At 44.4% G+C, this 71,542-nt stretch overlaps 4 protein-coding genes across 8 annotated transcripts; 2 read left to right on the top strand and 2 right to left on the bottom strand.

The window, feature by feature from the left end:
• Positions 1 to 2,157: 2,157 nt before the first annotated feature.
• LOC138802003 (cilia- and flagella- associated protein 210-like) lies at positions 2,158 to 15,431 on the bottom strand. The gene is made up of 8 exons (XM_069985120.1): positions 15,347 to 15,431; positions 10,477 to 10,656; positions 10,176 to 10,332; positions 9,073 to 9,212; positions 8,604 to 8,796; positions 7,319 to 7,483; positions 4,652 to 4,816; positions 2,158 to 3,157 (listed from the first exon to the last, which is right to left on the bottom strand). The coding sequence occupies exons 2-8, from the start codon at positions 10,614 to 10,616 to the stop codon at positions 2,990 to 2,992; spliced, it is 1,128 nt and encodes a 375-aa protein (XP_069841221.1). The 5' UTR covers positions 10,617 to 10,656; positions 15,347 to 15,431; the 3' UTR covers positions 2,158 to 2,989.
• An 8,932-nt stretch (positions 15,432 to 24,363) lies between these two features.
• CFAP210 (cilia and flagella associated protein 210) lies at positions 24,364 to 41,992 on the bottom strand. The gene is made up of 9 exons (XM_069982843.1): positions 41,825 to 41,992; positions 38,223 to 38,431; positions 33,987 to 34,160; positions 32,107 to 32,312; positions 31,084 to 31,240; positions 30,616 to 30,755; positions 29,749 to 29,941; positions 27,173 to 27,337; positions 24,364 to 24,926 (listed from the first exon to the last, which is right to left on the bottom strand). Exons 1-9 carry the CDS (start codon positions 41,892 to 41,894, stop codon positions 24,564 to 24,566), a joined length of 1,677 nt encoding a protein of 558 aa, XP_069838944.1. The 5' UTR covers positions 41,895 to 41,992; the 3' UTR covers positions 24,364 to 24,563.
• Positions 41,988 to 45,295, top strand: PHOSPHO2 (phosphatase, orphan 2). 3 transcript variants are annotated; one of them, XM_069982847.1, is made up of 2 exons: positions 41,988 to 42,019; positions 43,766 to 45,295. In XM_069982847.1, the coding sequence occupies exon 2, from the start codon at positions 43,790 to 43,792 to the stop codon at positions 44,504 to 44,506; it is 717 nt and encodes a 238-aa protein (XP_069838948.1). In that variant the 5' UTR covers positions 41,988 to 42,019; positions 43,766 to 43,789; the 3' UTR covers positions 44,507 to 45,295. The 3 variants fall into 3 exon arrangements, with proteins under 3 accessions (XP_069838948.1, XP_069838946.1, XP_069838947.1); XM_069982845.1 differs by lacking the exon at positions 41,988 to 42,019 and adding an exon at positions 42,029 to 42,268; XM_069982846.1 differs by lacking the exon at positions 41,988 to 42,019 and adding an exon at positions 42,029 to 42,275.
• Positions 45,296 to 55,263: 9,968 nt separating this feature from the next.
• KLHL23 (kelch like family member 23) lies at positions 55,264 to 63,757 on the top strand. 3 transcript variants are annotated; one of them, XM_069985119.1, is made up of 4 exons: positions 55,264 to 55,318; positions 56,276 to 57,513; positions 62,476 to 62,628; positions 62,724 to 63,757. In XM_069985119.1, the coding sequence occupies exons 2-4, from the start codon at positions 56,301 to 56,303 to the stop codon at positions 63,032 to 63,034; spliced, it is 1,677 nt and encodes a 558-aa protein (XP_069841220.1). In that variant the 5' UTR covers positions 55,264 to 55,318; positions 56,276 to 56,300; the 3' UTR covers positions 63,035 to 63,757. The 3 variants fall into 3 exon arrangements, with proteins under 3 accessions (XP_069841220.1, XP_069841218.1, XP_069841219.1); XM_069985117.1 differs by having other exon boundaries at positions 55,287 to 55,372; XM_069985118.1 differs by lacking the exon at positions 55,264 to 55,318 and adding an exon at positions 55,989 to 56,056.
• Positions 63,758 to 71,542: the final 7,785 nt, after the last annotated feature.

The following is a 71,542-nucleotide window of genomic DNA, read 5'->3' as shown; positions in this document are numbered from 1 at the left end:
CGACTGCAGAATCTGGGGGAGGAGGCTCAGGAGCACACTTTAGACGGTATAATGGGATCTGCTCCTAGAAAGACCTCTATTTCAGAGTTGTACAATGCCCTTAGAAACTCCTTCCTGAAAATAGATAGGACAGCTTTGTTTCCAATATGGGCTAAATGGACATCAGATCCACAAATCCAGGAACACATCTTACAGGGGTGGCATAGTTAGAAAGTATATCATAAATGAACGCTGGAGAGAGACTTACTTTAAGTTGGCGCATAATGCGCTTTATGGTTTTAATATACTCCCCTCTCCGCAATTCCCTGACAGACTCACGGCCTGCCCAAAATGTGACTTACCCCTTACTAACTTGTGGCATGGGGTATTGATTTGCCCGCATACCCAAACATATTGGCGAGACATAACTATATCCACACGCACTGGAGGATAGAGATACCATTCTCCCCCCCAGGCCTTTCTCTTCCATCAACTAAGGCCCCCAGAGGAAGAGGGGTCAGTGAAGGTCCCAGGCATAGTCCACATAGTCATACATGTAGCGCTCCGATGTCTCTTTCAGGAGTGGCTGTCGAACAAGGCCCCGGAGGTTCCCATGGTAGTTTCTCAGTTAAAACGGTTATTTGGTATAGACAGAGTTTACGCAGAGAGACACAAACACTCAGGGGTCAAGAAGTTTCTCCAACGTTGGCGATCCTTCTTGGAAACCCATTACAGTACTCAGGACATACACAACATAATGTATCCTTTTAGATATACTGAATGGTACTGTCAGCAAGACGTGGCGGGCACTCTGGGACGCTTACGAGTCCCATCGTCGACCGCAGTAGCTCTTGACCGGGGAGTAACACCTTGAAAACCTCACGACCCATTTAATTATTGTTGTACTATGCGGTTTATCTTACACTGTTATTCCTGCCTCAGGTTGTAGGCCTGTATTTTGAGAGATATTGTTATCCCCATTGCTTCCTTTGTTCTTTGTGTATGGTTTTTTTTGTTGTTTTTTTTTTGTTTACGTTTATTCTTCCTTTTTAGGGAAGTTTGTGTGTAAAATCTGAATAAAAATATATTTAAAAAAAAAAGTGAGTGCCACATTGTCTTTGTTTGCTTTTGCACACTTTTATTGAGAGAAGTTTTACATAAGTGATGGCACACAAGCAATACACACAAGTGTCAAGCATATAAAGTCCTTAGTGGCAGCAAAACATCATAAAGTTAAATCCAACATAAATTCACATCTAGTCATGCACCTTTTCTAATCATCTGTCTAATCATCCAAAGAAAACTATGGGGGGAGATTTATCAAACATGGTGCAAAGTCAAACTGGCTCAGTCGCCCCTAGCAACCAATCAGATTCCACCTTTCATTTTGCAAAGAATCTGTGAGTAATGAAAGGTGGAATCTGATTGGTTGCTAGGGGCAACTGAGCCAGTTTCACTGTACACCATGTTTGATAAATCTCCCCCAATGTGTTCATTAAAAGGTTGAATTAATTCATGTGACACTAGGGAAAGATTAGAAGGTGTAACAAATAGAGATGAGCGAACCTGGAGCATGCTGGAGTCCATCCGAAAAACGAACGTTCTGCATTTGATTAGCGGTGGCTGCTGAAGTTGGATAAAGCCCTAAGGCTATGTGGAAATCATGGATATAGTCATTGGCTGTATCCATGTTTTCCAGACAACCTTAGAGCTTTATCCAAGTTCAGCAGCCCCAGCTAATCAAATGCCGATCATTCGGGTTCGGAACGACTCGAACCCGAACCCGGTTCGTTCATCTCTAGTTACAAAAGATTCTAGATAAATGCAAGACCACGACTTCTAATTTTAAAGAACAATGTCATCACAAAATTACTGCTAAGTAGATTGAAGAGCAAGGTCTGAAGAACACGAATAAGAGGGGGGTGTTCAATCAATCCTAAAGTTTCTGTTTCAAAATTGAGATTTGATTATGTATAGTCTTGTGCTTACTGTTTGGTAGAGATGAGCGAACCTGGAGCATGCTCGAGTCCATCCGAACCCGAACGTTCGGCATTTGATTAGCGGTGGCTGCTGAAGTTGGATAAAGCCCTAAGACTATGTGGAAAACATGGATATAGTCATTGGCTGTATCCATGTTTTCCAGACAACCTTAGAGCTTTATCCAACTTCAGCAGCCACCGCTAATCAAATGCTGAACGTTCGGGTTCGGGTGGACTCGAGCATGCTCAAGGTTCGCTCATCTCTACTGTTGGGCTGTAGGTTTGTTTTTGATTGTTTTATGTTGACTATGGTTACAGACATGAGAATTTCTTTCAAATTAGGACTTGACCTTTCTGCAAAGTGTATACTACTTCTACTAAATTGTTTCAAGTTTTTAATGTCACTTTCCAGTTAAAAGGCAGAATGAACCACAGTAAGCTTCTTACACATTATAAAAAAGTTGTCAAGTTTTAGTAGGACTGACGTACTGTCTATTCTATAGGATGGCCTCCTGACCCCCCAGAGAGAAGGATCAGGCATGTCGGATTTTAACTGCCTGACCTTCTTGTTCTTGGAGAAATAAACAACCCCAGATAGCCTGGGCAGCAGCTTACCCCTCCTGTCTCCATTCAGAACACATGAAGGCTTGGCCTAGCTGAACATTTGTGTTTGGAGGAATCAGGAGAGTGAGCTGTTGGCTGGATGACGCTAGTGTACGTGTATGGGTGCCTTTTAGTAGCGAATAGTTGATAGCAGTAGTAGCCTTTGAATTTATTCCTTTTGTTTTTTTTTGCGGTAAGATCCTCAGTTTAGCATACCATTATTCCCATCCCATTTGCCTGCACATTCATTGTTTGAATGGGAGGGCTTGCACTCCTCTCCGCTCAAAAAAAAAAACATGCCAATTCTTTTAGCTGAGAGCAAAGGGACATAAGCCCTCCAATTCAAACACATTGAAGGCAGGATTCTGTAGTGTGAACGGGCCTTAGTGTAAAACTGGCCAATGTCAACTAAATTAAAAAAAAAAAAATTAGTTATGCGACCAATAACCACATTTTCCTCCATTGCCCTTCTGCGCTGCTTTTCGATCTGAATCAATCACATGTTTGGCATATTCCTGGCACATTTCTTCATTCTTCTGCTTGTCATACTCTATGTCCGCTGCTCTTTGTGCTTGTGCCATTGCCTTCTTCTCAGCCTAAGAAAATAAAAAGGATATTGTAGCATGTAGAATGAAAGAAAAACTAATATATAAGTTTTGTTTAACATGGCCCCGGCTGTTGTGACTAGACTAAACTTTGTTTTATTCAGTATAACTGTGGGCGGATCTTGGTCTTTCAGCCGTATTACAGTACTTTTGTGGTAAATCAATTTTTATTAGATTTAGAATGTGTCCAAAGGAGATTGGTGGGTGGCATTGCATTATTTCTCTGTGTGGCCGCCTAAAGCTTCAAAATGCTGAACTATGGATAGAGCATAACAAGCCTAAATGGAAATACCCCTTTAACCCATCTTTATGCACCTGTACCTCATGGTGTTGCAAACCAGGGGTAGATACCTCTTGGCTCATCCATTTAGCATGCAACCTTTACCTCTGCCTGTATTGTTAAGGAGATGCAATGCCAGAAAAGAACACTGGGTGGCAATATTGCTTACAAGATAGGAGTACTCAGAACCTCAGTGTAGAGCTTTCCAGTATAGGGGATAGGCATACCAAGGAGGATATAATATAACGTGGTACACTTGCTTTCCTTATCGTTCTCAGGCAGCACTTCGGGCTCAAAAGCAAAATTACAGTTAAAACAAATGTTCACTTTCCTCATCATCCTCAGGCAGCAAAGGTATATTTGTGCTACCTTCAGACTCGAGGAAAGCAAAACAGTTAATTTTTACTATTACAGTTCATTGCTTGTGGACAGAGATTGGGGTCTGGATATTTAGATCCCTGCAATCGACCAAACGTTTGACACGTTTCTGTAACATGTCAAAATCTAATACTTGGTAAAGCACTAACCTTCCCATTCTTGGAGTAGAGAGCCCCATCTCAACTAAAGGTGCCCATAGACAAGACAGAAGTGAGCTTTTACACCCCATTTTTACATTAATATACAGATTCAGCTACTGTATGTTTCTGGGGATTAAAACCAACTGGATTGGCTAAGAAAATCTATTGTGCCCAGACACCAAACCCATCCGCATCATATTACCAGCACTTTCCACTTAAATTACAGACATAAGTCTTACGCCCATGGATGGCTAGAGGCCAGGGGCGTAACTACAAAGGGCTGAGCCCCGTAGCAAACTTTTGATAGGACGCCCCCATCCTATTGTGGGTAATCACCGTTTGTTAGCCCTCCACCCAGTAGATAGCATATGTTAGGTATCTTCCCTCAAACCCCCCTCCCCCCCAAGTAGATAGTGCCCCCATGGTAGGCATCTCTCCTAGTGTTCCCCATGGTAGGCATTACACCTCATATCCCCCCCCCCTCCCCATACATAGTGTTCCCAAAAATAGACATCTCCCCTATTATCCTACCATCCTTTGGTATTGGGATGACAAATCAGGAGGCCCAATGTATTGCAGGGATGGCCCCCCTGATGTGGTGGGCCCCATAGCGACAGCTATGGCTGCTACAATGGTGGTTACGCCACTGCTTGAGGCTCTGAGGGCACGTCTGCTGGGTGCTCTTACCATCTGCTGGATCTGAATTGCTTGAATGTTTCTACATTCATCCTGGGCTTTCTTCTTTTGTTCCCTTTGTTTTGCAAAAAAAAAGTCGTCGGCCTCTCTTGTATCATACCGATCCTGCAATCCCTGCAATCTTTGTTCCTTAACATCGTCTTCTTTCTTCTTCCTCTAATAAAAGTATATACCAAACACAGTTTATATAAACAGCTCAAATATACACTAAATATAACAATGTAAATTTTAACAGAATAATATATTTCTAAATATTTTCTCCCAAGCTGTACATGATGTCTTCCATCCATGGAAAGAAATGACCGCTATAGCCAGAGGATGATGCCCCCCAGGGGGCAAGTTGTCTGTCTCATTACAGAAGTACCTCTCTACTACACTCTGTATACAGAATAAAGACACAGCACAATATAACCACATTTTAGTTTCTGTATTACACCCACAAGACCTAAACCTCCGAGTGATTCTACTGAACCTAACAGCCATATTATCTCTTATAACATTATACTAATCTACATTCAGTTCAGTAGAGCCGCCAAGGGCAGAGGTGTTGCCTCCGTTATATGGTCATGTGCAGCTCCTCTATATAAGTGGAACAAGGGAAGACAAAGAAAATAATACGTGTGTTTGTGTGCATACAGGTGAGTGGCTAGAGGATTTAGCATAGTAACTCTGGACATTATTTCTAACTAACTGCTCCAGGTTACAAAAAAGGCACAGTAGACTGTGTAAATGAAAAATATCTAATCCCAGAATTGCCAGTTTTAGCTCACCTTGTGATCTATAAGCCTCATCTTCCCAAAATTATACCAATAAAAACTACAGCTTACCCGACAAAAAACAAGCTGTCAGGAATCGTGCACCTCAGCAGAGACAGAAACTGGGCGCGCGGCTCAGCTGGGAGAAATGCCGACAGCGTCCTTCACAACAGGCAAGAGCGTTTGCTAGGGGCGCGCCGAGGGCGTCCCGAGCAGCCGCCCTGCACTTCCAGCTCAGAGACATCACCACGCTTCTGCTTGTGAGCGGGACTCGTTGCTGCGGGCCCGCCGATCGCGTCCCCGGCAACCAGCCTGCTATGTTTACCTTTTCTTTTGTATGTAGCCACGACAGGGGCTTCACCACCCCCAGTTTATCGGCATCAGGTGTACCCTTGATGGTGACTGACAGCTGACCTAGCCAGTTAGCTGTCAGCACCTAAGTTCCTGTTCACTATAAATCTTATTCCATGGCCTGTGATAATGTCAGGTAGGGAACTGGGAAGACAACAGACGAGTGCAGCCCTAGACTGGCACCCGCCCCAGCTGACCCTACCTACTTGCCCCAAACAGTACTAAAGATTACTGCGGACAACTGGTCGACAATCCTTACACTGAAATAAGTGCAACACAAAACAAGACAGGACAAACAAACACAATAGAGAATGGTCAGAGTAGGGGGTCAGTAACACATGGGCAGCGAGGTACAAAATCAGAATCCAGGAAGCAAAGTCAGGGTACGAAATCCAAAGGTCAAAGTCACAATAACAAACAGGAGAACGCTAGGTCAAGGCACAAGGGATATCATAGGCAATGGAATAAGACCAGGGCTGGGATTTATAGTGAACAGGAACCTAGGTGCTGACAGCTAACTGGCTAGGTCAGCTGTCAGTCACCATCAAGGGTACACCTGATGCCACCTGATAGGTGGTGAAGCCCCGGCCGCGGCTACATACAAAATAAAAGGTAAACATAGCAGGCTGGTTGCTGGGGACGCGATCGTTGGGCCCCCAGCAACGAGTCCCGCTCACAAGCAGAAGCGTGGTGACATCTCTGAGCGCGGCCCAAGACCTGGAAGTGCAGGGCGGATGCTAGGGACGCCATTGGCGCGCCCCTAGCAACCGGTCCTGCCTGTTGTGAAGGACGCCGTCGGCATTCCTCCCAGCTGAGCCGCACGCCTCGGCAGAGACAGGAACCGGGCACGCAGCTCGATTCCTGACACAAGTCCTTACACAGCTCGGCAAACTGAAAAATAAAAAAGTCTAGAAAATGGATAAAAAGCAAAGTTACTACTATAAACAGCGTAAAAACAAAAGCTGCTAAATTATGTTTTCCTTTTTTTTTTTGTTTTTATATTGCATTTTATGGTAAAATAAAGGATAGCACTAAAACTTGGTCCTGCAAAAAACAAGTAGACCACTTTCAAGTCATGAATGGATCTCACAGCCACCAATCCCTTTAGATCAGTGCTTCTCAAACTGTGAGGCGGGCCTCACCAGTGAGGCGGCCGCTAGTTGTTGGTGAGGCCCAGCTGGGGAGCCAGTTTTCACAAAAGTGACTATGATCTGCAAAGTCCTTCAAAATCTCCATTTTAGCAACATTACTAATTCATTTTGTACTTGTTTTATTAATATATAGAGCTTGGAAGATAGGTGAAAGGTATCCCTAGCATTATTTTCAGCTTTTAAATAGACTTTCACCGCAGACAGTGAGGCCCAGGCACCCTCTTGGTCAGTCTGGTGAGGCCCAGGCATTGCCTTGGTCTGTTGGATGAGGCTCCAGTAGAAATAGTTTGAGAAGCACTGCTTTAGATTATCAGCAAATCCCGCTAAAATTACAGACATATCTTACGCCCATGGGTTTTCACATATCTATCTCTGAGGGCACGTCTGCTGGGTGCTCTTACCATCTGCTGGATCTGAATTGCTTGCACGTTTTTACATTCATCCTGGGCTCTCTTCCTTTGATCCCTTTGCTGTGCGAAAAAGAAGTCATCAGCTTCTCTTGTATCACGACGATCCTGCAATCCTTGCAATCTTCCATCCGTTTCTTCTTCTTCTTTCCTCTTCCTCTAATAAAAGTACAGACCCAAACATAATTTATATGAACAGCTACAAAACCTAAGTGTTCAGGGTGAGCAGACTGGAGGATGATGGAGCAGGCGTTCTCTCTCACCCACAAACCTTGCTGAATGATAATGCCCTAGTTGAAGGTGAGGATTGAAGATCTGGAGAAATAACCTCTGTCCTTTTGGCCTCTCAAGGAATATTAAACTCCACCAGCTGCAAAACCTAAATGATCATAATCTACTTGAGGTTCTGGCAATAACCCGCTTTTGCAAAGTGAAACTAACCCACCGTGTAGATCTTAAACCAGTAAGGATCAACAATGTTCTACCAACCCACCAAGACCGCACCAAGCTTTTGGATTACAATGACAATGGGGAAAAAAATTTCGGTTCTTGCAATACCATTCTGCTGAATGGCTACAAGGTGCTTATTTTTGCATTCTACTCTGTTGAAGTCTTTCCTAAATACAAGGCATTCGGTAGCATATTCTCCATTTCTATGTTACATTTCAGTTACAATATCCTGCTAGAGTGACCTTGTCAGATGGAACTACTACCCTGAAGAAGCCTTGGGATCTGGATGGTCTTCTGGACACAGGAGCTGCATTTGAATCAAAGAAAGGTTCGAAAGCACCAAACTCAGTCCTGTCTCTTACATAAAGAAAACCCTTCCCAGGATGCTTCACATTATGGTCTGATGGACTATGCGAATGAATTAGAATGGAATCCCGGCCGAAGTGTATACACATAGTATACACTCCGTCCGGGATTCCTTCCGGCCGCACGAAACACTGACATGTCAGTTTTCTGAGGCCTCTATTCATTATATAGTGGCCGCACAGAACATGTCAGTTCACACAATGAACGCATGCTCTATTGTGTGCAGCGGTGAATTTGGATGTGGGCGCACACGGGTGCACCCGCATCCAAATTCACCAGAAATAAAGATCATCCGGTCGGTACTGCAGTACCGGCCGGGATGATATTCAGTAATATCGGCCGTTCTGTGACCTGGCTGGGTCACAGAACGGACGGTGTTTTAAAATGTGAACATGGCCTAAAAGAGTCACAACCACCAACATGTTCCCTATTAGAATAAAGTACACCAGGCTCCTGTACTCACCATGGCCATTCTATGATCTGTAATTCCCTGCACATCTGCTTTTCTCTTCTCCTCTTTATCCATACTTTCTTTTTTGAGCTTTGCTTCTATTTCCTCCAGAGCTTTAGTCAGACGTTCTTCCTCATCATTAAACTTCTGCTTCATCTGTTCTGCCAGCAGTTCGGTCATTTTATCACTGCAGTCCATTGCTTTTCTAGTTCACGTGAAGATAACAAATTCTATGTTATATTTTCGAATACACACAGAACACACATATAGAATGGAAGCCCCAGAATTTCTGAACTGTGATGTTCTCAGAAATCTTTCCTTTACCAGCAGCTGCAGTATGTGGATAACCCGGCACAATGGCGGACATTGTTATACTGCTAGATTCTCCTATATCATTACTGACTGAAAGTCGCCCATCTATACAGGTTTCTCGCTGTTCACTATAGAAAAGCTTAGTTTCTTACTTTATTATTGTCCTCACCTATATAACTCCTCTTCTTTTTCCCTTCTAAGAATTGCCATTTTTTGTTTTGCAACAACATAGTCTTTTATCAGGTCATCATCATCTTCTTCCATCTTCTTCTCAATAACTCGAAGGAGGTCTCTGTCGGCAATATGTGCCTATGAATAGTGACAGAGGACATAAAGTAAAGTAGATTGGTTTCTTTTCTTCCATACTAATTGATACAATACTCTCTTCTGAGATGACATTACATTAAAGAGAAACATGTAACCTGCTGATATGTCCCTATAGCGCATGGGGAGCTGAGGATGAAGGGAAGTTTCTTCCCTTGATCCTCAGCATCATTTCCACAATATTAGTAATTTAATCCCTATGGAAATATGTAGTTTTGATGCACTGGGGAAGGACTACCCACCCCCTGTGCACCAAAACATCACATACTTGCATTAGGATTAAATTACTAATATTGTGGAAACGGTGCTGAGGATCAAGGTAAGAAACTTCCCCTTCATCCTCAGCTCCCCATGCGCTATAGTGAGATGCTTCTAACCTGCTTATAGTTTCCCTTTAAAGAAGTTCTCACATCTCAGTTAATACAGTTATACTTGTAGGACTCATCAAGTGAAATATTTTTGTAAATACAATCATTTAGCAAACTTGTCCCCTTCTCCTGATATGCTGCTCTTTCCCTCTTATTATTTACAGCTCATTGTCTAGGTTACCAATCACTGCTCTGCTCTAAAAGCAGAGCTCCAACTGTGTTGTCCCCTTTATAGATGGCCCTATAAGGGGGACTACATAGAGGGGGGCCATCTATAAGGGGGACAACATAGAGGAGAGCATATACTATAGGCAATGCACAGAGCGGGGTCAACTACTATAGTGGACTACACAGAGGAGGGCCCCTCGTCTATATGGGATGCACATGAGGCCAGCTTTATGGGAGACTGAACAGACAGGGGCATCTATTAGGTGGTCACACAGAGGAGGGCCATATACTATAAGGGGGATTACACAGAATCTGGCCTACCCACTAAATGAGGGCACGGAGGGGCCAATACAGATGTGCAGTTTGTTATCCTGACCTTCTTACATGACACTACACATTTCTCCCCACTCACCAGATGAGATTTCATTAATTCTCTTTTCTCTTCATTTTTCAGATGACTTAATTTATTCATTTCCACCTCATACAGCCTGGCCTGCCTCTGAATCTCTTCACCTTCTCGGCAGGTGGCTCGCCTCTCCATGTCAGCAGCATGTTTGTGCTCCTCTATCCTAGGGACAAATGTAAGGACAACAAGATATATACCAGTAGGAGAGAAGGATCAGGCATGTTGGATTTCCACTGCCCAATCCTTGTGTTCATTCATACATTATAGATCATATGTGTGAAGAACGAAATGGTAATCCTTTACATACTGCTTCAGAAGTTCTTTAGCATTTTCCCTGTTCTCAGTTGACCTCTGGAGCGCCCTCTGCTGGTCATTAAAGATACTTCCTTTCAAATCCCTCTGCATCTCAGCGACGCTGTCCTGGTCTTGTCTATAGTTCCTACTCATCTGTCGATTTTTCAGTTCTATCAGTAAGCAGCAGTGCGCTCTGTAATAACATAGGTAACACATCATTGTAATCACTTAGATGCCTTCACACTACACTTTTTACATGAATCCCAAACAAATTCCATGTTCAAATCTGCCTGGGGCTGCCATTGTCTTGATCAATGGAGATCCATGGTTTGGGACCCCAGTAATCGTACATTTATCACCTATCCAAATGCTGTTAGTGGGCCAACTACTTTACATAAAATGTCAAGTGTCAAGTTTGTGTATTAAATTATATCTGGAGGTGAAGGGAAAGCTATTGTTACCTCTTCCTATCACTCAACCCATTTCTGACCAGTGAGTCAGGTGCAGCGCCGGCGTCAGCACTAGAGATGAGCGAACCTGACGGATTTCTGGTTCGTACGAACCAGAAATCTCGGCATCTGACTCCCGCTGTCTGCCGGCTCGGTGCAGCGGGTGGATAGGTTGTATCCCAGTTTTCCAGGCGCTCCTTAGGCTGTATCCACCTGCTGCACGGAGCCGGCAGACAGCGGGAGTCAGATGCCGAGATTTCTGGTTCGTACGAACCAGAAATCCGGCAGGTTCGCTCATCTCTAGTGCTGACGCCGGCGCTACACTTCCTTCTCCCTGCTGCTGGTAAGCTTTACCTCGCTTAACGGAGAACTCCAGGCTGGGGGAATTTTTGGCAGAGTGCTGGGGAGGATAAAAGTAGTAACATTGTCTCGCTTCCCTCACTCCAGTGCTGATGCCGGTATCCCGAAGCTCCAGCCCCCCAGGTCCTGCCCGCTTCTGGGTCTGGGTGGGGACCTGGGATGTGATGTGCCAGGACTGCTTAGCCAGTCAGCGGACGTAGCAGGGTCCTGCCTTGGCCATCAACTGGCTGAGCGGGTCTAACACGTCTTCTCCTAGGTCCCCACTCAGACAGAGAAGCGGCCTGGATTGGGGGACGGGAGCTGCGGGATACCGGCGCCAGCAGTGGAGCAAGGGAGGTAGAGCATGTTACTTCTTTCATCCTATAATTTTTATAACTAGGAATAAACAAATTTACAGTACTTGCGAATTTAAGCACTTCGCTAGGCCCGGCAGTCGGCTAGTCAGCCAGGTGCCTTTAAACTCCATGCCACTCCTCTCTGGGTGCTTGGAAAAGCTTGATCCAGTCCTGGAAAACTGGGAAAGCTTTCCAGGACTGGATCCAGCTTTTCCAGACACCCTGAGATTAGCACAGACTTCAAAAGCAGCCGGCTGGCAAGCTGACCGCAGAGCCTAGCGAAGTGCCTAAATTTGCTAGTACTGTAAATTCCCTCATCCCTAGTAATAACTATATGGTGGCACCACAGTGGACATTATAACTATATGGGGATACAGCAGGAAACATAACTATATGGGGGGCACTGCAGGGAACATTATAACTATATGGGGGTACAGCAAGAAATATAACTTTATAGGGGGCACAGAGGGAAATATTATAACTATATGGAGAGGCACAGGGGACAGTATACCTATATGGCGACATAGAAAGGGACATTATACCTATATGGAGGCCCAGGGGACACACAGTATAACTATTTTAAGGGTCTGTTCACATCTGCATTGTTATAGCTAGGTTCATATATATGGCATTCAGTAGGTTCTCCTGTACCTTCATAGAAACAGAAGAACAGATAATAATGGAACCCAACAAATTTCATTGACTACAATGGGGTCTGTTGGAAATCCAGTTCAGTGATGCTCATTCTTGCTGAACTTTAGATGGCAGTCCAGCGCACATCTCCACATCACATTTTTCATGTATCACCAAGCAATTGTCTAAAATGTCACTTTAAAGTAGTCTGTGGTGACTTTGGTCGCCATCTGACCTCCATTCTTAAAGGGGTTATCCAGCGCTACAAAAACATGGCCACTTTTCCCCCTACTGTTGTCTCCAGGTCAGGTGTGGTTTGCAATTAAGCTCCATTTACTTCAATGGAACTGAGTTTCAAAACCCCAACCAAATTGGAGACAACAGTAGGGGGAAAGTGGCCATATTTTTGTAGCGCTGGATAACCCCTTTAAGGAACAAATTTCGCTCCTCCCTCAGAGTTGATGTTTTGCAAGTACGACCTGGATGTCTTATTTCCAGGTGCCCTCTTCCTAATGTACAGTGAGGACTGTATGTGTGTGGACATAGTGTCAGTGGTTAATAGTATTGACTGCTGACCCATGGGGAGTCACTTGGCCTCCCTAGTATTTTTTGTCCCCTGATGAACCCACGTAGTGGGGGAAATGCGTTGGTATGCCATTATAAAGCAGCCAGTCCTAAAATCCAGAGATTGGGTTTGTGAATCTTATTGAATAATTGGAACCTTTTGTCCACTTTCTGGATTGTTTTTATTTTAATGTATACTAACATCTGTTCTGCAATATTGATAATAAGACAATGGTGTCATTACATAAATCACTGAGTGAATAGAATTTGCAAACAAATTTGATGATCCTACAGAGTGAAGTGCAACTACAGCAACCACTCACATCTTGGGTGTCAGCCCAGAGAAGGAAGAGGTGAAGGCACTTGCTGAGGCATGTAATGGCCATATTAAATAGCCCGAGCTGAGCTGTAAATGAGCACTGATCTCCTAAATCGCCAACCATATTCGTGTAGCCAGAGTTGGACAATCCCCAGATCAGTTCACATCTCAGACGACAGCATATTGTTTTCTGCCATGTTTAAAGTGAGCGATCAGCTGACGAGTGAGCATTTGCTTGTTTGTGGCCTTATTGCTGGCCCTAATATATGGGGCGACAGCTGCTGGATTGGGTAGATAATTGGCCCGTGAAAGCGGACCTTAAAAAAGGTAAGAATACAAATGTAAAAACGGACTCCAAGTACACTTTTAAGATTGCCCACAAGTCAATGCCCACAAGTCAATGGGACAAAGAGTCCTTGATGGATCAAAATCCAGGCCCTCACAAAGGAAACAAGCCCAGAAGCCAAGGGGAGGCAGATGGTGGATGAGGCTTTCAATGGATGGATGAGTCCCATGTAAATAACATAAATCCCCTCCATCACCCCCACTAATATGCAGTCCCATGTAAATTATATTACTTTTCATCCTCAGCCCCTGCGAACATGAAGTCCCATGTAAATTATATCACTCACCTTCAGCCCCCAACATACAATTCCATGTAAATAACATCACTTCCCTTACTTCAGCCCCTCTAACATAAAATAAATAAATATCATCACCCCCTTCCCTTTAGCACCCTCCAACATGGAGTCCCATGTAAATAACATCACCTCCCCCCAGACCCTCCAACATGCAGTCCAATTTAGAGGGGTTATCCAGCGCTACAAAAACATGGCCACTTTCCCCCCACTACTGTTGTCTCTAGTTTGGGTGGGGTTTGGAAACTCAGTTCCATTGAAGTAAATGGAGCTTAATTGCAAACCGCACCTGAACTGGAGACAACAGTAGTGGGGGGAAAAGTGGCCATGTTTTTGTAGCGCTGGATAACCCCTTTAAACAACTCCACTCCCTTCTAATCAGACCCTCTAACATACAGTCCAATGGGAATAACATCACTTACCTCCCTTCAGCTCCCTCCAACATAAAGTATCATGGAAATAACATCACAGCCTCCCTTTAGCCTCCTCCACCATGTGGTCCCAGATAAATATCACTCCCTTCTCTTCAGCCCCCGCTCCCCCCCCCCCCCAACATACAGTCCCATGTAAACATCACTTTCAATCCCATCAGTCCCTCTAACAAAAAGCCCCATGTAAATATTTCTACCCTCCCATCTCCCCCTGCATGCAGTACCCTGTAAATAACATCACACCCTCCCTTCAGCCCCTCAGACATAGAATTTCATGTATATAACATTACACTTTCTTAAGCCTTCTCTAACACACAGTCCCATGTAAATATCACTCTCTTCCCATCAGCCCCTCCAAAATACAGTCCCATGTAAATATCACTCTCTTCCCATCAGCCCCTCCAAAATACAGTCCCATGTAAATATCACTCTCTTCCCATCAGCCCCTCCAAAATAGTCCCATGTAAATATCACTCTCTTCCCATCAGCCCCTCCAACATACAGTCCCATGTAAATATCACTTTTTTCCCATCAGCTCCTTCAACATACAGTCCCATGTAAATAACATCACCCACTTATCTTTAGCCACCTCCAACATACAGTCCCATGTAAATAACCCCTCCCCTGCAACATACAGCCCCATGTAAATAACCCTTCCCCTGTAATAAACAGCCCCATGTAAATAACTCCTCCCCTGCAATATACAGTCCCATGTAAATAACCCCTCCCATGCAATATACAGCCCCATGTAAATTACCCCTCCCCTGCAATATACAGTCCCATGTAAATAACCCCTACCATGCAATATACAGTCCCATGTAAATAACCCCTCCCATGCAATATACAGCCCCATGTAAAGAACATCACCCCCTCCCTGCAGCCTCCTCCCATAATACAGCCCCATGTAGATAATCACTCCCCTGCAACATACAGCCCCATGTAAATTACATCATTCCCCTCCCTTTATCCTCTTCCAACATACAGTCCTATGTAAATAACATATCCTCTCTCTGCAGCCCCATGTAAATAACATCACGTGCCCCTCCCTTCTGCTTCCTATAAGGTAGAGGCCTATGTACATAACATCTCCCCTCATCCCTTTACCCCCCCAGCATGCAGTCCCATGTAAATAACATTTCTCCCCTCCTTCATACCTTCTCACCCTGCTGTGTCTCCTCCACAGCAGACAAGTAGGAAGGTGGATGCTTTATTCTAGTGGGTTAGAGAAGCTCTGATGATGTCATGGTCATGTGACCAGCCTGCTGTGTGGGAGGGGCTAGTCTTGTGTAATGTAATAGAATGAATCTTACTACATGAGGTTCTATGGTTCCTAACCTGCTTCTATATAAGAATGCTGCATCCTAGTGGGATAAAGGATTTGTTCATCTGTCTATAAGGGGACGAGTCGCTCTCACTAAGCTGTTTGTTATCTATCTGGATAGAGTGGTGGTAACATGAGCCCCTGGTGAGAGCCCGACGGGTATTGTTACTCAGCAACAGCTTCATCAGATCTCTCTGAGCAGCGAAACACGTTGGGTCCTCACCAGGGACACGTTACCACGACCCACAAATAAGATATCAATCCTTTCTTTATATTATACGATTGCCGTCTCTCATCTATGAATTTTACTGCAGATTATCCGCAACAAAATCTTCAAATAGAATACATTTTCTGAAAATCTGCAACAAACCTGTGGATAATCCACAAGAGAATGGATATAATCCAGGATTAAGCAAAATATATTTGCTTTTAATCAAAAACAGCACCACCCCTGTCCTCAGGTTGTGTGCGGTATTACAACTGGGCACCATTCACGTCAAGGGAACTGAGGTGCAAAACCACAAACAACCTGAGCACAAGGGATGCACAGGGATATACCTGGTACCAATTATATATCCGTCTGTGCCAGATTGTAGAAAAATATAGAAGTGCTGAGGACAGTAACACCTCCTTGCTCCCCCTCCCATCCCTAGTCCTGTAGGAAGTTGAGTCCTGATCACAAATTTCACACCTACAATTTGTTCACACAGCACAAGATTAGGAAGCAGGGCTCAGTGCTAGAAGCTGAAGCAAGCAGGCACAGGGATGGGCAGGGGAGCGAGGAGGTGTTATAATATGTCTTACAAGGATTTCTTCTGTTGTTTGTTTGGCAGGTAAGTATTGTACAACTATTCCTATCTGTACACAGTGGCGGTCTTTGGCACCAAGCACCCCAACATCCAGGGGGGCCCCCACGCCCCGCTCTTGTGCTCAAGACCGCTGGACAGGGCCGCTGCCCCGCTCACTGCTGCCATCTGAACTGTAACTATGAGCACTCGTAATGAGCACTCATCGTTACATGCAGCAGCACTGACAGGGCAGGAGACATTGGCTCCCTTCCTGTCAGTCACCCTGTGTGCTCCCCCTCCCATATAGTATATAACACAATAAAACAAACACTTATACTCACCTGGATCCGGGCATCTCCTTCTCTTCACTCTTGTGGCCCCAGGAAGTGTTTTCCCTGCGGTCACAAGTGGCAGCTTTGTCCTTGTGGTGCCGGCGCTCCAGTGACATCACTGGAGCATCAACACCAGGACAAGGGGAGTGCGGTCTCTTGTGATCGCAGGGAAAAACCTTCCTGGGGCCACAAGAGTGAAGAGAAGGAGACGCCCGGATCCAGGTGAGTATAAGTGTTTGTTTTATTGTGTTATATACTATATGGGAGGGGGAGCACACAGGGGTCTGTTTAACTGGGGTCTATATAAATGGGGGGAGCACACAGGGGGGCTATATAACAGGGGCAGCACACAGGGGGTTATAGACTACTGGGGCTTCACAGAGGGGTCTATATACTACTGGGGGCAGCACACAGGGGGTCTATATACTACTTGGGGCAGCAGAATGGGGTCTATATACAACTTGGAGAGCACACAGGAGGTCTATATCCAAGTAGGGGAGCACACAGGGGGGCTATATACTACTGGGGGAGCACACAGGGGTCTATATACTACTGGTGGGGCACACAGGGGGTCTATATACTACTGGGGGAACATACAGGGGGTCTATATAATACTGGTGGGGCACACAGGGGGTCTATATACTACTGGGGGAACCACACAGGGGGTTTATATACTACTGAAGGAGCACACAGGGGTCTATATCCAAGTGGGGGAGCACACAGGAGGTCTATATCCAAGTGGGGGAGCACACAGGGGGGCTAAATACCCCTGAGGGAGCACACAGGGGGCCTATATACTAGTGGGGAAGCACACAGGGGGTATATACAACTGGGGGCAGCACACAGGGGGTCTATATACAACTGGGGCAGCACACAGGAGCTCTATATACTTCTGGGGGAGCACATGGGGGGGCTATATATAACTGAGGGAACACACAGGGGTCTATATACTACTGGGGGAAGCAAACAAGGGGTATATACTACTGGGGGCAGGACACAAGGGGTATATACTATTGAGAGCAGCACACAAGGAGTATATATTACTGGCGGTAGCGCACAAGGGGTATATACTACTTGGGGCAACACACAGCGGTCTATTGTTTTGGAACGCGTGTCGAGGGGGGGGCCCCAGACATAACTTCGCTTGGGGCCCCAGAAATACCAAGACCGCCCCTGTCTGTACAATGCTGAACTTGTTTACGACTCTTTTATTGCTGACAAAAAAATATTTTTAACCACATAAACACCAGACTAATATCACTGCTCCTCACAGTCCTCACCGTGTGTGTGAGCGGTCTCAAAGTCCACTAGAAGATCTTGTGGTTTAATCCTTAATTTTATTAACGTTTTTGTCATTTACTGCTGAGAACTTTATTATATTTATGTGTGAATGAGCCGTAATGAGGGGAGATAAATAAAAGTGTATGTACAGGTGTAGGTGTGGCTTATTTTAAAGTGGTTGTGGCCTATATAAAAAAAATCTGCTGTGGATAGAGCAATAATTTGTTACTTTCATGGTTGGAGGAAAAACTATTAAATGAGGTAGTCCAATGTTTTTTGTTTGTTTTTTTAAAGATCCTTCTTTCTTTCCCCCACCCTAGCAGCATCTTCATTTTTAACCATAGGTAGGAATACTCCTTTTACTCTTCATCCAGTTTGTGGGAAGATCCAAGAGGGAAAAAGAACTTTGTCTTACAAGGAAGGTAGAGCTACCAGCATGTCCTGAAGGATGGCCAGCACACCTTGTTATAGCACCAGTGATTACCAAAGGGGTTGTCTGCTGGAAAACTACAACTCTCAGCATAGCATTAGAGCTGGGAATGCGTTTTGAAACCTACAACCCCCCAAATGTACAAGTCTGCAGCTGTCAGAATATGCTGGGAGTGGTAGTGGGATGAGGTGCTTTGTGGAAGTCTACCTTGTTCTATGGAGGCTCAGTGTCTGTAGGTGGTGGGTCCAGGGAGTATTACTGAGGGGCACACAACTCCAGCCAGCCACCTCTATTTAGGGTCAGATTTAGGAGGCATTCAAACACGCAGCTTTTTGTGGCAGTTTACCATCAAGGCCAGAAGCTCATTCAAAAGATAACATGAAGGAAGAACTTGGGGACCTTTTACATGGCCCGATTATTAATTGAGCTCTTGTCTGGTTTACTTGGTGACAGAGTGATTTGACGAACACAAAACAGATTCCCTGAGACATGTATTACCCCCTCAAGGTCAGCACTCACAGCAGCACAGAAGTCGTATTAATATAATATAATATAAACTGGAAAGCAGAAACCTGCAGCTCCAGGAAGGGAAGCCTGTTTTTGGAAATAGTACAGGAACCAACAAGAGGGGGGGCACTCCTGGACCTGATCTTAACCAATAGGCCAGACAGAATATCAAAAATAGAGGTGGGGGGGTCACCTAGGTAATAGTGACCATAACATAGTAAGTTTTCAATTATCCTTCAATAAAATAATTAGTAGACGGGCTACAAAAACATTAAATTTCAGGAAGGCTAATTTCCAAAAACTAAGAGAGGACCTTGGGGACATAGACTGGGACAAAGCCTTCAGAAATAAAAGTACACAAGAGAAATGGGACATATTTAATAGCATCCTGTGTAAATCCTGTGAACGACACATACCATATGGGAATAAACGTAGTAGAAATAAGAGAAATCCAATGTGGTTAACTTCAGCTGTAAGGGGTGCAATAAATGATAAGAAACAAGCATTCAGACTACTAAAACAAGAAGGTAGTGGGGAAGCATTGAGCAACTATAGACAGAAGAATAGAATGTGTAAAAAGCAAATAAAAGAAGCAAAAATAGCAACAGAAAGAAGGATAGCCACAGAAAGTAAAACAAATCCCAAAATGTTCTTCACTTATATAAACAACAAAAGACTTAAAACCAAAAATGTTGGTCCCCTCAAAAATAATCTGGGTGTAATGGTGGAGGGGGAAGAGGAAAAGGCCAATCTACTAAATACATTCTTCTCTACTGTATTCACAGAGGAGAATCCCATAACAGATGACATGACTAGGGATAATATAAATCCTCCCATAAATCTCACCTGCCTAACACAACAAGAAGTGGGGAGACGCCTTAAAAACATTAAAATCTATAAATCACCAGGCCAAGAAGGTATCCATCCTAGAGTTTTGCAAGAATTGAGTACTGTGTTAGGGTCCATTTACACAGAAAGATTATCTGCCATAGATTTGAAGCCAAAGCCAGGAGCAGACTATAAACAGAGATCAGGTCATAAAGGAAAGACTGAGATTTCTCCTCTTTTCAAATCCATTTCTGGCTTTGGCTTCAAATCTTTGGCAGATAATCTGTTATACAATCTTTCTGTGTAAATGGACACTAAGACAGCCCCTTATTGCTAATATTTAAAGATTCTATAACGAGAGGGATTGTTCCACAGGACTGGCGCATAGCTAATGTGGTACCAATAATCAAGAAGGGGTCAAAGAGTGATCCTGAAAACTACAGGCCCGTAAGTCTAACATCTATAGTAGGTAAAGTATTTGAGGGGTTTGTAAGAGATGCTATACTGGTGTATTTTAGGGTCCATTTACACAGAAAGATTATCTGACAGATTATCTGCCAAAGATTTGAAGCCAAAGCCAGAAACAGACTATAAACAGAGATCAGGTCATAAAGGAAAGCCTGTGATTTCTTCTCTTTTCAAATCCATTCCTGGCTTTGGCTTCAAATCTTTGGCAGACAATCTGTCAGATAATCTTTCTGTGTAAATGGACCCTTAATGAAAATAATCTTGTGACGCAGCATCAGCATGGATTTATGAGGGATCGGTCCTGCCAGACTAATCTGATCGGCTTCTATGAAGAGGTGAGTTATAGACTGGACCTGGGGGAGGCTGTGGATGTTGTGTATCTGGACTTTTCAAAGGCATTTGATACTGTGCCGCATGAAAGGTTGGTCTACAAAATGAGGATACTGGGACTCGGGGAAAACGTATGCAAATGGGTAAGTAACTGGTTGTGTGACAGAAAACAGAGGGTGGTCATTGATGGAACATATTCAGATTGGGTTTTAGTTACTAGTGAGGTACCACAGGGCTCAGTGTTGGGTCCACTTCTTTTTAATAATTTTATTAATGATCTTGTAGAGGGGCTACAGAGTAGTGTTGCACGATGCACCGAAATATCGATACTACTATCGATATTCCGGGCCGAAAAACAGTTCGATACCAGGATTTCCTGGTATCTAAACTTTATGTCAAACTGCGCTATTATGCAGTTTAAGGGTACAAACCCACACACCGTATACACAGCAGATACGCAGCAAATACGCAGCAGATTTGTTGGTACAGATTTGATGCTGTGTTCAGTTATTTAGATCTAATCTGCTGCGTATTTGCTGCGTGTTTGCTGCGTATCGCAGCAGTAAATACGCTGCTTATACGGTGTGTGGGTTTATACCCTAACATAAAGTATAGCGCAGAGAACACGGCCGGCAGCTATATGAGCGCCGGCCGTGTTCTCTGTGTGCCGCCCCCTGCTCCCACCTGTCACCTCCTCAGCGCGCACCCTCTTCCCCCGTCGGCGCCAAATTCAAATAGCCGGCACATAGCTATTGCTAGTTCCGGCTATGTAACTATATAGATGCCGCTGTCACACTGACAGCGGTATTACCCCCCTCCTGAGCCCGCTCCATATACAGCAGGGGTCGGCTACTGTGTGTAGCAGACCCCGGCTGCTAATGACTGCGGGCAGAGCAGGGTCACGGGCTGGAGAGGGAGAGCGGTGTCCGGGAGAGGAGAAGGCTGGAGCAGGGGTCGTCAGGAGATGCAGCCACTACATCTGCACCGGACTATGAGGTGGTGGGGGCGGCAGGAGTGTGAGGAGGCGGGAGGCCGGGGCCGGCAGGAGACTCCGGAGCAGACACAATGTGGGGGGTTTACAGTCGGCCTGACTGACTGGGAGGGGGAGGGGGGCTGTAACCTGCAGATCACAGACAAATCCAGGTCACCGGTAAGCATGCCCTGACACCAGGAATAGTAAAACTACAGCCCCCATCATCCCCTCTTCTGGCTGGTGTCTGTTATATGGCTACAACCCCCATCATCCCCCCTGCTGGCTGGTGTGTGTTATATGGCTACAGCCCCCATCATCCCCTCTTCTGGCTGGTGTGTGTTATATGGCTACAACCCCCATCATCCCCCCTGCTGGCTGGTGTCTGTTATATGGCTACAGCCCCCATCATCCCCCCTGCTGGCTGGTGTGTTATATGGCTACAGCCCCCATCATCCCCCCTGCTGGCTGGTGTGTGTTATATGGCTACAACCCCCATCATCCCCCCTGCTGGCTGGTGTGTGTTATATGGCTACAACCCCCATCATCCCCCCTGCTGGCTGGTGTCTGTAATATGGCTACAGCCCCCATCATCCCCCCTGCTGGCTGGTGTGTTATATGGCTACAGCCCCCATCATCCCCCCTGCTGGCTGGTGTGTGTTATATGGCTACAACCCCCATCATCCCCCCTGCTGGCTGGTGTGTGTTATATGGCTACAGCCCCCATCATCCCCTCTTCTGGCTGGTGTCTGTTATATGGCTACAACCCCCATCATCCCCCCTGCTGGCTGGTGTGTGTTATATGGCTACAGCCCCCATCATCCCCTCTTCTGGCTGGTGTGTGTTATATGGCTACAACCCCCATCATCCCCCCTGCTGGCTGGTGTCTGTTATATGGCTACAGCCCCCATCATCCCCCCTGCTGGCTGGTGTGTTATATGGCTACAGCCCCCATCATCCCCCCTGCTGGCTGGTGTGTGTTATATGGCTACAACCCCCATCATCCCCCCTGCTGGCTGGTGTGTGTTATATGGCTACAACCCCCATCATCCCCCCTGCTGGCTGGTGTCTGTAATATGGCTACAGCCCCCATCATCCCCCCTGCTGGCTGGTGTGTTATATGGCTACAGCCCCCATCCTCCCCCCTGCTGGCTGGTGTGTGTTATATGGCTACAACCCCCATCATCCCCCCTGCTGGCTGGTGTGTGTTATATGGCTACAGCCCCCATCATCCCCCCTGCTGGCTGGTGTGTTATATGGCTACAACCCCCATCATCCCCCCTGCTGGCTGGTGTGTGTTATATGGCTACAACCCCCATCATCCCCCCTGCTGGCTGGTGTGTGTTATATGGCTACAACCCCCATCATCCCCCCTGCTGGCTGGTGTGTGTTATATGGCTACAACCCCCATCACCCCCCCTGCTGGCTGGTGTCTGTTATATGGCTACAACCCCCATCATCCCCCCTGCTGGCTGGTGCGTGTTATATGGCTACAGCCCCCATCATCCCCCCTGCTGGCTGGTGTGTTATATGGCTACAGCCCCCATCATCCCCCCTGCTGGCTGGTGTGTTATATGGCTACAACCCCCATCATCCCCCCTGCTGGCTGGTGTGTTATATGGCTACAACCCCCATCATCCCCCCTGCTGGCTGGTGTGTTATATGGCTACAACCCCCATCATCCCCCCTGCTGGCTGGTGTGTGTAATATGGCTACAGCCCCCATCATCCCCCCTGCTGGCTGGTGTGTTATATGGCTACAACCCCCATCACCCCCCCTGCTGGCTGGTGTGTGTTATATGGCTACAACCCCCATCATCCCCCCTGCTGGCTGGTGTGTGTTATATGGCTACAACCCCCATCATCCCCACTGCTGGCTGGTGTGTTATATGGCTACAACCCCCATCATCCCCCCTGCTGGCTGGTGTGTGTTATATGGCTACAACCCCCATCATCCCCACTGCTGGCTGGTGTGTTATATGGCTACAACCCCCATCATCCCCCCTGCTGGCTGGTGTGTGTTATATGGCTACAACCCCCATCATCCCCCCTGCTGGCTGGTGTCTGTTATATGGCTACAACCCCCATCATCCCCCCTGCTGGCTGGTGTGTGTTATATGGCTACAACCCCCATCATCCCCCCTGCTGGCTGGTGTGTGTTATATGGCTACAACCCCCATCATCCCCCCTGCTGGCTGGTGTCTGTTATATGGCTACAACCCCCATCATCCCCCCTGCTGGCTGGTGTGTTATATGGCTACAACCCCCATCCTCCCCGATAGCAGTTGTGTGTTACATGACTACAACCCCCATCCTCCCACCTGATAGCAGTTGTGTGTTACATGACCATACTACCTGTCACTTTCCTGATCACGCACGGTAAACAGCTGAACTGGAGCGGGTGCAGAGGAGGGCGACAAAGGTCATTAAGGGAATGGGTGGGTTAAAGTACCAGGACAGGTTATCACGCTTGGGGTTATTTACGCTAGAAAAAAAGACGTCTTCCCCTGGATCAACACAGTGGGGTTTCCCTAGGTTGAACCTGATGGACTCTTGTCTTCTTTCAACCTTATTTACTATGTTACTATGTATGTTACTTTGTTCCATACTTGTAATTACCTCCTAAGCCAATTTCTGGGCTCCTGCTTTCTGCTGAAAAAACAGAAAACTGTGTGTGAGCAGTTCACTCCGTCTCCGCTCTAAGAGTGGGGATGAAGAAAACAACTCACACAATTTTTTTGTGTTTTCAGCACAAAGCAGCAGCTCGGAACTGGGGTAGGGAGACTGAAAAGACAAGAAATATGGAACTAATAGTTAGTCTCCAGGAGGGGGGGTTGATTTAACATTTATTTTACCTACCTGGATATCCCCTTTAAATTTAGACAACATAGAACTAAATGAGACAGAAGATGCACTAAACTGTATTTATTGGAACCACAGCACAGGACCTGAACTTCTTTTCTATTTCTACCTAATGTGTATATCTACCTTTAAGATGGCTTGTATAATTGGAAAAAAAATCCAGTTACACACACTGAGGATCAGACTGACTTGTATTTAAATGATACTGACATTTGTGGAGAGTGATGTCACTCCATCACTGCTTATACTGAGAACTTAAAATGTAAAACCCAGTCTTCTCTTCCCTTGTTGCACATCACCACAATCATTCATTTCCTTTATTTGTTGGGTGGTCTCGCCATGATAAGCTGGCAACTGAATGCCGCTGGTGTCCTGCACTTGATAACTAGGCCGAATGCCTCCCCTGTCGGAGTAGACCGGACCACGTCCTCCTCCGGTGCCCTTCTGCGCTGCTTTCTTTAGTGGCAGGGGATTTCGGCCAGCTTGTGTGACAGAATCGATCACATGTTTGGCATACTCCTGAAATACTTCTTCTTCCTTACTTATCAGGGCTTCAGTCTGCTTGGCATAATCCAGCTCTGCTTCTCTTTCTGCTTGTGTCATCGCCTTCCTCTCCGCCTATGAAAATAAAAAGGATACTGTAGAATAGAGAATCAAACGCTAATATTTACTTCGCCGTGCCCGCTAATCAGGTAATCAGATGCAGCTGTCAAAGTTGACAGCTGCATCCGATTACCTTCCGGAGCCGTTCCCTGGTGTCTAGTGGGGTGGATCGCCCCCCCCCCCCCCCTCCGGGACATTGTCTCGGAGGAGCGATCCACACATCCTTTACCATCCGGGGTCTGCGCCGTACTGGCACTGATCCTGTCTCGGCATTCGGTTGCTTCCGGCTGCAGCAGCCAGAAGCAATCGAGTGCCTATCTCATCGATCTATGCTGTATATCTATACAGCATAGATCGTAATGAGAGATCAGTGTACTTATACTAGAAGTCCCCCAGGGGGAATAACCCTAACCCCAGGGGGGCTTCTAGTATAAGTGTAAAAAAAAAATGTTATTAATAAAAAGCCCCCTCCCCTAATAAAAGTTTGAATCACCCCCCTTTCACCATGTTATAAATAAAAATAAATAAACATGTTTGGTATCGCCGCGTGCGTAATCGCCCAAACTATTAATTTATCACATTCCTGATCTCGCACGGTAAACCGCGTCAGCGCCAAAAAATCCCAAAGTGCAAAATTGGTCGCATCAAATCCAGAAAAATTGTAATAAAAAGCGATAAAAAAGTCGCATATGCGCAATTAAGGTACCGATAGAAAGAACACATCATGGCGCAAAAAATGACACCTCACACAGCCCCATAGACCAAAGGATAAAAGCGCTATAAGTATGGGAATAGAGTGATTTTAAGGAACATATTTTTGTTAACAATGGTTTGAATTTTTTACAAGCCACGACATACAAGAAACGTTATACATGTTACATATCGTTGTAATCGTAACGACTTGAGGAACATATATAACAAGTCAGTTTTACCCCAGGGCGAACAGCGTAAAAACAAATATCCCCCCCCCCCCAATTTTTTTTTTTTAATTTCACCACACATTTATTTTTTCCTGCTTTTACAGTGTAATTAATGAAAAAAATTCAGCCTGTCATTGCAAAGTACAATTAGTGGCGCAAAAAATAAGGGCTCATGTGGGTTTCTAGGTGAAAAATTGCAAGTGCTATGGCCTTTTAAGCACAAGGAGGAAAAAAGGAAAAAACGCAAAAAAATAAATTGGCCCCGTCCTTAAGGGGTATTTCTCACAAACATAACCTTTGTATGTTGCTTCCCATGGTGAAACTAACAATTCCTTCCAAACACAAAAATCTGTGTGCAAGCCTTTCCCTCTGTCTCCCCCTTCCCCCTTCTGAGACAGCTGACGTAAACAAGTCTCTGATTGGCTTTATCTGCAACTTTGTAGCTTCTTAGTAATGCTAGGAGGGTTATTCTGAGGTCAAGTTACTAATGAACTCAGTGTGATTAACCCTCCCAGCATTCCAAAGAAACTACAATGTTGCAGATAGAGCCTGCCAGGGACTTGTTTACATCAGCTGTCTTAGAAGGGAGGGGGGGAAGAGACAGAAAGAAAGGCTCACAAACAGATTTTTGTGCCTTCAGCAGAAAGCAGAAGCTCAAAACTGGGGGAAGGAGACTGAATAGATAATAACAAGTATGGGATGAATTGTTAGTCTCACCATGGGCAGCAACATATCAAAAGTTATGTTTGAGTTGAATACCCCTTTAGGCTGGGTTTACACTACGTATATTTCAGTCAGTATTGTGGTCCTCATATTGCAACCAAAACCAGGAGTGGATTAAAAACACAGAAAGGATCTGTTCACACAATGTTGAAATTGAGTGGATGGCCGCCATTTAATGGCAAATATTTGCTGATATTTTAAAACAACGGCTGTTATATTGAAATAATGGCCGTTATTTACCGTTATATGGCGGCCATCCACTCAATTTCAACATTGTGTTAACAAAGCCTTTCTGTGTTTTTAATCCACTCCTAGTTTTGGTTGCAATATGAGGACCACAATACTGACTGAAATATACGTAGTGTGAACCCAGCCTTAATATGCAAAGTTTAGCCATAGAGTTGAGGGGGGGGGGGGGTGCCTCTGCCAGACAACTCTGGTGCTATGTTTCTGGGATGGGGGGGACAACTAAGTGAATTCGAAACTGAATTTGAAATTCTAAAATAGCAGTCATGTGCCCAAGGGATCATATTACCAGCAACTTCCACCAAAATTACAGACAAAAATCTTATGTCTATAGGTAGTGTTTCTGAAGTTACGTTTGCTGTGTGCTCTTACCATCTGCCGGATCAATGTTGTTTGCATGTCTTTACTTTCAGCCTCTGCTCTCCTCATCTTCTCTTTCTGCTGTGCAATAAAGAAGTTATCGGCCTCTTTTATCTCATAAAGAGCCTGGAATCCCTTCAATTTTTCTTCCTTTTCTTCTTCTTCTTTCTTTTTCCTCTAATAAAATAATATACCGAATACACTTATTATATAAACAGCAATAAAACACTCAGTTTTAAAGGGGTAGTGCGGCCATAAGAAATTATTCACAGAATAACACACATTACAAAGTTATACAACTTTGTAATGTATGTTATGTCTGTGAATCTCCCCCTTCCTGTGTCCCACCACCCCCACCCGTGTACCTGGAAGTGTTGGTGCATTATACATTACCTGATCTGTGTCGCGCATGTCCGTCCGCCATCTTGTGCCATCATCTTCGGACGGCCGGCCGAACCGCTCCGACCGTCCCTAGTGCCGGCCACCTTCTGCAGCGTCATCAGATGCTCAGCCGCGATTGGCTGAGCATAACTGTGCTCAGCCAATCGCGGCTGAGCACAGTTATGAAGCGGTAGAGGGGGGGCGGCATCAGGGGCGGCGGCAGCGATTCGTCCGTCCGTCCGAAGATGACAATTGGCACAAGATGGTGGACATGCGCGACACAGATCAAGTAATGTATAATGCACCAACACTTCCAGGTACACGGGTGGGGGTGGTGGGACACGGGAAGGGGGCGATTCACAGACATAACATACATTACAAAGTTGTATAACTTTGTAATGTGTGTTATTCTGTAAATAATTTCTTAGCGCCGCACTACCCCTTTAACAAGGATATATTTATACTTGTTTTGCAGGCTGTGGCTGTGCAGGCTCCAACCACTGAAAGACATAAAAACTATAGCCAAAGGTTTATACCCGCAAGGAGCACGTGGCCTCAGTATATAAGTATCTCTCTACTACTCTAAAGCCCTATTACATGGGGCGATTCTGTGGAGCAAACAAGCGCCGACCTGTCAAGACGATTATCGGCCAATAATCGTTTTGTGTAATAGGGCCTTAAAGATCTACTATTCTAATCAACAATTGTGGACAGATTATTTACCTATTGATTTCTATGGCCCAATACACACATCCCTAGTTGTTACAGATCTTTGATGGGGCATGGATCACCCATTTCAATCCATGGGCCAGTGTAAATTGTGGACAGCATTATGGCTTTGTAAAAGGGGCCTAAGGCTGGGTCGCTATTGCCTAATACAGCCTTATCTATACATTACTGTATTGTTGCTGCAAGTCCCAGCCTGACTGCAAGTCTGATGTCCTGAAATGACTGCTGTCAGTTCTTATCAATAGAGATAAACAGCAATGGTGATATAGCAAAAATAGGGACAAAGCACGCCTCACCAGACTGGACTGACATCCAAAATAATGATACTGGAGACAGCACTTATAGCACTTAGGCCTTATTCAGTGATTTTCAAGGTCCGTGGATGAGATGCACGATCTTTCTCTGTGATCCGTAAAAAAAAACATCTGTTATTGCATCTGTTTCTGTGGTTTTTTTTCACGGATCTGTTTAAAGCTTTTTAAATTAAACTGATTACATCACATCCATGCTTTTCACGGATTGCACGGATGTCAGAACCGTGCATTTCATTAAAAGCACGAATCTCATAGGCTTCTATGGGGAAATCCGTGCTGTCATCTTATCCGAGTTATGATGTCCTATTTTTTCGCAGAATGGATTGCGGATCCGTGAAAGAAACGGAACGTGTGAATAGTTCAATAGAAAGTAATGGGCTATAATATTTTCCACGATCATGGGCCTGTGATCACGGACAACTTTGCGGAACGTGTGAATAAGGCCTTAAAGTAAAAAACAACAGTTACAGCCTTAGGCTGGGTTCACACTACGTATATTTGAGGCTGTATATTTGAGGCTGTATAGCAACCAAAACAAGGAGTGGATTGAAAACACAGAAAGGATCTGTTCACATATTGTTGAAATTGAGTGGATGGCCGTCATTTAATGGCAAATATTTGCTGTAATTTTAAAACAACGGCTGTTGTATTGAAATAATGGCCGTTATTTACTGTTATATGGCGGCCATCCACTCAATTTCACCATTGTGTGAACAGAGCCTTTCTGTGTTTTCAATCCACTCCTGGTTTTGGTTGCTATGAGGACCTGACTTGAGGACCAAATACAGCCTCAAATATACATAGTGTGAACCCAGCCTTAGGGTATGTGCACAGTGAGTAATTGTGACAGAAACTCCGTCAGGGAATTCTCAGCTCGCGCCCGTTAGCGTACTGCGGCGGGAACTCACGTCTTTGCCCGTGTCATAGACTCCATTCTATGCCTGGGCGGAATCTTTCATCCATCCAAAGAATGATCAAGTTCGAATCTGCGAATCTGCCCGTGCATAGAACGGCGCAAGCTGAGAATTCTGTGATGGAGTTTTCATCACAATTACTCAGTGTGCACATACCCTAAGCTTATATAGCAGTGACAGCAGTTTAAAAGAGTCACATCCATTGACATGGTTCCCCTTACAATAAAAGACACAAGTCTCCTGTACTCACCATGGCCATTCTGTGCTCTGTAATTGCTTTCAGATCTGCTTTTTTCTTCTCCTCTTTTTCCATACTTTCCTTTTTAAGCTTTGCTTCCATTTCCTCCAGAGCTTTAGTAAGACGGTCCTCTTCGTCATCAAGCTTCTGCTTCATCTGTGCTGCCAGCAGTTCAGTGATCTTATCCCTGCGTTCTACAGTTTTCCTATTTTAAATAAAGATGACATAAAGAGAGATGTAGAAAGTTTTTGAAATTCTCAGAAATCCAAGCAGCTTCAGTATGTGGATAACCCGACAGGACAGCAGAAATTGTGAACAGAATACATTTATAACCCTATATTGGTTGCCACTGTTTACCATAATTAATCTTTAGTTCCTTGGTAATGTCGCTGTCCCTACGTGTTTTATTTTCTTAGTTATACTATTCCGCTTTAAATGTTGTTCTAAGTGATACTAGGTATATGATTATAAATTTCTTAGTTTATTTTCTAATAAATAACATCCTTTTGATCCTCCATGACTAACTGAGTAGGAGGACAGACAAGGTGAGGGACCTCTCTAGCTGCCTCTATTCCATTAACTAACATTGTGCTGATGTCGTATATCGTACTCTGACCGGACATTTTTTTTTTTTTACTTTAGAAAGTATAATCTGTATCATGCCAGGCCCCCTACATCATGCCCTTTCTCATCCTGGATGCTTTTTTTTTTTTTTTTTTTTTTGGTAGAAAGGTGGAAAGGCTTATGATGTGTCATAACATTGGGCTGCAAACTAGGGAGTAACAGGGTACTCTCTGCTGATCTCCTCCAAGACTCAGAACTGTTCACTGTAAGCAAAATATAGAAAAGGTTACTTTCTCGACTTAGAAATGTCCTCACCTATGTAATTCCTCTTCTCTCTCCTTTTTAAGATTTGCCATTTTTTTCTTTGCGAGTACATAGCGTCTTATCAGGTCATCATTCTCTTCTTCCATCTGCTTTTCAAGTGCTTGAAGGAGGTCTCTGTCAGCAATATGTGCCTATGAATATTGTACATAAAATTTAGTGATTTATTTTCCTCCATACTAATTGATACAATCCTCTCTTCTGGACTGAGATTACATTAAGCACTGTCTATCTCAGTACAAGGTGCAGCCATGTTACTTGGCATAGTAACACAGTAACACTCATGGATTCTCTTGGCGCTAAAAGTCCCTCTATAGGACTGTCTTGGATCACAAACACAGAGTTCAGGGAGAAGCTAGTGCTAGCAATCGGTCAGGATATGAACACTCAGACCCTGACCGATCCAAACTTTTGACATATCCTGAGCATATTACATGGCGTCACAAATTTCTCCCCACTCACCAAATGAGCCTTCATTATTTCTCTTTTCTCTTCTTTTTTCAGATTACTGACTTTACTCATTTCCCACTCGTACAGCCTGGCCTGTCTCAGGATCTCTTCACTTTCTCGGTGACTGGCTCGCTTCTCCATTCCAGCAGCGTGTTTGTGCTCCTCTATTCTGAAGACAAATGTAATGATAATAAGACATATAAAGTAAAACTCTTTTAGTATGTAGTGGTTAAAATATTTAAAGGGAAACTTTCAGCTGATTAGACGAATCTAACCTGCTGATAGCCCAGGATTCTGAGGAGGAAGTTATGTGTGTTATCTTTCACTTCACCGTTGGTCCTGCTCTGTAAGTCGGGGTAAAGGGCGCTCTGGAGCACCGCTAGGGGCACTGTCGCGTCATCCGGACTGCTCCTTCTATTGATAATCAATGGAGGGGGTGGGCCAGATGAGGCAGTGGTGCTCCTAAGTGTCCACTGGAGCAGACTTTACCTCGACTAATAGTGCGTGACTGGCACCGAGGAGGGAGGTAAGACACATACCTTCTTCCTCGGCACCTCATGCGCATTAGGGGGCTATCAGCGTGTTCGTTTTTTCTTTAGGTCCCCTTTAATCATTTCAAATACCAAGTTTATTCAATGGATAAAAGCTGCCTGTTCAGCCTTTGGATCCAGATCCAGATCCTTTTGCTCTTGGAGTCTGGCAGCTACTGACCCCCTTTCTCTCCGTTGAGTATGGGGAGATTGGTGAGTAAAAACTGAATGAGTAATTTAGCCCACAGCTATGTGTATGGCCAGATTTAGATGCCTAGACTGAAAACAAACAACTACTATAATGGTTAGAATCCTTAATTTTTTCTGAGCTAGAGAATCCTATTTTCAGATACATTATACCCCATAAGGATATTCTGAGTTACCAGAAGAGGAATTTGTTCTAAATCGCTCATTTATACTAATGAAAATGTATATGACAGCTGCAATATATAGAGGAAATTAAAGATCCCTACAGTATAGATTATAACTGGAATCTATTACGTACTGTTTCAGAAGATCATTTGCATTCTTCTTCCTCTCCGTTGACCTCTGCAGCGCCTTCTGCTGGTCATTATAGATACTTTCTTCCAATTCCCTCTGCATCCTAGCCAGGGTGTCCTTGTCTTGCCTATTGTTCATACTCATCTGTTGATTTTTCAGTTCCATCTGGGCATCTCGCTCTTTTATGACTTCAGTAAGCAGCAGTGCGCTCTGTAATAACATAGGTAACACATCATTGTAATCACCTAGATGCCTAGGAAACTTGCACGGCCGATCACTAAACTGAAAGCACATGTTGATACATTCACTATCAATGAGACCAAGGGACCTATTATATGAAACGATTATCGCGTGAAAAATCGTTATATCGTTCGAAATTAAACGATAATCGTTCGTATGTCGTTGATTTAGATCCGAACCTAAAATTATTGTTAATCGTTCGCTAATCGTTCGTTGTAATTCCACATTCGTTCGCTATAGTTCCACATTTGTTGACTAATCATTCAGTGTAATTGCACATTGTTCATTGTTTTGCTGGGATCAGAAGGAATAAACGATCATAATAACGATCGCAATAACGATCGTAGTAACGATCGTAACTAACGATTATCGCTCTGTGTAATATGGTGAACAATTTCAGGTTCACGACAATCTCGTTTGCAATCGTTTATCGTAATGCTGCGTTTACACGTAACGATTATCGTGCGAATTTGCGCAATAACGGTCGAATTCGAACGATAATTGTACGTGTAAACGCTGTGAACGACGCACGATAAATCGTACATTTCGATCTTTCATCAGGTCATCAAATCGTCGTTCATCGTACGCAAAAAATTCGCAAATCGTTCCGTGTGAACAGTCGTTCGCCGATTTAACCAATGTGTGAGATAGGCTTAAACGATCGCAAAACGATCGCAGTGCGAATTTTCGTACGATATATTGTACCATCTAAACGCAGATCGTTATAAAAAAAAAATCATAAATCCGACATCGCTAATCGTACGATCGGGCCGATAATTGTTACGTGTAAACGCAGCATTAGACGTTAATTGTTAAAAATCGCTCCGTGTAATAGGACCCTAATGGGGAAGGCTAAGTACTAAAGATGAGCATGCTCGAGTCCAATCCTTCAGCATCTAAATACCGGTGGCTGAAGAAGTTAGATGCAGCCCTACGGAGTCCTGGAAACATGAATATAGCCATAGCTCCATTCAGAATGCCATTCTCTCACTCAGTGGGGTTCCTGTTGACGCTACCCCCAACAATCATAAATTTACCACCTATTTTGAAGAAATGCTGTTATTGGGCAAACCCGTTCAAATAAAATGTGTGAAACGTTTATGTATTAAAATGCGCTTAAAGGAGAAGTCCAGCCATTGCCGGTCTGGGACCCCTGCAGGCCTCCCAGATACCGCTGCACAATTCAGCAGCCACCAGTGAGTCGTGATGTCATTAGAACTCGATGGACAATGCCTTTTAGCAGGGGGCCCGGAGCCTGTGAACTGGCGATTTGAGTAAGTATTTGAGTAAGATTTGAGGCAGGATGAGAGTAATGATTGTTTATGTTGCCCCTGTCAGCTGTAACTTTATTCACAGTTTTCAAAGTTTTTAATGGTTTTCTCCATACGGCTCCTACGTAGTTCTATGTGTGTCCATTGGTTACAGACAACAACAACAAACCAGCATGTGTTACGTTCTTCTCTGCAGAAGCAGAATGCATGGAACGTTTGTCTATAATAACGGAGACGCATCTGTCTGTCTGATTATTTGCAAAGATTCTAACTTCTTTTTGTATTTCGGACACATTACAGAAGTGGAAACTAAAAGCAGAAATAGTTTTATATAGAATGAAACAAAAGCAGCTGGGATTGTGAGACGACATACATGGAAGGTCTTGACTTTGTCATTCTGATTGTATTGCTTCACCCTGGCGTTTTCTATGGCTTGCCTCCTCTTTTCTGCCTGGTACTGGGCCTCCTCCAGATCCATTCTTTTCTTCTCCTCCTCTTCTCTTTCCTCCCGCAGTTTCTTTGCCTGCAATTTTTCCTTCCTTAAACCCTGTGAAAAGAAATTATATTTTTTTAACAAAAGAAAACTATATCTGGAACATACTTAAGTCTATTCTTCATACTTAACCATATACATATAGACTCGCTCATTTTTCCCCACTCCAGAAAGTATAACATTATTCTTCTTCTGTCAGTGTAGCTGCATGATGGTCTGTTTGTTCGGGGCAAATTGTATATTTTATGGTACCATTCTGGGATACACAAACAACTCTTTATTATTTATTTATTTTAGAGAGGAATGAAATAAAGAGACAATTCTCCTATTTCTTTTAAATTTTTTCTTTGCTATGCGGTTATGTTGATTCTACATGTATATACAGTCCTCAACAAGGACATTGTAACATCTAGAAGGAAAAGCTGGAAATATGGAAATCACAGGATCGATAGACATGTTAATGCAAATGACAAAAAAAAATATTCAAAACATCTTCTCCTCGATTTGAATAACCTTTCAGATTGTCCCTCTTGGTGTTGCGACTTCAGTGTTGAGGAGTGTAGTTTTACACTAGTTTTGCATAATCATTTTTTTTTTCTTACTCCAATTTGACCACAAGATCGATATTTCTGACCTTCTGGCCAGTTATAGCCTGGATATTTTACCATATGTATACACTTAGTCCTCTGAGGCAGTGATTTTCAACCAGTGTGCCGCGACACATGGTCGGGTGTGCCGCGGAGAAAGTTCCCCAAACTATGGTGCCCCTGTGAAACAGGAGAAAACAATGGGGGAAAGAAACCTGGGGATGGGGGAGAAAAGCAGGGGGGAGAGAAACATGGGAATGGAGGAGAGAAACAGCGGAGAGAAGCAGGGGGGAGAGAAACATGGGGATGGGGGAGAGAAACAGCGGAGAGAAGCAGGGGGGAGAGAAACATGGGGATGGGGGAGAGAAACAGCGGAGAGAAGCAGGGGGGAGAGAAGTTTGGTGGAGAGAAGCATGGGGGAGAGAAGTTTGGTGGAGAGAAGCACAGGAGAGAAGCAGGAGGGAGAAGTATGGTGGAGAGAAGCATGGGGGGTAGAAGAAAACAGGCCCAGGTTTCACACTGAGTATAAATACATTTAGAATCTATATTATTAACTATATGTATAATATGTACTGTTTTAGTGCCATTTTGTGCCATTTTGGTTGGTGGTGTGCCCCGGGATTTTTTAAGTATAAAAAGTGTGCCGTGGCTCAAAAAAGGTTGAAAATCACTGCTCTGAGGAGTACACTGAAGCATGTCAGGACATCATTTAAAGTGTCACTGTCGTTTTATTTTTATTTATTTTTTTTGCAGAAATCAATAGTCCAGGCGACTTTAAGAAACTTTGTAATTGGGTTTATTAGGCAAATATGCCATTATCTGCATTCAAAAAGACTTTCCCCAGGTCCCCCTTCCCTCTCTCATTCACTGCTCATTATCAGGAAATCTAGACTCTTTTACATCAGACGAGCCCTGTGTAACCTATGGAGAGGGGAGGGGGGAGGAGGGAGATTAGTCGGCAGCAGAGAGCAGAGAACAAAGGATTACACAGTGGGAGCTGTATGAAAGCAGATATTCAGAGGTCAGCGCTGACTTCAGAGGAGAGAGCCCGGTGATGTAGCTGTAAATTAACTCTCTGTTGTCCTGTTTTGGTGCCTCATCTCCCTCCACCCCTCCCCAGGGCTGTCTTAACAGCATCATGGGCCCCTGGGCAGAGGTGCGAATTGCCCCCCCCTCCAACCGCCGCCATCAAATCCCCCACATCTTTGCATATAGTGCCCCCCATAGTAGCCAATTCCCCCATATAGTGCCCCCCATAGTAGCCAGTGCCCCCCATAGTAGCCAGCACCCCTATAGTAGCCAGTGCCCCCCATAGTAGCCAGTGCCCCCATAGTAGCCAGTGCCCCCCATAGTAGCCAGTGCCCCCCATAGTAGCCAGCACCCCTATAGTAGCCAGTGCTCCCCATAGTAGCCAGTGCCCCCCATAGTAGCCAGTGCCCCCATAGTAGCCAGTGCCCCCCATAGTAGCCAGTCCCCCCCCCATAGTAGCCAGTGCCCCCATAGTAGCCAGTGCCCCCATAGTAGCCAGTGCCCCCATAGTAGCCAGTGCCCCCCAAAGTAGCCAGTCCCCCCCATAGTAGCCAGTCCCCCCCCATAGTAGCCAGTCCCCCCCCATAGTAGCCAGTCCCCCCCCATAGTAGCCAGTGCCCCCATAGTAGCCAGTGCCCCCATAGTAGCCAGTGCCCCCCATAGTAGCCAGTCCCCCCCCATAGTAGCCAGTGCCCCCATAGTAGCCAGTGCCCCCCATTGTAGCCAGTGCCCCCCATAGTAGCCAGTCCCCCCCCATAGTAGCCAGTGCCCCCATAGTAGCCAGTCCCCCCCATAGTAGCCAGTGCCCCCATAGTAGCCAGTGCCCCCCATAGTAGCCAGTCCCCCCCCCCCATAGTAGCCAGTGCCCCCATAGTAGCCAGTGCCCCCCCATAGTAGCCAGTCCCCCCCCATAGTAGCCAGTGCCCCCCATAGTAGCCAGTCCCCCCCCCATAGTAGCCAGTGCCCCCATAGTAGCCAGTGCCCCCCCATAGTAGCCAGTCCCCCCCCTATAGTAGCCAGTGCCCCCCCATAGTAGCCAGTCCCCCCCATAGTAGCCAGTGCCCCCCCACAGTAGCCAGTGCCCCCCATAGTAGCCAGTGACCCCCAAAACAACAAACCAGTTACTCACCCGTCCGCCGGCCCCAGCAGCTGATGTCTCCTGTCAGTGCGCTCCCGTCATCCTCCGGCACAGGCACATGACACATCCAGGACACAGGCAGCGTCTCTGTACCCCGCTGCCTGTGCCGGAGGATGACGGGAGCGCACTGACAGGAGACATCAGCTGCTGGGGCCGGCGGACGGGTGAGTTCCTGGACTGCCGGCCCCTTCTATCGCCGCTTAGCTGAGCCGATCAGAAGCCCAGGAAAGTGCTGCTCATTGCACTTTCCTGGGCTTCTGATCGGCTCAGCTGAGAAGCGATAGAAGGGGCGGGCGGAGGGGGTCGCTCAGGGACGCTCACTATGCATATGCATAGTGAGCGGCAATAGAGGGGGCGGGCGGGACGGCTTCCTTGCGGTGCTCAGCACTGCTTGGGAGCCGTCTTCGCTTTATAAGACGCACTTAGTTTTATAAGTGCGTCTTATAAACCAAAAAATACACAGGTGTGTCCCAGAGGGCAGGGGCCCCCTAGGACGCAAGGGCCCCCGGGCAGCCGCCTACCCTGCCCAATGGGTAAGACGGCCCTGCCCCTCCCCTCTACATAGAGAACAATGAAAACAAGGGGGAAGAGCTTCAAACTGCTTTTTCATGATAAAAATGCATTTTTCGGCTAATAAACCCAATTACAAAGTTTCTTAAAATTGCCTGTATTATTGATTTCTGCACAAAAAAAAATAAAAATTTAAACAGTGACACTAAGATTTGGGATATTCCGGATAAACCAGTTACCTTGACCACAGTAACAATGAATGGTCCACTGGATGTGGAAAGATCATTCAAGCTCATATTAACATTCGTATGAATGGCATTTATTGGTTACATACTCCTTTACTTACAGACACTGCAAAATTTATTTATACTTTCAGATAATGGAGCATCATTAGATGTTTATGTCAGTCTATTAAACTGAATGGGAAACTTCTCCCAGTTTCCCAGGAATGGACTCATCTTTTCCCAGCATCGTGGAGGAGCGGCAAGGAGTGGAGCAGCCTGATGATGCGATTTGCTTCATCCCTACTGTAAATTCGCTCATCTCTATTCACAGTGTCTGTCTCTATTGCTGAAACGCATAGCTAGCTGGTATTGTGTTTTATTTTCTGTGCTGAAAAATCCACCAACATTTTCCAGCATTTTTTTTTTTTTTAAGATATTTTATTGACGGCATTGTCAAAAACAGGAAACATACATATAATATTGAATATTATCTGACAAAAAGATTTTTCCAGCATTGTGTGACCGCTCAAAGCTTTTTCCCACTGATAGCAATGGGAGATATATACCTATGCGGAACGGTGTTGATTTGTATGCAGATGTTGGAGTTTTCCGACATTTCACTACTCACCGATAAAGTGTTAGTCCAGTTTTTCACCAACTCCTTGGAACGTAAATGCAAGGCTTCTCTTTCCTTCCGTTCTTCATACAGTTTCCTTGCTTCTTTTTCCAGTGAATTAGCATGGCTGGTGATCCGCTCCCACTCCGCTCTGGGAAGAACAGCGACTTCACGCAGATCCACCGCTGTGCCTGCCGCACCGTTTCCAGGATTTCTCTCTACTGTAGGTTTAATCAGAAAAAAAAAAGATTAAAAATCATTGGATCTGGGGTTGGGCTGGAACTTGTAACCATAATATGGGCTCAGATATGTGTCTGGATTATAATTGCATGGAAAATGGTGGCTGCGGCCACAGTTAGCTATTGTAATTTACGTGTCACAGGGTTTGGGCATTCAGACCTCCACCATTCACTAGAATGAGCGGGGAAACCTCTCATCTTGGCGCTTCTCTCTCCATCGCCCTCCTCATCAATACAGGAAGCAGATTCTTCAGAGGTCTATGGAGCTGCACGAGACAGAGGGAGAAGTGCTCAGCTGTGCGCTTCTCCCCGCTTTATCTAGAGACTGGTGGAGGTTTCTTAATGGTCAAGACTTTTAACGTCTCTAGGATGCGTCAAAAGTTTTTTAAAAGTATAGTAACACTTTAAGTGCCAGGTATGTGTCCTTAAAGGGAATGTGTCATCAGAAACTTACTTATTGTTTAAATTACATTTTTATGGTAAACATATTTTTTAAGCATTTTTGGTGACTTTTTTCTTTTTTCCATTTTCTTATCTATATTATAAATAAATCCCGATATCTTGCAGTTTTCATTCTCACTACTGGGACTAAAACTAAGCTGAGACTTCCTGTTGTGTCTGTGGTGATAAGAGGAGGCGGCTGTAAAGTGATCTGTACAGCATTGCAGCATCATGTGACACCAGTAGATAGAGGAGACAATAGCAGCTCCCTGTGGAATGACCTCTTCACAGGTCACAGATCACGCTCAATAATGTTTCCCATTCATTTTACGGGGACAGGGTTATTTGGTGGATTTGACAACTTTTAGCTACGCCCTTTTTAAAAGACCCCTAAAGGGGGTGTGGCCTGCTACTGAAGGGACCGGACGCATCGCAGCGGAGCTCCGCATATACAGCGACACTATAGCTTTTACCGGGACTCTAATCTTTATTACTTGCTACCGGGGGACTGCCGAACTCCCCCTGCACCTCCTGAGATGCGAACCACTTTGAAGTGAGCATCAGCAGCGGCACGGAGAAGGATACAATTCTCTCTCCCCCCGGCCGCTGCAGCACAAGATGGCGCCGACGCGCTCCCGGTCTATCTCATTAACGCTCTCCTCTCTGATGCCGGGGCGGCGTGGTGGGCCCCCATGGCACCTGAACCACTAGCACAACCCCGGGAAGACACTACAGGTAACCGATCGTCTACTAAGGCGTCTAAGAGGAGAAACAGGAGGAGTAGGACAGGCAGCGCACATTCCTATCGGCTGCGCTCAGCAGCCACGAGAGATCAGCAGCACAGCCTCTCTCCCTATGCAGCCTGCTCCTCTACTCCCCCTCCCTCATCCTCAGCAGCGGCTCTATCCTCTAAATCGCTGTCAAACCTTTGTCTCTGATTTATTTTCTGATGCAACGCTTGCTTCTACACTAAATACTCCTGAACTGTCCAATGCCACTGACTCTGCTATGCCGTCACAAGCCTTACCAACAGATCAGGCTTCTCGAGGAATTAGCAATCTCTCACCTACGGCCCCAGTATTTGTCAGCAACTCCTGCCCTCAGCATAATAGCATTTCTCGCTCTCATCCTTCTCCCCAAGACAACACCACAACTGCAATGACTGCATCCCTCCTGCATTCTCCTATGCAGGCTCCAAAGGCTGCATATCCCTCACTGTCTCCCCTATTAGCAAACCTAAAGACAGACCCGGACACATATCGCTCCTAAATTATACCACCCAGCTATCCTCCTCTCTTGTCAAGGACATGAGTTCAACCATTAAGGACTCCATTCTGGCCGGAATAGACCAACTTTTCGCTTCCCTTGCCCCATCGGTGAGTGCGGTGGAGGACAGTGGCGGAACTAAAAATGAACGAAGTGATTGACGCTCAAAATTCCCTATCTGACACCTGTGAACACCTGGAGGATGAAACCAATATATTGCGCAGTAAGCTTGCAGCGCTGGACGATCATAATAGGCGCAATAATTTAAAAATTTCGCAATATACATGAATCCATCACCCCAACGGAAATGCCATCTTATATTCAGAAACTTCTTACACAAGTATTGCCTAACTGTGCGCAGAATGAGCTGACGATCGATTGGGTAAGGCGAATCCCCAGATCCCATCATCTACCCCCAACGACACCTAGAGACGTTGTTGCCAGGATTCATTTCCTATGTGTGAAGACCCAGTTCTTGGCAGCGACGAGGAGAGAAGGAAAAATATCAGATGAGCACCGAAACATCACAGTGTTCTCTGATTTATTCCCGGAGACCTTAAAGCAGCGCAGGACATTTGCCAACATCACTAAGCTGCTCAGGGATGAAGGCATCTCGTATAAGTGGTTAACCTCAGCGCGCCTACTGATCTTCCGCCATGACGCCAAACATCTTGTCTCCACCCCAGAGGAGGGGCAACGATTGACAGACTCCAGGACATCTGCATGAGCTCCTGAACTCACCGACCACCTTTTCGGGCCCCAGACATAGGCCGGACTCTGTGCCCTCTACCCCCCTTAGGCGTTATGACACGCCAATACTAATCTTCTACCCGCCACTTGATTTAGCTATCTTTTCATTGTGTGATGGCTGCATGTACAGCCCTATATGTCTTTAATGTTTTATATTGGTTGCGTACAATTGCATGCCTCCTGCATTATATTGGTAAATTCTAGGTTTGTATTATAAATCAATCATAAGTTTAAAGTGTGCTACCCCACCATGGCATAACTCCAATAAGCTCAGTCACACTCACATTTTTAAGCATCTTCTGGCTACTCTTGTGGCCTATATATCACTCCATATGCCTTAGCTTGTTGCACACTCCATATCATAGACTCACCAGTGCTCCGAGCGCATTTATCCACCATCCATAGGAATCCCAAACCCTATCCTGCTCATTAGAGATGAGCGAACCTGGAGCATGCTGGAGTCCATCCAAACCCGAACGTTCGGCATTTGATTAGCGGGGGCTGCTGAACTTGGATAAAGCCCTAAGGTTGTCTGGAAAACATGGATACAGCCAATGACTATATCCATGATTTCCACATAGCCTTAGGGCTTTATCCAACTTCAGCAGCCACCGCTAATCAAATGCAGAAAGTTCGGGTTCTGATGGACTCGAGCATGCTCCAGGTTCGCTCATCTCTAATCTCTGCATATTTCCCCCTGAATAGGGGTATGATTATTCAGACATGTTGTACAAAAAAAATTAAATAAATAAATATATATATAAACTCTTTCAATAAAAATATATCGAAACCCTAAAACAGCCCTAAAATGTGCCCTGGCCTAATGATAGTAGTTGAGCCTATGGACTGCAAGGAGAAAAAGTCGCACAACTTCCCACAAATGTCGCACTTTTCCAGTCACCCACCCTCCCAGGTCACCTGTCTGCATTCTGCTGGAGCCTTTCCTCCGGCCGTGCTGGACCACAGGACGGGACACCGCGGCCATCATCTCCACTCCAGGGGAAACCCTGCCGCGTCCTTACGTTGCCCAGCAACCGTCAGGAACGTGTACTACTTCGTTGCCTAGTTACCAAGCCGGAAGTGTAAGGACGTAGAAGGCGCCTTCCTACGTCGGTAAGAGGCGGAGTCTTCGTGCGGCGCGCATGCTCAGTTCCTTTAGCGTTACGCTATTCGGCGAACATTACATTTTATTACATACGTTGTTATAAATAATCCATAACTGCCGGTGACGTCACTGGCGAGACATATCTGTTGCCCTCATCAAAGATGGCAACCGGCTGCTGCTGACGTCATCGTGACCTTTGACCGCGGACCCGTCGCTTAAACGGTGCTGGATTGTGTCGGCTTTTGCAAATCTGAAGGGTAAGAGGTGAATAATAAATGAATTGCACTGGGGATAGCACTGCTGTACTGAGCCGCTAGTAAATTGGTAGGAAGCTTAATCCCTACTAATCCCTATGGCTGCAACCTGTGGCTGTCTGGTTGTTATGCAATTCCCAGCATGAACTGACATTGGTGCACTACCATGGACGAGCCACAGGCTGTACATCACTATGGATAGCCTTTAGAGTCCAGGCTTAAAGGGGTATTCCACTTAGATGCTATCCATAGGATAGGTGACAACTACTTGGTAGGTGGAGGTCTGACTGCTGGGGCCACCATGGTCATAAGAATGGGAAACCACGGTTACCTGTACAACCTGGCGCCAGTCTGTACAAAGTTTATGGCACTGCCGAAAAGCACTAGGCTCTTTACATCAGTGCCATAAACCAGCAGTCTCCAGCTGCTGCAAAACTAGGTCCCATCATACCCCAAGAGCTTTCTGTTTGCATCGCAGTGATGGGGTGTAAGAGACAGAAAGAAATTTAAAGGGGCAATGACAGGGGATGATCAGTTTCATAGATGCCAGGATGAGCTGCAGCATGCATGCCTCTTCTCTCCCCCACCCCTGCTTGCTTTACATGATGTACAAGGTTTTGCATCCAGCACTGAGCCCTGTACATCAATCATTCAGACATGGGCTGACAGGAAAATAAAACAAATTACAGCCGTCTCTGAGCTGACGGCTGTTTGCGAAGTTATAAAATTAGGTTTTTCTTGAAAGCTCAAATATTATAGAGGCCATGCTGAGCTGCAGCATGCATGCAGCCTCCCTCCTCCACCCCTCCCTGCTCTTACAGGAGACCTGTCACCCCGGCTGCCGGGGTGAAGCCCGCGTGACGCCCCCAGTGGAGCCCCTTATACTTACCCCTTCCTCGAAGTCCCGGTTCCAGACCGCGTCCAGTTGCCAAGAAATCCCAGTCAGAAGCCGTGCGCGCACTCACCAGAGAGGAGTCCGACACCTATAGAGAATGACTGGAGCAGTCATTCTCTGTGGGAGTCAGACTCATCTCTGATGAGCGCGTGCACGGCTTCCGACTGGGATTTCTTGGCAACTGGTCGAGGTCTGGAACCGGGACTGGGACTTCAAAGAAGGGGTACGTATAAAGGGCTCCACTGGGGGGTCAGGCGGGCTTCACCCCGGCAGCCGGGGTGACAGGTTCCCTTTAATGATTGATGTACAGGGCTCAGGGCTGGAAGCAAAACCTTGTACATCATGTAGAGCAGGCAGTGGTGGGGGAGAGAGAAGGCATGCATGCTGCAGCTCATCCTAGCATCTGTGAAATTGAGCATTTCTTGTTGTTTTCCCTTTAAATTTTTCTTGCCTCTGATACCCTGTCATACAAACAGAAAGTTCTTGGGGCATGATGGGAATTGTAGCGTTGCAACAACTGGAGGGCTGAAGTTTCCCCATTCCTGCTTTAGCTAATCTGTTATGTTGTATATAACCAAGTCTCCAACCATCTTTAACCCCTTTAGGTGAAATCCACTAATCCTCCAAACATGAAGGTTCTCCTGGTGTTTGACTTTGACCACACCATCGTAAACGATAACAGCGACACGTGGATTGTCCAATGCGCTCCGGACAAGAAGCTCCCGAATGTTTTACAAAATTCTTACGAGAAAGGAAAATGGACAGAGTACATGGGTAGGATTTTCACCTACCTAGGAGAACAGGGGATTCGCGAGGATGACATGAAGAGAATCATGATCGCCATACCCTATACCCCCGGCATGACGGATCTCCTTCATTTCATCGGGCAAAACAAAGATCACTTCGATTGCATCATCATCTCCGATTCCAATACCATCTTCATCGACTGGATTCTCACCCACGCCAACGTAAACAACGTCTTTGACCAGGTGTTCACCAACCCTGCCACCTTTGACCGCTTTGGCAACCTGACGGTGCAGAATTTCCACATCCACCACTGCGCAGCCTGCCCCAAGAACCTGTGCAAGAGGAAAGTGTTGGAAGAGTTTGTGGCCAAGCAGACGGCAAATGGCGTCAGCTACTCTAAAATAGTTTACGTTGGTGATGGGAGCAATGACCTGTGTCCTGTAACATTCCTGAAGAAGGGAGATATCGCCATGCCCAGGGAAGGCTACACCTTACAGAAGAGGATTGCCAAGGAGATTGAGCTCATTGATCCTTCTATAAGCGTGTGGTCAACTGGAGCCGAGATATTGTCTCACCTCAAGCGCTTACTGGAAGAATAAGCTTCTGCCCTGACATAACAACGGACGCTAAGACTCCTCGGAACAGATCAGACCTACAGTAGGTGGTGTCCTATCCTGCAGTTCTGTACATTAGCGCACATCACCCTAAACATCAATAAATATGTCGCCTCATAATCATTTGCTCAATAGTTGGGCTTTACAAGTGTAGAACTGTGGTTCTGTTCCAGTGTTTCCCTCAGCTGGTTTAACATCCCATAGACTGCAGTTGTTCTCCCCCATGATCCTCAAGCCAAGAAGCCATTGGATATTCATGTTTGATCCTCAACCAACCCCAAAAGTAAGACATGTTTTCAGGATAGTCCTAGTATTACATGGGTAGAATGACAATTGGACTAAGACTGACCTATCCTGAAGATGTAAGCACTAGTCTCAATCTCTTATATGTGTTTACATCATAACTTGACTAGACTATGGAGCTTATCGAACCGATATAATAATATGAGTTTGAGGTTATTTCCAAAAATTTAAAGGAAAATTATTAGTAGGTTAGACTAATCTACACTGCTGATCACTCCCTATTGTGCAAAGGGTGCTGAGGATAAGGTAAGTCTGTTACCTTCATCCTCAGCGCCGTTCCCGTGTAGTTTGTAGTGTAATCCTGTGTGCGGTAAGGCCAACCCACCCCTTCTAATGGTTATCAGTGGAGCAGGCCATGCGGGAGTGGGCCGGATCAGTGCTCTGGGGGGAGTAGCCCTGCCCCCAGTTCTCCAAGCGACCTTATTGGACACAGGATTACACTACAAACTGCACAGGAACAGCGCTGAGGATGAAGGTAAGAGACATACCGTCATCCTCAGCACCTTGTGTGCAATAGGAAGCTATCAGCTGGTTAGATTATTCTAACCCACTGATAGTTCCCCTTTAAAGCCATACTGTCATTTAAAAAAAAAATTGTCATGTCAAAAGGTTCTGGAGTCAGGGTCTGAGAGATCCTTACCAATGAGGTGTGAGAAAGACTCGGCTTTAAGAAATAGACACTTACTTTAGAATATGTCTTCAGTGGGATGGGGACAGAAACACTCCTGACTCCGGGTTACAGAAATTGGCGGAGGTCTCAACATCCGGATCCCAACTAAAGTTTTTTTTTTTTAAATGAGGGTAACACTTTAAAGTAAAGTTTAATGCCGAGCTTTCTGTCAGCATGGCAGTGACAGGGTATTGGATGCAGAAAAAAAGGGACAACCACTTTACAGGGAATAATCCTGTTTTCTATAATATGATGCATTATAATCCAGAGCTGAAATCTCAGTACTGCACACTTCACAATGAACCTCTCTTAGCACTAGGTATGGAAAACTTACCATCCACCTTGTATTATGAGAGCTCAGCTAAGTCTATTGGCAAGCCTGTCGGCTATTACAACAAAAGTAGAATTGTGAATGCAGCTCTGGAGTGTAGTACAGGGTACACGTACAAGATACGTAGTGCAATATATTTGCAAGATTACCCAGCTGTTTCTGCAGATTGTATCTATGTAGAAAGTGTAAAATGGTGGTCAAAGGTTGGAGTACATTATATGTATGTTGTATTTCTATAGTAGAATAGAAATAGCAGGTTGTCAGAGAGGTTAAAATTCACTGTGTCATTTGCAAATGACAATGATCCATCCCTGTAATTGTTACAACTATCTGATCTATTTGTTTTATACTTTGACTTGTCCTATTCATTTTCATTGTGATTTGCATGTCCAGGAGGCTGGTGAACACAGCTGCTTTGACTATAACTTGAGTATCGGACCAAGAAAAATAATTAAACACAACAGGGACATTTATGAAACGTTCACCTGAGGCGTACGCCAGGGAGAAGGTGCAGATTCGCCCCTTTCCCCTGGCATACGCCTGCTGTATGCCTCGCTTGCCCGACGTGGCCTCCTCCCGTGGCTCATTTATCATGATTTACGACTGCTCCCAGGTGTAAATCATGATCCAAATCTACACCTGCTTCCAGCAGGGCGCTGGTTTGAGCGTCCGGCCAGATTCACTAAGGGGCGTGCACCTCTTAGTGAATCCTGCTGGGGAAAATGGGGCGGGGCCTAATATACAATAATACATTTACGCGTTCTTTATAAATCCCCCCCAATGAGTTGACTTTATTGAAGTCTAAAAAATAGCATGCAAAAGAATAAAACGAGAAATATCTGGTACAGTATACTACAATGATGTAGAATAACAGATACAATCTATTTCATGTGGTCACTGCTAAATTTACAAACCACAGAAGTAAATTTACAAGCACAAAATTAAGATATAAGGGACATTATGAACACTGCACCACTGGTGTACGCCATACAGCAGGCGCAGGTCAGCCTGGTTTCAAGAGGCGTGCGCTGGTCTTCATAAATGTCCCCCCATAGTGACTATACGGTAAAGAGGTTGTTCAGGCTTAAAAAGATATGGCCACTTTCCTCCAGAAATGGCTGCACTCCCGTCCTCAGTGTGGGTTTTCCACCTCAGGACTATTGAAGTGAATGGGGCTGAATTGTAATACTACATGCAACCTGAGGACAGGGGAGGTGCTGTTGTCTCATAAAGTAGCTGTACTCTTTGAGATCCTGGAAAAGCCTCTTTTTTTAAAGTAATGTGTAAGGTCATATGGTACGTAGGAGTGCTTGTATAACGCTGTGGAGCATGTAAGTACCCAGGGGTTATAGGTCATGTCTCCAGTCCAGTTTGGATCTGTGCAACCACAAGTATAAAGTGGATTGGGGAGAAAAATATAGTATAGAGAATAGGAAGAGTAAGTATAGTGGTAGTTGGACTACTCTATGAAATGTACAGTACAAATCCTGAAATGCAGCCATATTTAGATACCTTTAACCTGTAAATGTCTGGAAAAGAGTTTTCCAGAGCACAGGGGGGCAGCACAGGAGAAACATTCTTCAAATAGACTACAGATCTTAGTTACTTAGTCACATAATATTTTTTAGAAAGAAATTGAACTGTTTAGAAGAGAGTAGGAATTCTGCAAATTTCTCTACTACATAAAAGGGACAGGGAAACCCCTAAAGCCAAGACATATTTAAAGGGGTTAGGCATCGGCAACCCCTTTTAAGTGTTGTTGATGGCTTCCTTAATTCTCCCACGTATAGAGTTGCTAAAAATGTGGAGAATATGGAACGTCCGCCATCACTATAATGCCTGAGAACAAACGTCCAGATTTTAGGGTGATGTACATCTCCGTCCCTAAGCTTCTGCACATTGGAACGAGTATAAGGCAGCTATATATTGAAAGTGTTAGGGTAGAAAGTACAAAGGTGGTGGTATAAGGAGATCTTCAATCTTTACAATGACATTTTATGCAGCTTGCCATCCACAGGAAAACATTCAGGCTGCTAGAGCCCTTTTACATATCACCAGAAGTTTGGTGGCCAGACACAATACCGGCGTCAAACTCAGGCCTTCCAGCTGTTACAAAACTCCCTTTGAGAGTGTGGGTATATGGGGTTGGAGCAGTGACCTGGAAGACAATGACCTTCATTCTTGTGATCGGGTGGTGTCCTACTGCAGGGATCCCACTGATCAGCTAGTTGTTACCTATTCTGTGGATATTCCCTTTAAGCCTTTAAATCTAGGTATAAACTTGAGAACATCTGCCTAAATGAGGGTGACCTGATAAGTGATATCTTTCTCCATCCCTTGACTTTTCTGTCATCCTGACAATATTCAGGCATGTCATTGTAACGGAGTGTGTTGGTGAATGTGAACGCTAAATAAAAGATGACCTGTATTTCCATTCCATGAATGACATAGGTAGCCGTCCCCGAGCATTGATGCTAAATTACAAAGCAAATAAGATCTATTGAGAAAATCTCTGGTTGGAAGTCAACTTTTTCCAACATGGGACAAAAGAAGTAAATCCGAGTGTTACAGATTTTGCATTGTGTAAAGGTTTCCATATTTCTGGATCCGATTAGGAAATTCTGGTGGTCGTCTGTTCAGGATCTTCATCTTTTGGTGAGTGGATACAAAGAGTGTCTTCTGTACTGGAGGACCTGTCCTGTCCTGCACTAAACAGACAGCTCTTAGATGTAAGTGGGGACCTTGTAATTCTTAATTTCTCCTGTGGTGGTGCTACAGGGAAACGCTTAGTCTGTGTTCACACTAGCATAATACGAAGGGATTTGTGCGCTTCTATTAGGCCATAATACAACATATACCACTTAAAATATTTGTATTTTTTGTAGGGTTGTGAGATCTTGGATAATACCATCCAAATCCGAATTTTGAGGGTTTTTTTTGCACTAAAACCTTTTAATTTATTAACTTTACAAACTTTGTTGTTTTAAACAAGCCTCGTAGCTCCCCTCAAAAAACGCCACGTCATTTATTACGGATCTGTTCTCGGATGGATGAATCCTGATGGATCTCATTGACTTACAGTGGGGTCTGTCAGGTTCCCATTGACTTTCTGGTATTTTTGAGTAGCACTGCACTACCATCACAAATCCTGGAACCCCTTGCTAGAAAGGAGTTTGCACTAGAGAGCAGATCATAAGTTTGCACTAGAGAGCAGATCCCAGTGACGTGGGCCGTCTGGACAGCCTGTTTATGTGGCACAGTGGCGCCCAAACTGTGGAACTACAGCTCCCACAATACCCTGACTTTCTTGATGGGAGTTGTAGTTTTGCCACAGGTTGGGGAAGCGCTGATTTGGAGCATTCTGGATGCAATGCAACAGCCTTTGTATCCGGTGTCGGGAACTACATGAGGCCGAACATTACTACTGACAACAACGCGATTTTACACTTGTAAAACCTAGTTACTCATCTGCATACCTACTGTAAGGCCTGGCCAGGACGAGCGTCACTACGCAAAATATCGTTTGTCTTACAGCCGCAATACCCCGACCTTCATGGCTTTACTAAACCAAACCGCTCCGCTCATCATTGGGTTTTCCACTTGAGATGCTTATATTGTATTATTGCTGTAAGGTTACGGTCACCTCTAAAAACTACCCTACTCCCAGCCTCTATATATATATATATATATATATATATATATATAATTATTTTTAAACAAGATATGGCCCAAATGTATTCCCTTTTAGGCAACATTTAGTACATTGGAACAAATGGATCCAGCCAGTAGGGCCTTGTCATGGTATGCATCCCAGTTGGGTGTTTTTTTTAATGTATGCTATATGTAGGATAATTTTTTTTTTTTTTTAGATCTGAACGTAACTTAATAGTGTTTGCACTGTTTTGTGTGGTGATATAAATAATACTAGATGCCGCCATTTTGTGGACAGAACCACTTTAGGATTCAGGGGGATGTAGGTTGTTTCATGACCGGGATCGGTTCTGCTCAGTATTATAACCACAGGGTGACCGTATACACGTGATAACTATACTATAATAATTATATTTTCAATGACATTTCTATTCGACTATGAGAGATAATATTCTATATAATATGATGCTTATTAATAATTGTGTTATAATAAATGTATTTGTTGAAGCAATCATATCTTTGTGTCATCTCACATTTTTTTTACTTTAGTGTTTCTGGATGTCAACTCCTTCCTCTTAGGTTTGCCTTTGACTATACCAGGGATGGTAAACCTTTGGCCTTTCAGTTGTTGCAAAACTACAATTCCCATCATGACTGGACAGCCTTTGGCTGTCCAGGCATGATGGGAGTTGTAGTTTTGGATAGCTGGAAGGCTGAAGGTTTCCCATCCCTGGTCTATACATTTCTATAGCAACAACACAAGTTATGTGACTCCTTGATCCTGTCATACGTGGATTTTTATAAAAAAAAATCCTCAAAATAATTCAGCACACATTTACATGAAGGTTTTATTAGCTGCTTGCTTGGTCACAAGTGTGTTAAATGACCTTTGCAGTAAACCCGCAAAGGGTTAATATGTCAGATCACTGTGGGTACCTGTAGTCACCATGGCAACCGTGAACTGTGAGGTCAATCACTTATGTCATAAAGAAGGTTCCATAAAAAAAGGCCCGCTGCCTGGATCAGTGCCATCTTGGATGCGCCAGAGGACCTTGAGCTTGACTACATTACTCTCCTACCCTTGATACAATTTGGAGGTTCTAGCAGGGAAAAGGGGTGGTCTGCTTTAAGCTACCCCTTAAAGGGAGAAGAGAAACATTCACCTAGCCATTAATCAGGTGACAGATACAGCCGCCAGATCTCTCACTCACATCCGGTGTCTTATATTTATAATCTAAAATGATCTAAAAATGTACAAATTCTTAACCTATCTTATATTGATATTACCCTCTAGGCCCAAAGGAGGGGGCTACTCACCAGCCATGGCTCCTTTGAGGTTTCCTCCACAGGGGGGTTTTCCTCACCTGAGTGCTGGAGGGTGACTCTTCGAGAGTCAAGGGTCTGCCATTTTCAATGTCATGTAATTTTAAATAAAATTGTGACCATTTCAAACCTGATAACGTGCCATGTCTTTTGTTTTGCATTTTTGGGTTTCATTCATTTTGCTTGGGAGATTGGGGTCCATCACATATTGCAAGACAGCTGCCTGCTACACAGAACCTCCACAAGCCAGGGACACTAAAACTTTAAAAACAAGAAAGAAATGTATAACTGTCACGGCCGCGGCGGCTTCCCGCGTTCCGGGTTGCCGCCGCGACCGCCTCCTGTCCCGTGCAGCCGCCGGGGTCCTTGTGTAGGGACCCGGCGCTGCTGCTGCTTCGGCCCCTGGGGCGCCTCACCTCTCCTCCGTGCATGTCGCGGTCTGTGCCGGCCGGCGCGCGCGTCCCCGCCTCCTAGGGCGCGCGCGCGCCGGCTGTCTCAGATTTAAAGGGGCAGTGCGCTCCTAATTGGTTAGTGTCACCAATCACTCCCCTATAAATCCCAGCATGCCCTGTCCCTAGTGTTGGAGCCTCTACATGCTTCCCATAGCGTTTGGCCCAGCTCCCTGTTGTTCCTGTGTCCTGTCCGTTACCTGGTCCCTAGTCCCTGTTCCTGAGTCCTGTCCGTTACCTGGTCCCTAGTCCCTAATCCTGGTTCCTGTTCCCCTGTTACTCCACCTGTTCCTGTGTCCAGCCTGCCACGTGCTCTCTCATCTGCAGACTATTGCCTGTGCCATCTCCTGCCACGCCTCGCCTGCCGACACCAGCAACCAAGCCAGGGGTAGCGACCTGGGGGTCGCCTGCCGCAGCAAGTCCATCCCGCCTTGCGGCGGGCTCTGGTGAAAACCAGCGGCCCCTTAGACTCCGCTCCCTGGTGAGGTTTGTGCCATCGCTGGTGCCGGTCCAGTGGATCCACTACTCCGGGCGTTACAATAACAAAATTAAAAATATATCTGCAAGGTTTGTCAGAAGTAATAGGGACACTCCAATCATACCATATCATATCAATATGGTTAAAGCATAAATATACATTATAAACACACAACCACCCACCCATCCTGTGATATACTGTCTGCCTGTATGTGTATATATATATATATATATATATATATATATATATATATATATATATATATACATACTCAATGAGAATCCATGAACTGCATGCCAATAGTTGTGAAAGTATGAGTACATTAAAGGGGTACTCTAGCAAAATAAAAAAAAAACTCTTCAAAAATCAACTGGTGGCAGAAAGATTTGTAATTTATTTCTATAAAAAATATTTAAGTCTTCCTGTACTTATCATCTGCTGTATGTCCTACAGGAAGCGGCCTATTATTTCCAGTCTGGAGAGGAGGAAAGGTTTTCTATGGGGTATTTGCTTCTGCTCTGGATAGTTCCTGACATGGGCAGAGGTGGCAGCAGAGAGCACTGTGTCAGACTGGAAAGAATATACCACTTCCTGCAGGACATACAGCAGCTGATAAGAAATTCCGGTGTCCCACGCAGCTGAAGCATCTGTCATAGCAACATGTCAGAATGTACGACTGGTGGGGGTTTGGGTGCTGAGACCCTACTGATGGATAGAACAAATGCACAAAAATACTCAGCCATGTCCCTTTTTTTTATGCTCGGCTGTCCATGCAAAAACATATAATTATGTGGGGTAGAGGTATATCTCTGAGTCCCCTGTGAGTACCATTAGTTCACAGGTCATAACTCCAAAGAGACAAATAGATCTCTTATTTAATGCAAAGCAGGTTGTTTTTATACAGAGAGTATCATTGTGCAGTGTTACATATATTATCAAGTGATTATTATACAACACAAAGTTTTATAGCCCCAATACAGGGGTCAGTTCCCAATGCTCAGGGATCAGAGGTCCGATTAGACATGCAAAACTAGGTGCATGTCATTACCCAGTACAATTCATCTACATAAAAAACTGTAAATATAATATATTACCTATAACTGATCATGAATGATAGCATCGATTATAGCCCCATCAGCAAGTATCTATTATAGCCCACTATGATGCTATTTCCTATTGGAAACAGTCCACAAATGTGTTGTCAGGTTACACCACCCACAATTCACTGCTATGGGATTGATGGAGGTTGCTAAACTCAAATCCCATAGCAGCAGAGAAAGGTGGTGGAGACCACCGAAAAGTCGCATTGTGACCTGCTTTTTTGTTTTGCTGCACCATTTATGTCACCTGATATGGAATAAACCAGTTGTTCTTTGCATGAACTTTGGTTGTGCTCTGGGAAATCCTTTAGATAGGAGATAGATAGATAGATAGATAGATAGGAGATAGATAGGAGATAGATAGATAGATAGATAGATAGATAGATAGATAGATAGATAGATAGATAGGAGATAGATAGGAGATAGATAGATAGATAGATAGATAGATAGATAGATAGATAATAAATAGATAGGAGATAGATAGATAATAAATAGATAGATAGATAGATAGATAGATAGATAGGAAATAGATAGATAGATAGATAGATAGATAGATAGATAGATAGATAGATGGATAGATAGATAGATAGATAGATAGATAGATAGATAGATAGGAGATAGATGATAGATAGATAGATAGATAGATAGATAGATAGATAGATAGATAGGAGATAGATGATAGATAGATAGATAGATAGATAGATAGATAGATAGATAGATAGATAGATAGATAGATATAGGAAAAAGAATATAAAAGCAGCACTACCTTGTAAAACGTAGTTTGGTGCCAGCAGATTCCCCAACCAGGGGTATGAATGTCCATATACAACGAATAGTCCGCAGCACTCCAAGTTGTGAAACAAAAAGTGGTATTTATTCCAAATATATCATAATATCAAAAATAGTGACATGCAGCAAATAGACGCGACGTTTCGGCAGCCTCTACGCTGCCATTCTCAAGCTTGAGAATGGCAGCGTAGAGGCTGCCGAAACGTCGCGTCTATTTGCTGCATGTCACTATTTTTGATATTATGATATATTTGGAATAAATACCACTTTTTGTTTCACAACTTGGAGTGCTGCGGACTATTCGTTGTATATAGATAGATAGATAGATAGATAGATAGATAGGAGATAGATAGATAGATAGATAGATAGATAGATAGATAGATAGATAGGTAGGAGATAGATAGATAGATAGATAGATAGATAGATAGATAGATAGATAGATAGGAGATAGATAGATGATAGATAGATAGAGAGATAGATAGATAGGAGATAGATAGATAGATAGATAGATAGATAGATAGATAGATAGATAATAAATAGATAGATAGGAGATAGATAGGAGATAGATAGATAGATAGATAGATAGATAGATAGATAGATAGGAGATAGATAGATAGATAGATAGATAGATAGGAGATAGATAGATAGATAGATAGATAAGAGATAGATAATAGATAGATAGATAGATAGATAATAAATAAATAGATAGATAGATAATAAATAGATAGATAGATAGATAGATAGATAGATAGATAGATAGATAGATAGATAGATAATAGATAGGAGATAGATAGATAGGAGATAGATAGATAGGAGATAGATAGATAATAGATAGATAGATAGATAGGAGATAGATAATAAATAGATAGATAGGAGATAGATAATAGATAGATAGATAGATAGATAGATAGATAGATAGATAATAGATAGATAGATAGATAGATAGGAGATAGATAGATAATAAATAGATAGATAATAAATAGATAGATAGATAGATAGATAGATAGGAGATAGATAGATAGATAGATAGATAGAAGATATATAATAGATAGATAGGACATAGATGGATAGATAGATAGATAGATAATAGATAGATAGGAGATAGATAGATAGATAGATAGATAATAAATAGATAGATAGGAGATAGATAGATAGATAATAGATAGATAGATAGATAGATAGATAGATAGATAGATAGATAGATAGATAATAAATAGATAGATAGATAGATAGATAGATAGATAGATAGATAGAAGTTGTATGCTCCTTTTATTGGCATTAATATGTTCAGTAATAATAATGTGATCCCTATATATCCTACATGAATATATATAATATTGTATGAGATGTGACGCATACTATTATACCAGACATAGTGATAGAATGAGAAAAACAATATATCATGGAGTGCTATGTGATAGATTGCCAGTGACCTTTGGGAGGACCCAGGCGGTGGGAAGGGAAGGGGGATCCTGTGCATTATTGCAGGGGATGAGGAGCAGCTGGGATACCAGAATAGGATGTGACATCCCCTCCCCTCTGCACAGCGACTCTCCACAATCCCAAATCCCTGTGTGCAGCTGATGCCAAAGATGGTCAACAAGGAGGCGCTGTATCCAATGGCATCAGCCTGGGAAACACTGCAAGAGCCAAGCAGCTGAGAAGACATTAACCCCTCATAGCCCAGGCTCCGAGCTCTGCAGGTAAACAAAGATAACGCATGCGATGCCTCAATGACATGTGAGAGAGCACAGCAGGTAGGTGATGCATGCACACACATACACCAGCCTATATGCTTACACTGCTAGGGAATCAGGCTGAAACCCATTGACACATGGGAGACAATGACAAGACAAAGGGATATAATAAAATACACTCAAGTGAATGGGATTTTTCACTGGAATGTACCTATAAAGTGTCTCCTCAACCTATGACTGACATAGCTGCAGAGGGCAATGTCTGGCTATCACATGGCACATACGCCATGTATATAGGAAGTTATAGAGAGGATATATTATTGATTGGATTTGCATGCCGATGGCTCTATGCCATAGTGTTAGAACATGAGGGAGGTGACTTTATCCAAAGGCTGACAGCTCCCGGCTAATCCCAGCAGTGGATAAGAGGAAGCCCTGATGGTAATAGGTTTGCAGTTCTGCTCTGTATATACAATAACAGATCCGCAGAAGGCTGCACGGGAGGCTGCGGCTGCCCACACAATAGCAATTCATTGTGGTCATGATTATCATGGCACTCAGCAATCTGCGGGAGGCGACGTATTATTTGGGGAAGCTGGCACACATTGGGTAAATAGAAGATGCTGTTGACTGATGCTTTATGCCGACTGCAGCTAAAAGTATTAAGAAACGGATAGAGAAACTCCATGAGGCCGATTCGGATTTTCCTGTAGGCTAGATAAACAAGTGATCGAGTGACCTGGGGTAATGTATCCAGAATATATTCTATCCTATGTGTCTTTGTACTCTACCGTCTAACCTTGTAATGTATACAAGCGCACACAATAGCTCTTCTTCCCTTGGCTTTCACAACTCTATCCTGGGATTAGGTGTCAGAGTTAGTGTGTGTTGCTATTCACTTTCCAGTCCATGTATAAGTATTAATGTTATTTTGCTTTTCCTCTTCTTCTTCTTCTTCTTCAGCGCCTTGCCTCGATACCTGACAGCCATGTCACAAAAGGAGCTTGAAGAGTACTGTCTTTTATACAATGACCCAAGCCACCAGGTCGATTTCCTTGACTCATTTCGGACATTTTACAAAGAAGGTCTATTCACCGATGTCACCTTGATGAGCTCCTCCGGGAAGATCTTTAAGTGCCATAAGGCCGCTTTGGCCGCATGCAGCCATTACTTTAAGGTGATGTTCACGGCCGATATGAAGGAAAAGTCCAACAATCAGATCAAGTTGTCCGGTATCGATCACGCCATCTTGGAAGCCTTGCTGAACTATACTTACACGGCGCAGATCAAGATAACCACCAAGAACGTCCAATATCTTCTACAAGCCGCTGACCAGCTCCACTTCGTATCGGTCAAAGAGGCTTGTGAGCAGTTCCTGGTGAGACATCTGGATGTGGACAATTGTCTGGGGATGCATTCTTTTGCCGAGTTTCACGTCTGTCCAGCTTTGGAAAAGGAATCTAGAAGAATCATGGTTTCTAGGTTTCAAGAAGTTTGGACTCAAGATGAGTTTGTGGACATCAGTCTCGAAAAGCTGCTGTATATTTTCTCCCAGAAGACCCTCAATGTGTGGACGGTGGAGGCTCTTCTCCAGCCCCTCATCCGATGGATTGCACATGATTCCAGGAATCGGCTTGAACATATTTATGAGCTACTGAAATGTATTGAAGTTGACGTAGATGAGGATCATCTCAGGACCTCGCTGGAGTTGCACAAAAAACATCTACTCAACGAAAATAAGATACAGTCTTTACTGTATTACGCTTTACAGACTAAATCACAAAAAGTGCCCAAAAGATCAACAGCCAGCATGTTTATAGTCGGGGGCTACTACTGGCACCCCTTATCCGAAGTGCACATCTGGGATCCTGAAAGCAACAACTGGATTCAGGGAGCGGACATGCCCGATCACACCCGAGAGAGCTACAGTGCAACCAGTTTAGGGCCTCAAGTATTCATAACTGGTGGCTACAGGACAGATAACATAGAGGCGCTGAACACCGTATGGATTTATAATACAGAGACGGATGAATGGACAGAGGGAAGCCCTATGCTTCACGCAAGGTACTATCACTGCTCCGTCACCCTGGGGGGCTGTGTTTATGCCTTAGGAGGTTACAGAAAAGGAGCCCCTGCCCAAGAAGCTGAATTTTATGATCCATTAAAAAAGGCCTGGTTTCCAATTGCAAACATGATAAAAGGTAGGTAGACTTGTGCAAAAAGTCAGATCACTCAGAATATGTGCACCTGATAATGCAAAAATATACATGTAATTATTTATATGGAATATATATATATGCATGCACATTGGTACCTCGGTTTAAGAGTTACTTGGATTAAGGGCGTTTTGCAAGAGGAGCTCACAGTTTCAAAATTGTAACTTGTTTTAGGAGCATTGCTTTGGTTTAAGAGCTCCCTGTACTGGGTGGGAGTGAAAGTTGGGAAGGGGCATGGTCTACATAGTGGGGTCTAGAGCCCTGTATTCTTACCCAGGAAGTCTCCCTCACCTTCCAAATCATAGCAGATTCAGGACTGTAGAGGTAATCTCTTCATAGCTGTACCCCCTCTCTCCCCGGACAGAGAGTGCTGCATGTATGTGCCCCCATCTGCCCTGCTCATTCCTTCATGTTCCCTGCAGTCTCCCATCCTCTTTATTCCTGCTATAATGTGCCTACACTTACACTCAGCTATACACACTGCTGCTACAATGTGCCTGCACTCGCACTCAGCTATACACACTGCTGCTATAATGTGCCTGCACTTACACTCAGCTATACACACTGCTGCTATAATGTGCCTGCACTTACATTTGGCTATACACACACCGTTGCTATAATGTGCCTGCACTTACACTCAGCCATTCACACTGCTGTATAGAAAAGTTTCTGTCACTGTCCTCCTGCACAGCTCAGTGATTCTCACTTCCTAATTGGTTGATGCTGAACATGCCCCTCTTCCCCACTGTGGTCATGTGACCACACAGACCTCTGACAGCAGCCCTGCTTCTCTAGTCTAGCCTGTTGTACTACGCTACTGCATTGTGTGGATCTGCATCTCCATTCTGTATCTACAAACTGCTGCTGTTTCTTCAGCTTTATGCACTTACTATACATTATACACATGCTGATTGCTATACTGTTCAGTAACTTATAATATCACATATTCGGCTGTTTCTGATTGATTGATTGATTGTTTGTTTCATTTGTTGTACATGTTATTCAGAATAATAAATCATTGTTTTTGGGGTGTGGAACCGATTCTCTGCATATCAGTGATTTCTTATGAGAAAATTTGCTTTGGTATAAGAGTGGATTTGGATTACAAGCACGGTCCTGGTACGAATTATGCTCGTAATCCAAGGCACCACTGTACTATCAGAAATGTTGCACAACTGAAATCTAAAATAAAATCTCGGCACATACCAGTAGTACATCAAGAGGCTAAAGGGTGTGTTTACACGTACAGGATTTGCTATGTTCACACAACGTATATTTTCGTAAAATCACGGTCGTTGTACAACGGCTGTGATTATTACGAAAATATATGTTACCTCTCCGTCTATGGGATTGGCCGGGATGATCTTTTGAGAGACCGAACGTGTAATTTATTTCCAGTACTTATCAGCTGCTGTATATATAAAGTAGAGTTTTCTTTCCAGACACAGTGCTCTCTGCTGCCACCTCTGTCCATGTCAAGAACTTTCAAGAAGTGTCAAAGGTTTTCTATGGGGATTTGCTGCTGCTCTGGACGGTTTCTGACACGAACCGAGATGGCAGCAGAGAGCAGTGTGTCAGACTGGAAAGAATACACCACTTCCTGCAGGACATACAGCAGTTGATACGTACTGAGACTTTTAAATAGAAGTAAATTACAAAACTAACTTTATGAAACCGATTGATTTGAAAGATTTGTTTTTGGCCAGAGTACCTCTATAAAGGGGGTTTTCCCGTGATATGTTTTGATGGTTTACCCTCAGGATAGGCCAGCAATATCTGATCTGACACCCCTGATGATCAGATGTTTGGCATAGCTGTGGCACCCAGATCTGTAGTGATTTCAATGGGGCCTACAGCATTACAGTATGACAACTTTATCAAACTGCTGCTTAGACTTTTGGTTAAGATCAATTGCAGTATCTGTTCTTTTCAGCCACTGAGAAAGAATGAAATCAGATATACACAGAATGGAGGTTTCAGCTAACAGTGGTTGGCTACAAGCCTACCCTGAGGATAGGTCTGACCATTAGATGCAGGTTGGGAGAGTGCCGAGATGCAGAAATTTTCAGAAATGGTGACTTCAGGGTGCCGTAACTGACTGGGATGGGGATGCCGCTAAATGATAGAACTGAACATGCACTTTACTTTCCCTCTCTTGAGTACTCACCTCTGGTTTTCTGGCCTTCTCGCTGCTGGTCACTGTTAGAACATTTTTATTGCTTTGCACAGTGCACATCTGATTTGTTTATTCATGTTTGTCATTGTGTGTTCACCTTACACAAGCATTTCTTACTAGGATCCTTCAGAGTGTGATGACCTCCTGGAGGTCTAGGAGAGGTATATGTGTCTATGGGTGGTATTACACGGGCCGAGCAGGGCCTGATAATACCTGTAAACGAGCAGCGATCTGCTAGATCGCCGTTCGTTTACTGGGCCTATTACACGGCCCGATAATCGTTAAACAAGGGCTGCAAGGACATCATTACCGATGTCCTTGCAGCCCTTGTATAACTATATACATTACCCATCCACGTTCCAGCTGTCAGCTGACAGGCCACTCTGACGTTACAGCGCGCGGGACCCAGGGAGAAGAAGGCCGCAGCAGCAGCCCTGGAACATGGATGGGTAATGTATATCGTTAGTCGTCTCCCATGCACCGCTATTACACGTAGCGGTGCGCGGTCGCCGCCCGACAAAAGTAGGTCAGAACCTATATCAACGATCAGCCGATGATCGTTGTCATCGGCTGATCGTTGTATTTATTACATGGAACAATAATCGTCCGAATCGGCCCGATTCGGCCGATTATCGTTCCATGTAATAGTACCCTATGAGGTTCCTTACCTCCCTGCCACCCCAGATCTCTGAGCTCAGAGAAGCCGCCCAGTATTGTGTCCCTTAGTGGACACTGGGGCGGCCGCCTGCGGGAAGCCAGGAGCAGTCTTGGCTCCCTCTAAGCTTCGAGATGAAGGGGGGACATTAATTCTAGACCCTGGCAGGGGACTTTTGGCCCAGAGGAGAGGGGAAGATTTGTCAAGAATTTAGGAGAAGGGCTCACGATAGACTACATCCTAGGGCACTTTTTGTGTAACACGTTAGCACTTCTTTATGGGCTTAAGTCATAGAAAAAAACTTCATCCCTATATCTTATCTTCCTACACCACATTAGGGAAATGGGATTATTTTAAATCACTGTTAAAAGGATATTCCCCTCAAACTTTTCATATGTTGCTGTCCATGGTGAGACTAACAATTCTTTCCATGCCTATTATTATCTATTCAGCCTCCTTTACTCAGTTCTAAGCTGCTGCTTTCTGCTAAAGACACAAAAATCTGTGTGTGAGTATTTCTCTCTGTCTCCTGCTCCCTTGTGAGACAGCTGATGTAAATAAGTCCAGGGCAGGCTTTATCTGCAACATTTTAGCTTCTTTGTAAAGCAGAGAGGGTTATTCTGAGGTTAAGTTTCTGACCATCTTACTTTGATTAACCCTCCCGGAATTGCAGACAAAGCCAGTCAGGGAATTGTTTACATCAGCAGTCTCAGAAGGGAGGGGGAGACAGAAATGAGCAGCTCAGAACTGGGTGAGGAAACACTGAATAGATAACAACAAGTATTGAATAAATTGTTAGTCTCACTATGAGCAGCAACATCTCAAAAGTTATGTTTCAAGGGAATACCCCTTTAAACATGCTGGTATTTGTAGTGCAACAAAAGCTGGAGTTGATTCCGTTCCCTGTGAGTGTCTAAGGCCTCTGATGGGTGTAGTAGTCATGTTTTTGATTGAAAATAAAGGAGTATATGGAAATTTATTATCTACTATAATGTCCATATAAAAATGATACACACTGCAGATTTATATACTGTATTTTAATATACAGTGGCACCTTGGATTAGGAGGATAATTCATTCCAGGACCGTGCTTGTAATCCAAATCACTCTTAAACCAAAGCAAATTTTCCCTTAAGAAATCATTAAAATGCAGACAACTGGTTCCACACCCCAAAATAATGATTTTTATTAGAAAGCTGGATGTGTCATATTATGTTACTGTACAGTATAGAAATCAGCATGTGGTTTATAATGTATAGTAATTGTGTAAGAATGAAAAAAACAGCAGCAGTTTTTAGATACAGAATGGAGATGCAGATCCCCATAATTCAGTAGTGTGGTACAACAGGCTAGAATAGAGAAGCAGGGCTGCTGTCAGAGGTCTGTGAGGGGAAATAATCCCAATGGGGAAGGGGTGTGTGTTCAGCATGGACCAATCAGGAAATGAGAATCACAGAGTTGTGCAGGAGGACAGTGACAAACTTTTATATACAGCAGTGTAAATGGTTGAGTGTGAGTGCAGGCACATTATAGCAGTAGTGTATATAGGTGAGTGTAAGTGTAGGCACATTATAGCAGTAGTGTGTATAGCTGAGTGTAAGTGCAGGAACATTATAGCAGGAATGGAGAGGATGGGAAACACAAGGGCTGACAGAGACTGCAGGGAGCATGAAGGAATGAGCAGGACAGATGTGGGCACATAAATGTCAGGGGAGAAAGGGGTTACAGCTATGAGGAGATTACCTCCACAGTCCTGTCCTCTGATGCGAGCCTCAGCTTGAAGTGGATCTGCTATGATTTGGAAGGTGAAGGAGACTTCCTGGGTCAGAGTACAGTGCTCTAGACCCCACTATGCAGACCATGCCCCTCCCCGACTTTCCCACCCAGTACAGAGAGATCTTAAACCAAAGCGATGCTCTTAAACCAAGTTACAATTTTGAAAAACCGTGAGCTCCTCTTGCAAAACGCTCTTAATCCAAGTTACTCTTGAGCCAAGGTACCACTGTATATCCATGTGTCATTTATTAATCTTCATTTCTAGCCAAACTCTCTTATAATGTCTACTGATTGAAGGGAATGATGTATTTGCTAATTTTTCCATGTCATTCTGGTGACAGGTGTTGGAAATGCCACGGCCTGTGTGCTGCGTGATGTCATCTATGTCAGTGGAGGGCACTATGGATACAGGGGAAGTTGCACATATGATAAAATTCAGAGCTTTCACTCCGATTTAAATGAATGGAGCATCTTATCCGTGTGTCCACATCCAGGTATGGGCAACATGTATCACCGATGAGCTGCATTCCACTCACAGCAATCATATGTAATCTATAAAAATAACATGATTGTCTTTCACCTTCCTCAGAGTATGGACTATGCTCTGTTGCACTGCAGAATAAACTTTACCTAGTGGGAGGCCAGACTACGACTACAGACTGCTATGATCTTGAAAGCAACCAGTGGGTGGAGCTTGCGCCAACCATGGAGCGGAGGATGGAATGTGGCGCCATTGTCATGAATGGGTTTATATACATCACTGGAGGCTACTCCTGGTCTAAGGGCACCTACCTGCAGAGCATAGAGAAGTACAATCCTGAATCTGACAAATGGGAACTGGTGGGAAATCTTCCAAGCCCTATGCGTTCCCATGGATGTGTCTGTGTATATAATGTATAGGAAAGTGCAATGAGTGTTATACATGGTAAATTATTCAATGTGAAGTCTAATACATCAGCTCAGGTCCATGGGATTAAATTGGTCCCAGATTATTACACAATTGGCATTGGTCTGGCATCCAATCTGGTGTGTTGCTAAACTCAACCTAGATCTACTCACTGAATAGTTTTGGTTGGTCGTGCTTAAAGGTTTCTTTCAATTTTTTTCTAATCTTTATATAATGGAAACATTAATATCCCCAAGTCCTAATAATTTCTGAAATCTCTGCTTGCTGTCAGTGAATGGAATTATTTTGGCGACTACTCTAAAACAGCCATGCCCCTGTATGATCAGGTCTAGATAACAAATAGTTTACCAGCAAGCAGAGGTCTTAGGCCCAGTACCACTGTAACAGTATTGTAATGAATCCCTTTAAGCCATAACCACATAAAGTTCACAGTTAACCCTTAGGCGCCATTTATGCTGTGCAGAATTCTTGTCCAGTATAATGCAGTCCATTTCTGTGTTGGTGCTTGGTAATATAGCCATAGAATACATGCACATGTCTGCAGGACTGGATGACCTTCTAATTTTGTATGAGGGTGTTGTGATGAACGGATCAGATATGTTGGATTTCAATTTTTTTTCTGGGAGTTGAGCTGCCTCCAGCAGTCTGGCAGCAGCCTACTACATGCTCTCCCTTAAAAATAGATGCACTCATGGGCAGGCAATGCATGCATGTGTATGGGGCGATCTGGTCCATGTACTACATTCCTTCAGGCACCTCACACTAAATTATTATACTTAGTGTCCAGTGCTGCAGTATATGTGGCTATATCTGTAGACAATACCACATTTGTCATATATACCTGTATGTGGGCTTTCAGGGAGACAACAGATAATACCGGGTTGATTCAATACATTTTATACAATCGCACTATGAACACTGGGAATTTACTCTATTATTCTTTATGAGGTGATGGCAGTGGGTGCAGACACTCATATAGGCCAAATTCACCCCATATAGGCCGCATTCCCCTCATATAGGCCGCATTCACCCCATATAGGTAGCATTCACCTCATATAGGTAGCATTCACCTTACACAGGAAACACGGAAATGCAGCCCCCAATACCCCCCTGAAATAAGACTAACAAGCATTTGGAATATAAAGGCCGTGGCACTTTAATAAGGGTAAGCAAATACACTGTTAAGTACCAATATCATAAATAATCAAATAATTTAATCAATAAATAAATCAATAAATAAATAACCGAGCCATAGCTTAACAGAAGGACATGCCCGCCCTGAGAGCAGGGCGACAATACCCCCTCTATCAAAGTGCCACGACAAAATCCTTGAACATAAGGGAGGGCGGGTGGGAGCAGCTTCTTCTGTACAGCTACTCTGACTGACACAGCTGAGAGCCGGCTCCCCTATAAATACCATTCCAAATCTCCCGCTCTCAGCCAGCTGACCAATCCAAACAGAGGGCACCTTTCTATTTTTAGCTCACTGTATTCCCACACAGCTGTAATCACCAATCACAACGCTGGCTGTTGCTAAGCAGAATCTCCAAGGCTTGTGGTACCTGTAGGAATAGAAAGAAGGGGGGGGGAGAGAACAACTACCACATACATGTAAAACCAAACTTGTACTAAAAAGGGGGGTGGGGGCGCAATCCCGTGTGTCCCCCTTTTATAAAGGGGGGCCCTTTACACGGAAATGCAGCCCCCAATACCCCCCTGAAATAAGACTAACAAGCATTTGGAATATAAAGGCCGTGGCACTTTAATAAGGGTAAGCAAATACACTGTTAAGTACCAATATCATAAATAATCAAATAATTTAATCAATAAATAAATCAATAAATAAATAACCGAGCCATAGCTTAACAGAAGGACATGCCCGCCCTGAGAGCAGGGCGACAATACCCCACCTGCCTGGTCAGAGAAGCTGACCAGGCCCCACCTCCAACAGTGCCACGGCACCCAATTCTATAATTGACTGAAAATTGGCATTTAGAATGTCTGACCCAATGTCGGATAGGTGCACGAGGTCAGACCAATAAAGGCCGGGTAAATATCCCTCAAGGTCCAGGTGCCTAAATGATAGGCCACCTAGAGAGGGGATAAATTTAGACACTGCAAAGTTAATACGCTTCCTAATTTTTTCATAGAAGTACAGTCCTTTGCGCATCCAGGAGAGACGAGGAATGATCTCAGAAAAAAAAACTAAAATACACTCAGGAAAAAATACATTTAAACAACGACAGATCCCTCTTGATCTCCACAATAAGTCCAGAGTTTTTAATTTTCCTATGTCATCGCCCCCGGCGTGTATAATTAAAATATCCGGGGGGGGGGGCAGAGCTGAGGCTAGACTATGCAGGATGGCATATATTTCCCTCCACCGGAGACCACTATATCCGAACCACTGCACCTCAAACTGCTCCAAGTCAAAACTCAGGTTTACCCCATAATTATGCCGCTCAGCTCTCTTGGAAGCCCATACCACAAATGAGTGGCCTAGGATCCATACACGCCTTCTCTTACCCAGGCGAAAAGCGCCAAAGAAAGCTAATGAAAATAATGCTTTAAACAAAACATCCTCAAAACTAGAACAACAAACAATATGTAAAACTTCATGTAACTTTAATAACAGATCAATAGTAATAGGGCGACGCACATCTGGAGAGACACGTCCCTTTTTGTAACCTTTAAGAACCTGTTTAATAAGGAAAAAACTAGAAATACTATGCAGACCCAGAATTTTAAAAAAGAACGAAACACCATACAAAGATTTCACTATAGCAGAGTGAGAAAGCTGTTTAGCAATTAACATATTTACAAAAGCTAATGACAACCACACATCATGTTGTAGATGGTGCTCCTGTAAGGAAAAACAAAAGACTTCCACTGGGACCATGCAACTGCGTAGGCAGTCCAAGTACGAGGTGCCACTGACTTCCTAATTAGCTGCGCTGTTAGTCCCAGATCGGCGACCACAAGTGATTTGGGCAAGCAGTGCCCACAGCCACCGCCTCCGAAGCCAGACGCCGGAAATCTGCAAACTGACCACGAGATAAAGAATCAGCTATAGTGTTCTTACTACCCTGTAAATGTACAGCCTTTAGCCAGATCTTATTAGACATACAGTACAATACTAAGTGGCGTAACAATTTTATAACCATGGCTGATTTTGAAGACAGGCAATTCACTGCATAAATGACTCCTTTATTATCCGACCTTAATAACACCGGGAATAATTCTAACAGAACAATATTCTTCCATACACCAGCCTGGACCCATGTATCAGGCCAAGGCTCAGCTGACCACTGTCCAGCAAAATAAGCCCCGTAACCGTGAGCACTCGCCGCATCAGTATATAAAGCAATAGCATCAGACTCTACAAACTCCGGTAAAAAGACAGAATGACCATTCAAAGTAGATACAAACTCCAACCACATGCTCAGATCCTCCTTAAGCGGTTTGGTAAGGCGGATGTGAGCACGGGGAGATTTTAAACCAGCAGTAGCTGCATAGAGTCTCTTAGAAAATATACGACCCATAGGAATGACACGCATAATAAAAGCCAACAAACCTAAAACTGATTGCAATTCCTTTAAAGTCACCTTAACTTTCTGTAACATACACTTCAATGCGCATTTTAATCTGGATAACTTTTAATCTGAATTCCATTCTCACTGTATCCAATGTGATACCTAGAAACTCTAAACAGTGACACGGCAATAAACCAATAAACCGAAAATCGTCTAGGTAGTGAACGACGGCACCATCCGGTACCCCATAATTCACCATCCAGTGCAGAAACGTTGCAAAAAAAAAAAACTCAAAAGTAATAGCATGAAAGAGTAAAACCCATTGGTAAACAACGATAAAAGTAATAATTATTCTCAAAACAAAAACCAAGTGAACTAAAACCTTCAGGATTAACCAGTAACAAACAGAACGCAGACTTTATATCACATTTAGCTAACAGGGCCCGAACACCAAAAAACACGAATAACTCTTACAGCGTCATTTAATGAAGCATAAGAAACTGATGACAAAGATTTATCTGCATTATCATTCAAGGAAGAGTGCAACGGGTAAGATAAATGATGAATTAACCTGTACTCCCCTGGCTCCTTTTTAGGGACCAATCCTAAGGGGGAGATGCGAAAGTTAGGAAAGGGGGGTGCAGAAAAAGGTCCCGCAACCCTCCCTTCCCGAACTTCCTTCATTATTTTGTCCCCAACCACGGCCTCATGCAAGGACACAGATTTTAAATTGTCCACCACCACGCATCCTAAACCATCCTAAGGCGGAACATCAAAACCAATTGAGAACCCATGAATAATCAATTCAGCTTTCTGCCTGTCTGGGAACCTGGCGAGATGAGCAACATTCTTTCCAGGCTCAAACATTTCATCATAGTTAAACCAGGCCATACCGCCAAAACTGCGGTATGCCTCTAATATATTATCCATGTGCTGAAATAAGGAGGAACACAGCTCAGGGCGCTTCTCTCCCACTACAGCACAATAGATGGTTTAATAAGCATGTAACCAGTTAAAAATAGAACGAGGTGGTGACTTTTTAACATCATCCGGTTTATCATCTGTACGCTTCACCAGCACATCCTTACTAGCAGGTAGCAATGACATCACATAATTGTAAGTGGAAGCCAAGCGGTGACATCTCACAGGCTAGAGCCTCTTTAACACAAATCTCAGGCACATCAGCACCTTCTCAATCACTGGCGTATTACAAGAAGCAGAGCGCTCTGCTCCCAGGCTAGAGCCTCTTTAACACAAATCTCAAGAAGCAGAGCGCTCTGCTCCCAGGCTAGAGCCTCTTTAACACAAATCTCAAGAAGCAGAGCACTCTGCTCCCAGGCTAGAGCCTCTTTAACACAAATCTCAGGCACACCAGCATACTTCTCAATCACTGGCGTATTACAAGAAGCAGAGCGCTCTGCTCCCAGGCTAGAGCCTCTTTAACACAAATCTCAAGAAGCAGAGCGCTCTGCTCCCAGGCTAGAGCCTCTTTAACACAAATCTCAAGAAGCAGAGCACTCTGCTCCCAGGCTAGAGCCTCTTTAACACAAATCTCAAGAAGCAGAGCACTCTGCTCCCAGGCTAGAGCCTCTTTAACACAAATCTCAAGAAGCAGAGCACTCTGCTCCCAGGCTAGAGCCTCTTTAACACAAATCTCAAGAAGCAGAGCACTCTGCTCCCAGGCTAGGGCCTCTTTAACACAAATCTCAGGCACATCAGCACCTTCTCAATCACTGGCGTATTACAAGAAGCAGAGCGCTCTGCTCACAGGCTAGAGCCTCTTTAACACAAATCTCAGGCACACCAGCATACTTCTCAATCACTGGCGTATTACAAGAAGCAGAGCGCTCTGAACCTGGAACTGACACATTAGGTACAGCAATCGTACTCTGAGACCACACATTAGCCAGCGGTGGACTGCTATTAAACCCTTTAGCTACCAGGGCACAAAACTTTTTCACAGCATCATTGGCAAACAAATCACTCCTGCTCACATCAGGGACAGGACCCACATTGATGTTCTCACCCACAGCTGCTGACTCCTCTCCACGGATCTGCTGCGGTGTAAACTCCTCTGCGGCACTCTGCTGGGATGCGGACACCTGCGGGGCTGCGGTCACCTGCGGGGCTGCGGACACCGGTGGGGGCGCGGTCATCTGTGGGGAGGCTGCACCGCGGCTCCTATGGGAACCTCGGCTATGATGGCGATGTGCGGGGGGTACTGCCAGAAGGGGGCGGCGGGAGGGGAGCTGAATCAGCTCTCTTACTGCTCCTACTCCGCTTATATGGCCGCTCCCCCCGGCTGCTTCTTCCTCTATGCCTCCTGTCTTCCGCAGCACTCGCCTCTTGTAATACCTCCAGGTCTCTAGGGGGCAGTATACGGCACACAATTCTCCTCTTCCTCCATACGCTAGGGAGCAACTTCCTCGGACACCGGCTCTGCTAGACACCGCCTCAGCCATGCTTCACCTCCAGCTCCTTCTGCCCTCCGGATAAGCTCAGTGAGAAGGCTCTCTATACCGACTATGGCAGCTGCTGAAACCTGTTAGCTATGTGACAGGTACTGCTGAAGCTCTTTTACAGGGACACACTAACAGCCTTGCTATGCTTACAAGCACCGCTCTAGCCCAGTGTGCCCTTAGCTCTTTCACAGAAACCAGCAGTACACATCAGAGCAGCTTCTTCTGTACAGCTACTCTGACTGACACAGCTGAGAGCCGGCTCCCCTATAAATACCATTCCAAATCTCCCGCTCTCAGCCAGCTGACCAATCCAAACAGAGGGCACCTTTCTATTTTTAGCTCACTGTATTCCCACACAGCTGTAATCACCAATCACAACGCTGGCTGTTGCTAAGCAGAATCTCCAAGGCTTGTGGTACCTGTAGGAATAGAAAGAAAGGGGGGGGAGAGAACAACTACCACATACATGTAAAACCAAACTTGTACTAAAAAGGGGGGTGGGGGCGCAATCCCGTGTGTCCCCCTTTTATAAAGGGGGGCCCTTTACATTCATCCCATATAAGCTGAATTCACCCCATATAGGCAGCATTCACCTCATATAGGATGCATTCACCCTATATAGGCCTCATTCATTTCAGATAGGCCGCATTCACCCCATATAGGCTGCATTCCCTTCATATAGGCCGCACTCACCTCATATAGGCAGCATTTCCCTCATATAGGCCTCATTCACCTCATATAGGCCACATTCACCTCAGACAGGCCACATTTACCCCATATAGGCCGCATTCACCTGATATAGGCCACATTTTCCTCAGATAGGCCGCATTCACCTTGTATAGGCCTCATTCACCTCAGATAGGCCGCATTCACCCCATATAGGCCGCATTCACCCCACATTTGCCACATTCACCCCATATAGGCCACATTTATCCCATATAGCCCACACTCACCCAATATAGGCCACACTCACCCCACATAGGCCACATTCACCTCATATAGACCACATTCACCCCATATAGGCCACATTTCATACATACGATACGATACAATAGACTTATACATACAATGATTGCACAGAAGGCAAAGCCATCACATACAGGATTTTTGCTTGATTTTTATGCTTAGGGTATCACCAAAAGCCACAGTTACTGCTGTTTTTATTCACCTATAATATCCCAACGACCCCCAAATTTCTTCTTTGATACCCAAAGTCATGCTGGTTATAAGTAGAGTAGTAAAGGTAGTGTTTCTGTCACATTTGCAAGGCCCACACTTATGCGATCTGTAACATGGGACTTTTTTTTTTATTTACTGGATGTAACTTGGTAAAAATCGAAGAAAAACATATACGTAGTTTTTGGACTATAGGACACTCTTGGGTTTAGGCGGATTTTCACACGTGATCTATGATGCAGTAAATGTAGGTCATGAGACCCATGGCTAGACTGGGCAATACAGACCATATTCATATTATGCAATAGAAAGAATGTTTTCATATTAAAGGGGTACTCCAGGGTAAAAAAAAACAACAACTTTAAATCAACTGGTGTCAGAAAATTATAAATCTCAAGTATTCCCGTACTTATCAGCTGCTGTATGTCCTGCAGGAAGTGGTGTATTCTTTCCAGTCTGACACTGTGCTCTCTGCTGCCACCTCTGTCCATGACACACTATTTCAGAATTGAAATAATACATCACTAATTTACAAATCTGTACAATTTTCTGACATTGGTTCATTTAAAAACTTTTTTTTTTTTGCTGGAGTACCCATTTAAGACTTCTCTGTTGGTTCAAGTTAAAGGGGTTGTCCAGTACAAGGAGATTTTTTAGCACAGACTCCCTGCTCATGTGCTCCTTTCATCTTGACCTGCAGCGAACTCCCACTTAGCCACACACTGCCTGAGATGGGAATTTCCTGCAAGTCAAGATGTCACCTGGAAATGCAGATCAGTAGGAATCAGGCATTGTCTGGACAACAGTGGCGGGGGATCAACTATGAGTGAGTTAATTTTTTTTTGTCTAGCGTCAAGGAGGGGTCATATTCTTTATGGTCAAGGGCAAAATAGGGGGTCAATAATTGGTGCACCAAGTCTAGGTAGTCTAATTGGTAATACTTTGCTCCCCAGTAGTTTTGGGTAAAAAATAAACATGTTCCTATTTTATGATTTGTTAGTTTATGTGTTCCATTGTTGTACCCTATGGTATACTTCCTGGGTGATGTGTTTGACAGGAAGCTGAACATGATCATTCACATAATGTTCAGCTTCCCTCCCTGCCTTTCAACCATCATACATATCTATTCTAAGCAGGAAGCGAAAAGAAAGATCAACTATCTTCAGATTTTTCTGCCGAGACCTGACTGTGGAATATGAGAAGCACACAGACTTTTTACTTGTTAACCATTGTGTTTTATAGTCCAAAACATGGGGTAATATAACTGATTAGCTACAGCATTGTTCATGTGACAATATAGACATCACAAGAATGGTGCCAATATTTATAC

The sequence above is a fragment of the Dendropsophus ebraccatus genome, chromosome 9 (assembly GCF_027789765.1).
Source record: "Dendropsophus ebraccatus isolate aDenEbr1 chromosome 9, aDenEbr1.pat, whole genome shotgun sequence".
In the NCBI taxonomy this organism is placed as follows: domain Eukaryota; kingdom Metazoa; phylum Chordata; class Amphibia; order Anura; family Hylidae; genus Dendropsophus; species Dendropsophus ebraccatus.
This window is presented reverse-complemented; position numbering and strand designations above follow the sequence as displayed.

Excerpts from the sequence above, each read along its gene's own strand:
- PHOSPHO2 (XM_069982847.1), top strand. The coding sequence starts at position 43,790 with ATGAAGGTTCTCCTGGTGTTTGACTTTGACCACACCATCGTAAACGAT.
- LOC138802003 (XM_069985120.1), bottom strand. The coding sequence starts at position 10,616 with ATGAGTAGGAACTATAGACAAGACCAGGACAGCGTCGCTGAGATGCAG. Across the intron at positions 4,817-7,318 it reads CAATTCAGATCCAGCAGATG|AGGAAGAAGAAAGAAGACGA; the intron begins GTAAGAGCACCC and ends TACTTTTATTAG. Across the intron at positions 3,158-4,651 it reads CAATTCAGATCCAGCAGATG|GCTGAGAAGAAGGCAATGGC; the intron begins GTAAGAGCACCC and ends TTATTTTCTTAG.
- CFAP210 (XM_069982843.1), bottom strand. The coding sequence starts at position 41,894 with ATGATGGCCGCGGTGTCCCGTCCTGTGGTCCAGCACGGCCGGAGGAAA. Across the intron at positions 30,756-31,083 it reads AAATAATGAAGGCTCATTTG|GCACATATTGCTGACAGAGA; the intron begins GTGAGTGGGGAG and ends CAATATTCATAG. Across the intron at positions 27,338-29,748 it reads CAGAGCACAGAATGGCCATG|AGGAAAAAGAAAGAAGAAGA; the intron begins GTGAGTACAGGA and ends TTATTTTATTAG.
- KLHL23 (XM_069985119.1), top strand. The coding sequence starts at position 56,301 with ATGTCACAAAAGGAGCTTGAAGAGTACTGTCTTTTATACAATGACCCA. Across the intron at positions 57,514-62,475 it reads AATTGCAAACATGATAAAAG|GTGTTGGAAATGCCACGGCC; the intron begins GTAGGTAGACTT and ends TTCTGGTGACAG. Across the intron at positions 62,629-62,723 it reads ATCCGTGTGTCCACATCCAG|AGTATGGACTATGCTCTGTT; the intron begins GTATGGGCAACA and ends CACCTTCCTCAG.